The sequence below is a fragment of the Brassica napus genome, chromosome A3 (assembly GCF_020379485.1).
Source record: "Brassica napus cultivar Da-Ae chromosome A3, Da-Ae, whole genome shotgun sequence".
In the NCBI taxonomy this organism is placed as follows: domain Eukaryota; kingdom Viridiplantae; phylum Streptophyta; class Magnoliopsida; order Brassicales; family Brassicaceae; genus Brassica; species Brassica napus.
In genome coordinates this window covers 24,347,083-24,408,030 of record NC_063436.1, presented here as the reverse complement: position 1 = coordinate 24,408,030, position 60,948 = coordinate 24,347,083, and the positions used below count along the sequence as shown (strand labels likewise).

General features: G+C 37.1%; 10 protein-coding genes and 1 long non-coding RNA gene across 13 annotated transcripts; 6 read left to right on the top strand and 5 right to left on the bottom strand.

Annotated features, from left to right (window-relative positions):
- Window positions 1-285: 285 nt before the first annotated feature.
- On the bottom strand, window positions 286-7,359 carry LOC106419751 (vacuolar protein sorting-associated protein 54, chloroplastic). 2 transcript variants are annotated; one of them, XM_022716810.2, is made up of 19 exons: window positions 6,314-7,356; window positions 6,151-6,213; window positions 5,993-6,072; window positions 5,349-5,469; window positions 5,093-5,170; window positions 4,758-4,914; window positions 4,349-4,437; window positions 3,798-4,054; window positions 3,521-3,692; window positions 3,353-3,436; window positions 2,754-3,121; window positions 2,434-2,587; window positions 2,142-2,223; window positions 1,745-1,824; window positions 1,391-1,552; window positions 1,246-1,313; window positions 1,012-1,092; window positions 664-931; window positions 286-553 (listed from the first exon to the last, which is right to left on the bottom strand). In XM_022716810.2, exons 1-18 carry the CDS (start codon window positions 7,136-7,138, stop codon window positions 775-777), a joined length of 3,078 nt encoding a protein of 1,025 aa, XP_022572531.2. In that variant the 5' UTR covers window positions 7,139-7,356; the 3' UTR covers window positions 286-553; window positions 664-774. The 2 variants fall into 2 exon arrangements, with proteins under 2 accessions (XP_022572531.2, XP_048632847.1); XM_048776890.1 differs by lacking the exons at window positions 286-553; window positions 664-931 and having other exon boundaries at window positions 1,391-1,544; window positions 6,314-7,359.
- A 5,128-nt stretch (window positions 7,360-12,487) lies between these two features.
- LOC125607124 (zinc finger CCCH domain-containing protein 37) lies at window positions 12,488-19,320 on the bottom strand. Its single transcript, XM_048776889.1, has 2 exons — window positions 19,083-19,320; window positions 12,488-13,225 (listed from the first exon to the last, which is right to left on the bottom strand). Exons 1-2 carry the CDS (start codon window positions 19,128-19,130, stop codon window positions 12,638-12,640), a joined length of 636 nt encoding a protein of 211 aa, XP_048632846.1. The 5' UTR covers window positions 19,131-19,320; the 3' UTR covers window positions 12,488-12,637.
- Window positions 18,798-22,208, bottom strand: LOC106419748 (disease resistance protein RPP2A). The gene is given in 5 exon segments (XM_048776885.1): window positions 18,798-19,723; window positions 19,807-20,103; window positions 20,220-21,294; window positions 21,372-21,508; window positions 21,510-22,208. Coding segments are annotated over 5 exon segments (2,793 nt in total). The 5' UTR covers window positions 22,200-22,208; the 3' UTR covers window positions 18,798-19,129.
- Window positions 22,209-22,380: 172 nt separating this feature from the next.
- Window positions 22,381-27,147, top strand: LOC106419749 (disease resistance protein RPP2B). The gene is made up of 5 exons (XM_013860578.3): window positions 22,381-22,934; window positions 23,498-24,599; window positions 24,676-24,987; window positions 25,065-26,111; window positions 26,195-27,147. The coding sequence occupies exons 1-5, from the start codon at window positions 22,381-22,383 to the stop codon at window positions 26,924-26,926; spliced, it is 3,747 nt and encodes a 1,248-aa protein (XP_013716032.2). The 3' UTR covers window positions 26,927-27,147.
- Window positions 27,148-27,332: 185 nt separating this feature from the next.
- On the top strand, window positions 27,333-29,361 carry LOC106419590. Its single transcript, XM_022716808.2, has one exon. It carries the CDS (start codon window positions 27,829-27,831, stop codon window positions 29,275-29,277), a length of 1,449 nt encoding a protein of 482 aa, XP_022572529.2. The 5' UTR covers window positions 27,333-27,828; the 3' UTR covers window positions 29,278-29,361.
- On the bottom strand, window positions 29,295-32,849 carry LOC106419773 (protein NUCLEAR FUSION DEFECTIVE 4-like). 2 transcript variants are annotated; one of them, XM_048776887.1, is made up of 4 exons: window positions 32,374-32,849; window positions 32,140-32,202; window positions 29,992-30,926; window positions 29,295-29,886 (listed from the first exon to the last, which is right to left on the bottom strand). In XM_048776887.1, exons 1-4 carry the CDS (start codon window positions 32,662-32,664, stop codon window positions 29,415-29,417), a joined length of 1,761 nt encoding a protein of 586 aa, XP_048632844.1. In that variant the 5' UTR covers window positions 32,665-32,849; the 3' UTR covers window positions 29,295-29,414. The 2 variants fall into 2 exon arrangements, with proteins under 2 accessions (XP_048632844.1, XP_048632845.1); XM_048776888.1 differs by lacking the exon at window positions 32,140-32,202 and having other exon boundaries at window positions 32,374-32,848.
- Window positions 30,674-31,103, top strand: LOC125607125. The gene is made up of 2 exons (XR_007338435.1): window positions 30,674-30,937; window positions 31,022-31,103. It is a non-coding gene; the product is annotated as an uncharacterized LOC125607125 (long non-coding RNA).
- A 1,856-nt stretch (window positions 32,850-34,705) lies between the features above and the next one.
- On the bottom strand, window positions 34,706-38,709 carry LOC106419525 (cysteine-rich receptor-like protein kinase 15). The gene is made up of 7 exons (XM_013860326.3): window positions 37,889-38,709; window positions 37,617-37,760; window positions 37,388-37,506; window positions 35,967-36,177; window positions 35,630-35,867; window positions 35,388-35,538; window positions 34,706-35,249 (listed from the first exon to the last, which is right to left on the bottom strand). The coding sequence occupies exons 1-7, from the start codon at window positions 38,673-38,675 to the stop codon at window positions 34,941-34,943; spliced, it is 1,959 nt and encodes a 652-aa protein (XP_013715780.1). The 5' UTR covers window positions 38,676-38,709; the 3' UTR covers window positions 34,706-34,940.
- Window positions 38,710-41,028: 2,319 nt separating this feature from the next.
- On the top strand, window positions 41,029-42,130 carry LOC106419589 (B3 domain-containing protein REM7-like). Its single transcript, XM_013860406.3, has 5 exons — window positions 41,029-41,055; window positions 41,128-41,190; window positions 41,283-41,645; window positions 41,716-42,010; window positions 42,102-42,130. The coding sequence occupies exons 1-5, from the start codon at window positions 41,029-41,031 to the stop codon at window positions 42,128-42,130; spliced, it is 777 nt and encodes a 258-aa protein (XP_013715860.3).
- Window positions 42,131-46,350: 4,220 nt separating this feature from the next.
- Window positions 46,351-47,447, top strand: LOC106419588 (pentatricopeptide repeat-containing protein At4g19440, chloroplastic-like). The gene is made up of 3 exons (XM_013860405.1): window positions 46,351-46,529; window positions 46,890-47,042; window positions 47,111-47,447. The coding sequence occupies exons 1-3, from the start codon at window positions 46,351-46,353 to the stop codon at window positions 47,445-47,447; spliced, it is 669 nt and encodes a 222-aa protein (XP_013715859.1).
- A 2,260-nt stretch (window positions 47,448-49,707) lies between these two features.
- On the top strand, window positions 49,708-50,402 carry BNAA03G44010D. Its single transcript, XM_013860332.3, has one exon. The coding sequence runs from the start codon at window positions 49,763-49,765 to the stop codon at window positions 50,267-50,269; it is 507 nt and encodes a 168-aa protein (XP_013715786.1). The 5' UTR covers window positions 49,708-49,762; the 3' UTR covers window positions 50,270-50,402.
- Window positions 50,403-60,948: the final 10,546 nt, after the last annotated feature.

Here is a 60,948-nt window from a genome sequence, read left to right as displayed (position 1 = left end):
TTAAAAGTACGAGGTCTTCGACTTTCCTTGTATGAGTATAAAAATTGAAGGCTACGATACATATGAGCATCATGACAAACAACACGTATTGAAAGTTGAAACTTACCCAAAATTCACAATGCTGTGATGTCGGAAAATTCTTGGGAAGAAAGCAACATGGAAACAAGAAGAGTAACCCTTTCAAGTGTTTAAAATGCTGTTGGGAGATGTGGTCTTGGTCCGAGAGTAATCTTTGAAGCTGATTAGCTTGGGATTGATTGATTATGCAATCGGATAGAGAATAAGGAGTCTAAACAGATGCTGCTTGACATTAGATTTCTTTGTTAAAATGAAAGTACTGGATATAGTAAAGCACATGAAAATGTTCTCCCACTGAAACATATATGTACGTCTAAAAATCTACTTCTCTCAAAAACTCTAGTTCAATCACTCGTGACTTTTACAAATCGGGTCAAAAGAGAATAAGAAAAGAGATATCAAGGAAAGCGATAACAAACCATAGTTTGATATATCTTTTATATGAGACCGCAACTGTAGTACCTGCAATTTGAAGCTGAACCAAAACGTGGTTATTTTCGGATACGGAATGAAACACAACGAGGAGGTGATTACAGATCCATAATGGTTCATTGTTTATGGAGTAAGACGTAAGAAATATGTTACCTGTAAGCTAAATCTACAGGACGTTATCCATCCTCATACTCGAACTCTGATTCTTTTTACTTATAAAGGAAGTGAGAAGAAACAATTTTGCTGTACAATGACACGACTTCATCACTCAGCTTCACCTCCTCCTCCTTCTTCTTCTTCTCTAAAGTGTTGTGCAAAGAATTCATCTAGTTGCCCCCAATTTGGGATGCCTGACTGGTTGGTATTGTCGGATGGTAACGATCTGATGCATTTGAGGATAAGCTCAACGTGAAGCTTCAACCTGATTATGACAACAAGAACGTTTATTACAGAGGCTAAGTTGTTTTGTTTTTTATGTACGAAGGAAAGATATAAAGTAACCTTTTCTTTGCCTCTGGAGAGCTTATCTCCATGTTGGCCAGCGTTTGGGAAGTTTGTGTGTGAATTATCAAAATCACCTGCCTACAATAATCGTGAAAACGAATTAAGGAGCATGTAAAAAAGAAGTGAGTTTAGAACCTGTAAGATTACTTCCTGGCTATAGCATTTATAAGAAAGATATTTTTTTTGCGCATGCCTGAATGTATATACTATGACAGTTGCATGAATTCTCACCTAAAGATTGCTTGGACATCCGCTTCATGCAGTGTCTCGGACAAGACACGGTGAAGGTAGCCAACTTCCTGTATTGTTAAATGAGAATTAGACAAAATAACACTACTATTATATTTACAAGATTAGTGAATGAGAATAAAATCACCCTCGTGAGTGGCCACGCAAACTCTTTAGTTTGTTTGTTGGTGTCTGGCGGTCTGTTCCACCCCTCAACAACTTTAGGCAACCCATGAAGATGCGCCAATAGCCTCTCTCTCATTATCTGAACTAGTTTTGTGTATATTTCATCTCGATGAACCCTATAATCCTGAGAATTGGCCAGATGCCGAAGTTATTGGAGACCGCCATTTTAAAACTTATATACTAGAAACCTATAGATAACCAACTAGTTTGAACTTTTTCCCAAACTACTTCCTTATCAGGTGTGCAACAACCTCAAAAACCTTACACCATGTAAGAGTAAAGAGACAAAAGGTAGAATGCAGAGAGAAAAACGTACCTGAGCAACTTTATCAATCTCTACCGACAATAGTGGCTTTCTAGTCTCAGGTACTTTTGAAAACATAATTCTTCTGGATTCTACAACCACAAAAAAAAAAAAGACTGTTATGCATGGGATAATGAGTTAGGGATGATTCAAACAAAAATCATTGGGAAGCTGAAAAGCGGAGAGACTAAGCTGACATCTTAGAAAAATATTGGACATGTAAAAACATCCAACTACCACCATAAGAAACCACATATTTTGGACCAAAAGGTGAATAAGGAAATGCTTGGATAACACCAAGTAAAACATTTTACAGAGGAGAATCAAATGATATGAATATATATAATCTTAGCGAGCATATTATGACTGCAACAGTTAGGGAAAAAGAAGAAGATAAAATATCACATACCAGTAATAATAGTGTAAGTGAAGTCGATTACTTGACTTGCAAGCGCCAAGTGTTTTGCCTTAATAGACTTCAAACCAGACACCTACAGCACGTACGTATGGCCAAAAGGTCAAAAGTAATGAAGATTACATCTGTTTTGTGTGAATAGAAACTAAAATTCTTTTATGTTAAGGTTCAATTGCAGAAGACTACATCTGATTAAAATATAGATCACAGGTTACTAGTTAGAAAACTTAATAAAGCAAATCAGCAATGAAGCTACTATTTTCCTCCATTTAAAGCATATTTTTACCTGCATAGCACCAGCACCCAAAACAAGTTGGCATGTTCTAGTGTTGAAAAATCTCAACACTTCAACAACACGAAGAACAATTTCCGAGGACAAAGCTGGCAAAGAATTGTTCATACCAATGTATTCTGACAACATCTTGAGCAATATTAACCCGCTGCAGACACCAAAGGAAATGCACCAGCTTAACTAACATTTCAAGCCTGGACAGCAACTAAATATTAAGCAATCTAAACCTATCAAACGCTAGAAATAGTTAATAATGCATAACAAGAAAACTAACCGACTAGACAAAGGTTAAAATGCATAACATGAACACTAACCAGTTTACCATGTGGTAACCAACTCCTTGATAGAAAAGGTTAGATTTTCCGTGCGCCTTCTGATTACTTTGATTATTCGTAACAGAACCAGCCTTGACTGTAGATTTCACTTGTGCGTTACTACCTGCAGCACCTTCACTAGATTCCGATTTTTCGTTTCGTGATACAGTACTTTGATCTTCAGTTCCTGAAGTGAGAGACCCATTGAGAGGAAGCGGGTTTCTGTGTGTTTTAATATCAGCATCATCACCTTTCCCAGAAATCAACTCCTGGGATGCAAAAAGGGAACTGATTATGGATTGGAATTCTTCGGGAACATCTATCTCATCCCATGTTTCTTGATCAAGCACGGCTTTTAGTTTTGTCATCTACAGTAAAGCAAAATACAAATTAGAGTAACGACCAGAACTCTTGATATTGAAAGAAATGTGATGGTAAACTAATTACGGAATATGCATCTATGGGATTAAGTCAACATAGCTCAACACTACTCGGTTATAAAATGTACTTTTCACAAATTTTGTCATCCATGAAACTAAAAAAAAATAACTACATGTCCTTTCTGTAAAATCTATAACCATTTATATACAGAGACTAACCCGAGCTTCATGCTGGGAATCTACAAAGGCTTTGGCTTGTGATTGCAGCGTCCCACGTATACTAGATCCCAACCGTCCGCCAATCTGTGAATTTCCAAACAAATGTCACGCAAGAATAACCAATGCAATTTCTTATCTCTTTTATGAGGAGAAGTTTTGAACAAATACCTTCTCCGTAACTGTTATAAATTCTTGGGTGAGATCATAAATGCTCATGAACTCCTGCAATTTCAATTTTGGATGAAGAAGAGCACGGACTCCTAGTAGCTTTGCCCATCTAGCATGAGTAACCTCACAGGCCGCAAAGACAGCTTCTGTGTTTTCTCTCAAGACATCGGCCCTATATGGAGAAGAAAAAACTAAATACTGTTCCAAGCATAACAAAGCTTGTGTTGCAGGCAACTACGACAATTTGGAACATATAAACATAAATAAAATAGAAAACCTGAAGTTTCTTGACATGTTCATCAAGTTTGTTGCGTCGCTTGATTTTCTCTGCAATGAAGGGGTCTTTGAGGTAGTCTTACCCAATGGAGAAGACACTACCTGTCCGCTTTGGAAACCTGATTCCTGGGCTGATTCGGCCGCTATAGCACCAACAGCAATTGCAGCTGCAACGGAATCAGCTGCATAATGTCCATCGATATTGCAGAGGATCCATTCAATTGCTTTTTTCACTTCCGAAGCCCGGACGAGATGTGCCTGCATTCACTAAATGAAATGAAATCATATTACATCTTATGGTAATAGAGAAACAGGACATGTAAATATAGAAGGTGAACTAATATTATGAAGCATGAACTACTAAATCTTCACGAAACAGCAATACCAAAGATAATTTATATGAAGTGAAAGGTCCCAAACCTCAATATAGTAGATGTATCAAAATCAAACTAAAACTGCTGCCAAAGGTTTAACATAAGTGGACATATATGTAGTATCTCCTATGATGTTTGTTAACGTAATTAAAAGTCCTATAACTGATGCATATATTACCTGAACAATCCTAAATATAGCAGTTAAGAGATTAACAAACGCCTCCGATGACAGAGTCCTCAACTTGCTTGCGAGAGATAAGCCACCACCTGTAGTAGCACTAGGAATAAGCATGGATTCTAGAGTGACAAATTACCACTGAAGTAGAATACATTATCATAAGAAAGGATAAAAAATTTCATTGTAGTCCTAAAAGTAAGTTTCGGCCAACATTCATTAAGTAGACTAATTTCTTCCACTGATGTTTCAGCCAGGTCTCAAATCAAATTAGAGAACAAAAAGAAAACAAGCATGTGAATATTGGTATTTCACATTTTTCACGTGCTAAACTTATCTTCAACTATGATTTCATGCAAAAACTAATTCACATGACAATCTAACTACATAGCAATAACAGATATAATTTTACCATCAACATCTACTGAGCGCTCCCCATGTGAAAAGTCAGACTCCAGCGATCTTGCAACAAGAATTGGAAGCAGCTCAGCAACTGCGTTCTTGATTGCATTTTTCATTTCAGATGTTAGTGCCTCACGATACATCCTCAAAATTGAGGGGAACTTTGCCTACGGAATACAGTCCAAGAAAAACAAATAAGGAACTGGATTCAGAATAAAAACTTAATGAGCACTACAAACCAACAATAATGACCAGAGACAGCTCTAACGAAGAAATTAAAACAGTAAAGCATTGTCAACCTCAATGGTAACATGTGTTGAAAAATAATCAGGACCGGCCACTCACCGTTCTTAGCAATCCAATTACTAGAGGAAGAAGCCGATCACATAAGGTAGACGTATCTTCTTCTTCTTCTAGCTTAACCTGCAAAGGTGAAAGATAAGATTCATGCTGAATATTATTCTCGTTCTTTTTCTGATTAATCTAGAGCTTCTGACAGGTTAAGATCTTCTACTTAGTTTTTACACCCACAACTAAGCTCCACGTAGTACAAAAGAAGCGCCCGAATTCATTAAAATTTGCATTTTCGGATGAGACTTACTTCATCACCGGTCTCCTGGTTAGATGAAATGGATCCCCGTTTTTTTGCTGAAGATAGGATCAGTACATCTATTTCCCCAGTATTGTGTATTGAGATACGCATAAATTCTGCTGTGAGAATACTACAAAGAAAAATCAACAATCCATCACACAATAGACTAAATAAACAAAATAAAAGATGAGAGTGATAGGGAAACATGACTAGTAAACATAGAAGGTGAACTACTAAATCATCTTCACGAAACAGCAATACCAAAGAAAATCCATATACTAAACATTTAATTGACACAAATGACTAGTTTGCTACAGGTTGTACAAAAATTCCAAGAGGCTGAACAGCAAAACTAGAAACGTAATCCCAAGACCACATTTTCACCTCTTATCTACAAGAATTGAATTCAGAATTAGTCGGTTGCTATGGTAGGTTACTTGGCACAATTAACATGAAAGTTGGTTGCTTCTCCCAAAGGTTCAACAGCAAAACTAAAACATAATCACTAGATCACATTTTTCACATCTTCCCTAAACATTAAATTCAGAATCGGCGTTAAAACAAAAGCTCGAAAAGCTTCTCCCAAAAGAGCATTACAAGCAGACTGAATCTAACATATTTTCGTCATTATCATAACCCGAAAAGAGACGCACCTGTTTATGGAATCAATGGAAATAGTAACATGATCACGAAGATGACGGAAGCAATGTAGACCAGTTAGCTCATCTCCAGCCTACAAAAAAAAGACGGAAACCACTTTAGCTTCTCAAGAAAAAGCACCCTCAAAACAACAATCACAAACAAAACTCACCAACAAGTTCTGAAGATCGTCAGTTATATCCAAAGCCCCAGCACAATCTGCAGACGCAACAAGCTGGAACAATAAAGAATCAAACATCCACACACACAAAAAGCATCCAACTTTGAAACACTACTCTAACCAAAACCAATCATAAAAAAATAAAAAAAATTACCAATTTGAGTGCAGTGAGAGCTTGGTTAACATACAAAATAACCCTCAATTTACGCTGCAGCTCCAACAAATTAACCCTAGTCGAGCTCAGCTCCTGAATCCGCCTCGCCGACTCCACCAAACTCCTATCGATCACCCGAATCGTCTCTTTCAAGTCACGGATCCTCCCACACCCCTCGACGATCTTCACATTTAAATCCTCCAGCTGTCCCTGCGCCTCGAAGAACGAATCGGACCTCACCGAGATCTCCTTCACAAGATGCATCTCCACAACATCGAGATACTGCGATAACTTCTCCTGAAGCGCTAGATTCTCGTTCAAGCTCGAGAAGGGGCACGCGGAGCGGAATGTGGCTCCGTCCTCCAACGCGAAATCCTCCTTGAAGTAGAGCGAAGGGACCTCGCGGAGGCAGGAAGCTAGACCGGACACGTGGCGCTCCTGATCGAGGTCGGAGCTCGATTCCTCTTTAGTGTGGTTTATGATGTCTTCGAATCTGTTGTGGGAGTCGGAGATGGAGGAGAGGTAGGTGTTGAAGTCGGATCTGGTTAGGTCCGAGCCGGGGAGCTTTGTTGCGGCGAGGGGGGAGAACTCGGAGGGGGATACGGAGGATGACCACCACCCGACCCAGGAGGCGTCGGTGCCGTAGACGCCGGATTTGCCGACGTGCGGGTTGTTGAGGATCGAAGCGAGGCTTTGGCTGCTTGCGTCGGAGATCGATTTGGTTAAGGATGAATGTGATGGAGAGGAGGAAGAGTGGCCGAGATCTAAGCTGGATCGGTTGCTGTTTCCGATGGACCTTCCGGTTAAGGAAAGGAGCGAATCCATAAGGGCTCAGGAGATCAAAATCATGAAACGAAGCTGAATTTGAGTTTTGGAAATGGATGAGAGATTTTGGAAGAGAGTGGATCGAATCGTGTGACAAAAATGGTGAGGTTTGGATCTGGACTGAGGAAGAAGCCTCTGGGTCGAGACTTCGGTGAGATGGTTCGAGTCAAGAGGTGGGGGTGGTGGTCCTGTGACTCGTGAGAAGTGCGGGGGTGTCCCTGAGAAAGTGAGAAGATTCAGTGGACGGTCGATTAGCTATCCACATCATCCACATAAAAAGAAATATTATTAATGTCGTATTTGTAACATGATCCGATTATTTGCATTTAGTTTTCACTAGAGATTTTTTCCGGGCTACGCCCGGATTTTTTCATATATTTTAACTAAACTTAAATGATTATATAATTTTGTTATAATGTATAAATGTAAAAATATTATTTTCCTTATTTCAGTTACTTATCGCTAATTAGATAGATTTTAAAGTGTCTATATACACCAGCTCCATTTGCTAAAAAAATCATGCAGAGTACTTTTCCTATTTGAACTACTCAAATAATCTTGATGGAAGCTACCAAAGGTTACAGAACAAAAAAAATAAACTATTTGAAAGGGAATATGATTCATTTTACCGAAGTGACAGGTTCGACCAATTAATTTTGGTTACTGACCAAAGACTTTCACATAATTGAAGACCTAGGTGAAGATTGGCTATGCTTTCTAAGTCTCTATGATTGAATTCTTTATTCAAGAACATGAGACTCACAATGTTTTCATGAACATAAAATTGGCTATGTTCTCTATGTTTGAAAATTAGATTATATATCTAAAACATAAGCATTTTAAGAACTTCTTCAAACACCAAACGTAATATATTTAATATATAATAGTTTTAAGCCATATAGAATTAAATTAATTATAGACGCATAAATAATTTAGTTACTTTGTTTTCATGTATTGTATAATATGTTATGTAAAGTAAATTTAGAATGAAAGTATGACCAGCAACATAAAACAACTTGAACAATATGTTCGTAGACAGAAGTCAAAGAACTATGAAAACCTAAAGTGATTCGAAAGTTATCAATTTGTTAAAAAATAAATTTCAGACCAAAAAAGAAACTAAAGAAACTAAAGGGAATTGATGTTAAAAACGAATACTATTTTTCGTGCACCTGAAAACGTACACAATTTACTGGTTCTTTTATCAAACTTTAAAGCCATGTGCTGAAAGCCTATAATAGAAACATCAAAATCACAAAACCTACGCTTCAAAAAGAGTTTTTAGTCCTAAGCAGTTAGAAAAATGTGTAACTACGTCCATATGGGGATTTCATCTTTACAAAGTGTACCAATTATGACAAACTTTAAAAATCTATCAGTTTCAACAAACAATCAGTTCTAAACTATATTACATGGAATCAAAAACGGATACGCGGAATTAGAATCGTAAAAGTTAGATTTTTTATAAAATTAGAGAGCGTGTATGTGTTGAAAGTGTATATCAAAAAAAACATAAAACATAAAAATAATTTTGTAAAACTTATGACTAAAATATATGATTCAAAATAAAAATACTTATTATTTTTATTCAATTTAATTGACTTCATATTTTAATTATAAAAATACTAACAGATTAAGCTTATAATAAGTATTAGCAATTCAATTATTTTTATAGTTCCCAAATATCTGTCACTATATATTTGAATATATATGCATTTTTATAAAAAATTATAATGCATAAAGATTATTTATAGTATTAGTTTTGTTATTTGTATATTTTGTATTCTCTCTATTTTAATATTATTTATTTTAGATCTTATACAAAATAAAAATATAACTTTTTTTTATTTATGACACTAAGTTTTAAAAATGGAAGCGTGATTTGTAAAAAGAAGCGTAAGCTTCCAATTTGTTTTTAAAAGGGAAAATTATTGAAAACATTGTTAATTTTGATTGTTTGGATAGAGAAGAAAATATTTTATAAGATGCAAAATGATTGTGCAATATGCATATTCGCTTAACTATGAAAGGGACCATTTGGGATCCCCCAAAGTTTATTGTACCTAAAAATTGTTCTGTTTTTGAAATGCTTCGGTTCTTCAGACCGAAGTAATCTTGAAATTTCAGATTTCTTGCTACTTACTCTACTATCTAGGGTTGAAGGGTCGTTGAAGATGTTAAAGAAAACGAACCATGTATCATATGACAGATTTAACTGTTTGTAAACACAGTAAACGAAAACCACAAAACAATGAGAAGACTAATACGACTCGCTTCACTTTCGGTCTTGAACAAACTCTCAAACAATGACAAAACTTAGTGAATAATCTCATCTGGAATCTGTCACTTTTCGGCGTTGATCATGTATTCATGTGAAATACAATTTATGAGGTAACGTTGAAAGTTTTGATCCCTCCAGCAAAGAGATCGACTCTTTGATAATCGGGCCAGTTTATAAGTACATGTGATCACTAAACTAATTTTCCTAACGAAGCCACATAAACATTTTGACATTCAACAAATAACGTATGCTAGATCACCTACTTACAATTGTTGCTTCTCAGCCGAGTAACTTTGCTGAGAAGAGTAACCAATTCACACGAAGGGAAACAAAAACTGAAATTGATGAATAAGGAAACCAAAAAAATCAAAATTCAATGACTAATATTTTCCACCTATATTGCAAAAATAACAAAATAAATAGACAGCGAATCAAAGAGTTTGATTCTCGAAAATCCTTTCGGCTCACCTACTCCATATTCGATTCCACAAATGAATTGGTATCAAAAATTCAAATCGAGTGAATATAATAATTGAACATGCCAGACAAAAGTCTCCTTTATTAGCCTCTAGATATAAAGTCATGATAAGTTCATCCATTTGGATCAATACTCATGAAACAAAATATGTAAAATCTTGCTGGAGAACTTCCACTTCGAAGATGAGGACGAAACGTAGGTGTAAACCACGGTAATCCAGTTCAAACTTATCTGCATTAACGAAAGGATATTTGAACCTCAAAAAATATCGTCTGCCCATCAGATGAGACCGCAAGGTACATAACTTGGTAGGTGTGACCTGTGAGAGTTGCAATATGAACTCCCAAAAAAGAGACAGGTTTAATTAGCCGCATATACTTAATGATGGAGTAATATACAGAGGCAAGGATGAGAGAAATTTGTGCGTGTTAACCAACTCGTATACGTTCAAAGACCAAGCTAGATTGCGTACCTGTCATATGCAACGACAAAGACGGCTATAACATTTGGTTATGCCAACGTAAAATCATGGAAATATATAATAAGAAATATACCTGATTAAAATATACCAGGAAAATTAAATGAGTATTTGTCGTAGTATTCCAAATATGTATGCATATATAAGGAGCCACCACAAAAAGCAAGAAGCCTGTTAACATGAGGAGAGCAAGCAATGACTGTAACCATTGCAGTGTGTTCAGTAATTCAAAGCTGGTTGTGTTCACTGTTGGTTCCATACAAAAAGCTGCAAACATTTATAATTCATGTTTACCCATGTTGGCAAAGCTCTCTATATTGTCATATGACCACATGAGTCCGTGACTGAGTGCCTGATTTTGACTTGTGTCTTGTCAGTGCTTGGTATAGTCCATTTGTCCCCAACTTCAAAGTAACAAAAAAAAAAGGAATCCATCAAATAGGTCAGTTACACAGGGAAAATAAATGCAAAAGGGAAGATTTGCGCAAATGTTATATGTTTTTCAAACCTATATGTCATCTTTTAAAGACTCGTGGCTAGGGATGTCAATTGGACGGACTGGGTGGATTTGGGCGTGTCCAGATGGGCTTATTTTTTTCTGGACGTTTTTGGTCGAGCCCAAATAGGACCATGTCTAAATAGGACCATATCCAAATAGGACCATGACCAGGTGGACTGTCCATGGAATCCAAATGTCCATTTAATGTAAAATGTCTAATTTTCAAACTTAAAAGATGTACATATTAGAATTTCATGTTTTACAAAACATACTTAAACTTACTTTAATTTCATGTTTTACAAAACATACTTAAACTTAAATTTCATGTTTCACAAAAGATATTTAAAATATTTGTGATTTTTTTTTTCCCAAATATTTGTGATTTCAAATTTTTTTAAAAAAAAATATAAGCGTATTTGGGCGGCCCATGTCCATTTGGTTTTGTCCACTGGACTCTGGGCGCATCTGGGCATAATCCATTTGGACAGAAATATTTCGGGCATATTTGGGCGTGACCATATTAGTCCATATCGATTTGGACATGGGCCGCCCATGGACAATGTGCCTAATTGACATCCCTACTCGTGGCATCCCGTAATCAAAACCAAAATCCAAGTGAGCAAAATAAGGGAAATTACCTTTGTGCCTGTGACCAATCAAAGATTAACTACCCCGATCTTACGCCCTTCTATCGATTGCTGCCATTGTCACGGCAGTGATGTTCTTGATGTCTAAAACAACAGAAATCGCTCCATACTTGATTTCATCATGAGATCTTGCTTACATTCATAAAAGACATTGTCAAGAAGATGTTCACCACTCTGCAATAGCCCGATACTGAGATCGTTCGGAAAGCCCTTGCGAAGAGTTTTCACTGCAAGAGATCATCGTCAAAGCAGCTGAGAGTGGATCAAAAGCTAAGATTGGCTCTTCGAGAACTGGATCAGGATACTTCTTCTCCGATATCATACTCAGGTATGTGATGATGACGCAGAGAAAACATTGTTCTGCACATGAAAAATCACTATCAGAATGAAAGACCACAAACCAAACAAAACAGAGCTCGAGATATAGATTTCTGTTTGATGTAACAGTAGAGGGTATGATTTAAAACGGAGGAGAACAGAAGTTAATGATTCAGATTGGTTGAGATAAAGTGAAGAAACGACGATTGAAGAGAATCGAAGCGCCTGATACAATCACTGTTTACCTAGGAGAAGATTAGCTTTGGAAAGGTGCACTTCACATGGGCCATGATTAATTATTAAAACAAAATAAAAAGCCCATTTCATATTGAGTCGACAAAAGACGTAGTGACATGGCAAAACATAAGTTTTCTATTGGCTAATTTTTTTTGAGGACGTGGACAGGCTATCTGATCAAGATATCTTACTTTTAGTATAGTATATAGATTCCATTGAATAAAAAATATAGTTTTCATATTGTATTTGTTAACTGTTATTGTTTTGTTAATCTCTGTATAATAATAATATAAACGATTATCTGGTTCTTCATCAACAATCAACAAATTCTTACACCTCTTGTTGTGAGTTATGACAAAAGAATTACACTTAATCCTGTTCTGCTTCTACAGACTCGTCTCTAGCAGATAATTTATCTCATTATGGTGTGCTTCCACCGTTACTCTTAATATAATATATCTACATTGACACAATATCTACAGTGACAAGAACAAACTCTTGCACTGCCTCTCGGGAGAATAATCTCTTCAAGCCAATTACAAAATGATCCAAAGGTATTTTCTACAACAAAGTAAAATATTGATACTCACTCTCTTCATCAGTAGATATTTCTTCTCCCAACTCTCCTTCCTTCATCTCAAGCTTTGTTTCCTTCAACCTCTTCCGGATCCTCATGGGCTTAGCAGAACCAGAGGGGTTTCCACCAACGTTTGTGTGTGTTGTCTCAGACGTAGTTGATGCTTCCACAAGCTCCCTTGACGAATCTACAATCGAAAAAGAAAATCCTAGAGGATTGAAAGGTGTCATCTTTGGAACCACAGAAGACGTGTTCTTGCGTATTGGAGGTTTCTTAGTTGATGCTTTCACAAGCTCACTTGATGATTCTCCAGTTGAATAAGAAAATCCTAGTGAATTCAAGTGCTGTGTCTTAGAAGCCACAGCAGATATGTTCTTCTGTGTACTTCGTTGCTTAGTTGCTGGTTCCACAAGGTCACTTGATGAATCTCCAATTGAAGAAGAAAACCCTCGCTGATTCAAGTGAAAAGATGTGTTCTTGTGAACTGGTATCAACGATGGGTGATCAAAAATGCAAGTAGGACCGGAGATGCAGCTTCCAGTGTGAAAATACGAGGCACAAACAGGGTTTCCCTGTTGAAAGAGTAAAGAAAAAATTAAGCGTGAAACACACAGAAGAATGAAATGAGATGGACAAAAAAGACGTTCAAACAAGAGTTTGCTGTTGGATAGTTGTATGATGAAGTCCAAAGAAAGGAAAATTGTGATATAGTAAAAGAAGTATAGAAAACACGTCAACAAAAGGGAATGGACACGTCACCGGAAGAAAAGAAGATACCAAATATATAAGTCACTTGACAATTAATATTTTCATTATTCGAAATTGTAAAAGTTTGTAACAAACTCTCTCTCTCTCTCATCTCTCTCTGTGTGATGATCTCTCATCTTTGTTGATTTCCATTGCTGGAGGATCATCACTGTGGGTAGGAACTGGTGTTTTAGAACATTGGATTCCTGATTTGGATTTATAATACAAAGTGACGTTTATCTCTTATCAAAGGTATCAGAGCTTCGACGATTCTACGGAGAACGATGACGGAAACTCGTGCGCCGTCGCAGATGAAGGAGGCGAAGGTTCGTGAGGTGGAAGGAGCTTTTGGAGCTCGAATCGAAGCTCTAGAAGTCAAGTTGGAGAGTCAATCGGAGATGTTGAGCGCGAAACTCGATCAACACATCAGTGACATGTCAGAGACGATGCGTCTTATCGCGAACCAGAAGGATCAAGCCGCGACTGGTGATAATCGTAATCCCGAGCGTTTTCCTCCGATGATGCAACCAGATCCGGGGAGAGGAAGACCAGGTATGCATCATCACTATTCTGGAATGACGCGATTGACGAAGTTGGATTTTCCGCGATTTAACGGTGAAGCGATGAAGGATTGGTTATGTATAGTGGAGCAGTTCTTCTACATGGATAATACACCTGATGATTTGAAAGTAGGCTTGGCTTCGATGCATTTTGATGGTCTTGCTGCTACTTGGCATCGTGCGGTATTACAGTCGGAGAATCACAGGAACTTGCTACAGGATTAGCCAACTTATTCTATGTTGTTGATGGAGAGATTTGATGAATTGTTGGATGATCCTTTTGCTGAGTTGAAAATGTTGCAGGAAACAGATGGTATAGTGGAGTATCATGGGAGGTTTGAGTTGCTTCGTACTCGAGTTGATCTTCCTGAGCATTATCTTGTTAGTGCTTATTTGGCGGGGTTGCGCACTGACACTCAGATGCACATTCGCATGTTTCAACCGGAGTCAGTTCGTCAATGCCTCATGTTGGGAAGATTGTATGAGAAGGCACACCCAAAGAAGTCGTTTCAAACTGGATGGTCTCAAAGGAAGCAAGCGTTTGCAGGAAAAGGATTACTATCTCACAAGAAAGAAGCTGATACGAAACCTTTTTTGCCAACGGCTCAGGATAAATCAAAAGAGTATCAACCTCAGAAGTTTCTTACTCAAGAGGAGATGAGTAAAAGACGTGCAGCAGGCTTGTGTTACTTTTGTGACGAGAAGTACACACCTGGTCATTTCCTTAAGCATAAGAAGACGCAATTATTTGTGATGGAAGTGGAGGATGAGGATGAATTAACTCCGGAGGAACAAGAGATGATTGAAGAACAAGATGGTGGTGATTTGGCTCAAATATCTGTGAATGCAGTTACGGGGGTCTCGGGGTATAGAACTATGCGAGTGAAGGGTCTTTCAGGGAAAAGAACATTATTTGTGTTGATTGATACGGGTTCAACACACAATTTTATAGATGAGAAGGTGGCTGAGAAGTTGGGATGTGAGTTATTACCTGCTGGTACTACGAGAGTGGCAGTAGCAGATGGCAGTAAACTGGGGGTTAGTGCGAAGATCAACAACTTACAATGGAGCTTTCAACATAATTCTTTCACTGCAGACTTTATGGTTATTCCTTTGGGAGGTTGTGATATGGTATTGGGGATACAATGGTTGGAACAGTGGGGTCCTATTACTTGGGATTTTCAACAATTGACGATGAAGTTTCGGAGGGGTAATAAGTTTGTGTTGCTCCATGGTCTTACTCAAGGTTCTGTACGTGAATTGAGAGCACAAAAGCTCAACTTGGAGAAGGATGGTATCGCACAAGTTTCCATGATCATGGTCCAACAGTGTGATACGGAGTTTCAGGGCAGCATTCATGCTTTGAATAGTAGTGACGACACCTCGCAGTATCCTCCTATTGAAGAGTTACTCCATGATTATGCTGACATTTTTGAAGAGCCGACGACTTTGCCTCCGTTTCGGGCGAATCACAACCACAAGATTCCACTTTTGGAGGGTTCTAATCCGGTTAACCAGCGACCCTATCGTTATGCAGTACATCAAAAGAATGAGATTGATAAGATGGTGAAAGAATTATTGGGAGCAGGAACTATACAGTCCAGTTCCAGTTCGTATGCTTCGCCGGTGGTGTTGGTAAAAAAGAAGGATGGGAGTTGGCGTTTGTGTGTGGATTATAGAGGCCTTAATGGTATGACGGTTAAAGATCGTTTTCCTATTCCGTTAATTGAGGATCTTATGGATGAACTTGGGGGTGCAAAGGTGTTTTCTAAGATCGATTTGCGGGCAGGATATCATCAGGTGAGGATGGATCCATCTGTATCCACAAGACAGCCTTCAAAACTCACAGCGGTCATTTTGAGTATCTGGTTATGCCGTTTGGGTTAACAAACGCACCTGCGACATTCCAGAGCTTAATGAACACAGTGTTTGGTGAGCTGTTGCGGAAGTGTGTCCTCATATTTTTTGATGATATATTGGTTTACAGCTCTTCTTTGGAGGAACATGTCGTTCATTTACAGAGTGTATTGGAGCTTATGAGAAGAAATCAGTTGTTTGCAAAGCATAGTAAGTGCGCGTTTGCTACTGATAGGGTGGAGTATTTGGGACATTTTATACAAGAAGCGGGGGTTTCAACTGATCCTCAGAAGATTAAAGCCATTGTGGAGTGGCCGAACCCATCGACACTGAAGGCGTTGAGAGGATTTTTGGGTTTAGCAGGGTACTATAGAAGATTTGTGATGAGCTTTGGTACGATTGCTAGACCTCTCACGGTTTTAACGAAGAAAAATTGTTTTGAATGGTCTGAAGAGGCAGAGACAGCTTTTGGTACTTTGAAGAAGGCTTTATGTGAAGCGCCAGTGTTGGCTTTGCCACGATTTGACAAACCTTTTGTCGTTGAAACTGATGCTTGTGGTCAGGGAATAGGGGCTGTGTTGATGCAAGAGGGTCATCCGATCGCGTTTATTAGTCGTCATTTGAAGGGTAAACAACTTCATCTCTCTATCTATGAGAAGGAGTTACTTGCCGTGGTGTTTGCAGTGCAAAAATGGCGCCATTACCTCTTGCCTAATCACTTTGTTATCAAGACTGATCAGAAGAGTCTGAAGTATTTGTTGGAGCAACGTTTGAACACACCCATTCAACAACAATGGTTACCGAAGCTGTTGGAGTTCGATTACGAGATTCAGTATCGACAAGGCAAGGAGAATGTCGTGGCCGATGCTTTATCACGGGTTGAAGGAGCGGAGGTATTACATATGGCATTATCTGTTCTCGAGTGTGATTTGATGCAGCAGATAAAACAAGCCTATGCAACGGAAGGAGCGGTAAAGGAGTTAATCGATGAGTTGAAGTCTAAACCATTTTCGAAGAAACATTTTTCTTGGTCTCAGGATATCTTGCGGAGGAAAAGTAAGATTGTAGTACCAATGGATCCGGTGATCAGGAACAAGATTCTTCAGTGGTTGCATTGTTCTGGTGTGGGAGGTCATTCTGGTAGAGATGTTACTTATCAGCGAGTTAAAAACATTTTTTACTGGAAGGGTATGATTAAGGATATCCAACAGTACATAAGGAGTTGCAGTGTTTGTCAGCAATGCAAGTATGACACTTCTGCTTATCCTGGTTTACTAAATCCCTTGCCTATTCCAGATTCAATATGGTCAGATATTTCTATGGATTTTATTGATGGACTTCCTCTGTCTTTCGGTAAATCTGTGATCTTTGTGGTAGTTGATAGGTTGAGTAAAGCTGCTCATTTTATGGCTCTTGCTCATCCCTATTCTGCATCCTCGGTGGCTCAGGCTTTTCTGGATAATGTCTATAAACTTCACGGCTTTCCTCAGTCCATTACCAGTGATCGTGATGCAGTTTTCTTAAGTGACTTTTGGAAAGAGTTGTTCAGTCTACAGGGAGTGGCTTTGAACATGTCTACTGCTTACCACCCACAGAGTGATGGGCAAACAGAGCTGGTGAACAGGTGTCTGGAGACATACTTGAGGTGTATGAGCAGTGACAGACCTAAGATGTAGAGTAAGTGGCTGCCTCTTGCAGAATATTGGTATAATACCAATTTTCACACGGCTATCCAAACTACACCATTTGAAGCTGTTTATGGTCGACCACCACCGCAACATTTGCCTTATTTACCGGGAGAATCGAAGGTAGCAGTGGTTGATCAAGGTTTACGTGACAGGGAAGACATGTTGTTGATGCTTAAGTTTCATCTGTCAAGGGCTCAACATCGGATGAAGCAGTTTACCGATCAACACAGAACAGACCGTAGCTTTGAGTTGGGAGATTTCGTTTATGTAAAGCTACAACCATATCGTCAACGTTCTGTGGTGGTTCGCTCTAATCAGAAGTTAGCTCCTAAGTATTTTGGTCCTTATAAAGTCATCGACAGATGTGGGAGTGTCGCATATAAACTGGAGCTACCGGGTGGGTCTCAAATTCATCCTGTGTTTCATGTTTCTCAGTTGAAGGAAGCAGTGGGCAATGTGGAGACTACTACGGTTTTACCTTCTGTTATTTCTGATGTGTTGATCAAGGAACCGGAACGTATTCTTGAAAGGAAGATGGTCAAGAGGCAAGGACGTGCTGCGACTAAGGTCTTGATCAAATGGCTTAATCAACCGGAGGATGAGGCAACATGGGAGTTCTTGTTTGATGTGGAGAAGCGGTTTCCTGCTTTTATACCTTGAGGACAAGGTTTTGGGGAACGGGAGGATTTGATATAGTAAAAGCCCTGTTCGAAAACGCGGTGTCCGCGGCTGGAAACTCGCCGGAAACTCGCGTTGCGCTATAGCACCGTCCCGATTTGGTGCAATACGGTCAATTAATCGGACATTTTTTTAAATCATCGTTTTCGAACGTTTTGTGTTCGAAATCACATACGTATCTGTTATACTTGTTAAATTATAGTTAAAACCTACAAGAATAGCAGAAAGAAACAGTTGAATCAAAAAAAAAAAAAATAATGGCGGCTGTAACTTTGGGAGAGAAAGTGCAGGTCTACGTTGAAGACAAGGTTGTTTTTGTCATTTTCCTATTAATTAACCTAAAATCCGAAAAAATGACAAAAATGCTTCATAAGCAACTCGAACCCGTGTGCTGAGAAGAATATATGACGCCAGTAACCAGTAGACTATGGGCCATTCCTGCTGAAACATTACATAAAGAATATATTTAACCTAAAACTCCTCGCTGATTAATCCACGTACAATATCCGATTTATTGATTCGGCGCTAGGCCCTATCCGACCGCACGCGTTGCGCCTAGCGAGTTTTCGAACAGGGAGTAAAAGAAGTATAGAAAACACGTCAACAAAAGGGAATGGACACGTCACCGGAAGAAAAGAAGATACCAAATATATAAGTCACTTGACAATTGATATTTTCATTATTCGAAATTGTAAAAGTTTGTAACAAACTCTCTCTCTCTCATCTCTCTCTGTGTGACGATCTCTCATCTTTGTTGATTTCCATTGCTGGAGGATCATCACTGTGGGTAGGAATTGGTGTTTTAGAACATTGGATTCCTGATTTGGATTTATAATACAAAGTGACGTTTATCTCTTATCAAATTGACGTCTGTTACCACTAGTTTATGAGTGGCTTACCGGGCGTAAGGGGAGGCCTTTTTCCTCCTCTGTCTCCTCGTTAACCATCACGTTAACCCTAGAGATACACTGTTTTCTCGTTTCCTTTTTCTTAAGCTCAGAATAACAGATTCAATAACTCTCTTCAATCGGCATCTCTTATATGGTGGTGCGGTATCCCCCACGCTAGATAGATCCATGGAAGAACCAGGACGTTCGGCGCTAAGGCTGACCACAACTTTCAAGTTTCTTATCTCTGGTGGCAAGTGTTGAAGTCTGTTACAGTTCTCCAGATTTAATGTAACAAGTCTACTGAGACCCCCAATTGACGCTGGCATTTCTCTAATGGCAGTCCCAGCTAGATATAGCTCTTTCAGGTTCGGTGAAAAATCCGGAAAGTCCTCGAGCTCTGAGCAGCCGGAGAGATTAAGAACTTCAAGAGCTTCTAGATGAACCGTGGTAGGTATTATTTGCAAATGTGAACAGTCTTTCAGATTCAAGAAAGTAAGCTTGTGATGATAAAGAATAGATGAGTTAACTTTAACCAGACTCGTACATCCTTCAAGATCAATATGCTCAAGGTTCCTGGCCTTTGAAAGCCTTGGGAATTTAATCAACTGTCGTGAGTGGCTCAAAATAATCCTCTTTAGGTTCGCAAGATTCTGTTCACAACACCAACGACTAAATGGGTCATCAAGTAAAAGCTAATCACTTAATGTATGCAGCAGAGAACAAGATAATATACCTTTGTTCCTTTCCATAGTTTTGTCATGTTGCTATAGGGCATGTTCAGTTCTACAATATTTTTAGGATTGAAGTTCCCAGGTAAGGATCCTAGAGGATATCGTTCCCAGTGGAGTAGACGTAGTTCATCAGGCAAAGAGTAAAGGCCTTGAGGTAGACATACATTGCAATGGTGTTTAGAAGTTGGACTGTAGAGCTTGAGCAATCTAAGTCTATACATCTTCTCAAAAGAAGTAGGACTCAGCTCAACTGTCAAACAAGATGCATCGAGAAATATGCCTTCAATTGCTTCTGTTCCCTGAAGAAAATTGGCAAAGGGGTTCAGAGACATAAGAAACTCTAAGTATACAATGGAACCTAAGCAGTATTCAAATTTTCAGTGGAAGTAATAGATATACATTTTCTAAGACTTACTGAGTTGTTGGTCAGCACATCAACAATGTCAGTAGGTTCCCACAATCTGCTACGCTTCCCTGTCTCATTATTTTCTTGACAAACAACAAATCGACCCGTGTCTTGAAAAATGTTGGGCATTTCTATTCTGTTACCTACAAGGCTGATGAGAGACTCATCGATGAGACCATAGATTCCTAAATCTGTAAAAAAACCGCAAGCATCAAGGATGCTCACTACATAATCTTTATTCTCCCCTCGGAAAAAACATGCAAGGTCCAAAAATATGTGCTTCTCGTTGCCATCTAGTACATCAAAACTTCTTTTAAATGCATCCTGAATCTCAACTAGAGGATGTTGACGCAATGTTTTCAGATGTTGCTTCTCACCGACAATACAGTTATCTTGTAAGGACGAACCTAAGGCACGCAGAGCCAGTGGTATCCCACTAGCGTAGTTCACCAGCTCAGAGACCAACGACGTTCTTTCTTTCCAATTTTGTACAGCGGCAAACTGTGAGCATACGTGAAGAGATTCAGGCTGGGATAGTTTCTGGATTTCGTAAATCTCTTTAGCGTTACACTGTACCAGAACTTGCCTATTTCTAGATGTTAAGATGAGGGTATGTCCGCCAGAAAACCAGCCAAACCCTCCAACCAAAAATTCTGCATCTCTAGCACTACTCACGCCATCAAGAACAACGAGAACCTTTTTACTAAGGAACCTATCCCTTAGGAAACCTAGTTTTGTATCACATGCGTCTACAGTAACCTTTTCTTCCCCATAGATTTTTGAGAAGAATTCATCACGCAGATGACTCGGTCCTCTCATTTGACACGCTATATGGAAGTCTGGCAGAAAGTAGCAGACGTCATATCTATCAGCTTGTGTTCTGAAAATTTCTCTAGCGATGGTTGTTTTCCCTATGCCAGCCATACCCCAAAGTCCAACAATATGTGGGGCTGAGGATTGAGAACAATTTAGTAAAGACAATATACTATTCATTTGAAGCCTTCCTCTTAGTTTCATGTTATTTTCAGAACTGAGCAGCAAACAGACATTGCTAACAATATTTTTGGCAAGTATAACCTCTCCCCTGCGCAGAAAAATTATCGGAATCAAATACAATTACCACACACCATACACTAGTGAGAAAAGAGAGAAATTATTTACACTTTCGTATACTGATATTTATCGATGAAGGTGAATGTGGGAACTTGGGATGCCTGAACTGAATTCTCAAGCTGTGAGAATGCTCTTCCAAACGAGCCACTTTGGCCTCTAATGTATGTAACCTTCACTTTAAAAAAACACTGGAAGAAGCACAAGGCTGTTTGCTTTAGAATGGTCCATTATTGCCACAAAATTATCCTGGCACTGTCTAGAAGAAGCATAGTTCTTGGAGAAAATAATAATACCAACCCGTGATCTGTGTGGCAGCTCCAGACCCCCAGTCAATGTGCCCCTTGTTAGATCATATATCAAAGGGGTAAAGCCACGGAGACACAACTCTGTGGAGATGTAGCTGATGAAGTATCTCTCCTCGGAGTCCTGGTTTGCACCACAAGAAATCACTAAAACAGGGTCAAACTCTGTAACGCTATGCACATGACTTCTTAGCTGGAGAGGAGTTTTAGCTTCCTTGAGTTTATCAGAGGATGTGCCTTCGAGAGCAGCTCTGCGCCTACTAAAGCCAATGAAGAGCCTGCTGCTGTCTGTAAAAATTCGCTGCAAGAAAACAATGTCTCCGACACCAAGCTGCTTCTCCTTGACGTAGTTGCTCCAACCGTTGGTTAAGAGGTAGTGTTGGCTGTTGAAGTCTGAGAATCCGAACTGCCATGGCTTGCCTTCCTCATCCTCTACTGAAAGGATCCGTTCAGTAGCTCCAACGACGACGGTGGCAAAGCTAAAGTACTTAACGGCAGCAAAGAAATTAGTGTTGAGGATCTTGAGGTTACTGAGATCGCTGGTTGTCAAATATTTCTCGAAGAGAAGCTCCATCTCACTGAAGGTGAAGGTAGAGAGAGAGAGAGAGAGAGAGAGGAGGAGGACTTGTTAGAACACTGTGAATCTTACCTCTTTCTACGAAGAGAAGGAGAGACACAAGAAAGAGATAAGATCCACTGCTCATAGTCCAATCATTTTCACCCACCCACTTGTTAAACCCCACTTGATTTATTGAATGGTTTTTGATATATATTTCAGAATAAGATCTCAAAATCCTCATTTCCTAACTTCGAATTCATCTTCCATGGCTGCTACGTCTTCCTGCAAGTCCGATCCTTCCCGCCGGCAGTACGACGTCTTTCTCAGCTTCCGAGGCGAAGACACGCGCCACTCCTTCACGTGCTATCTCCTCGACTTTCTTCGCCGGAAAGGGATCGACGCTTTCATCGACGAGGAACTCCGGCGAGGCAACGATCTCTCGGGGCTTCTCGAACGAATCGAGCAATCGAAGATCTCAATCGTCGTTTTCTCCGAGAATTACGCGAATTCCGCGTGGTGCTTAGAGGAACTCGCGAAGATCATGGACTGCAAGAGGACTTTCGATCAGGTGGTTTTGCCGGTCTTCTACAAAGTTCCGGCGTCGGACGTGAGGTACCAAACTGGGAAATTCGGAGCTCCGTTCGAAAGATCTGAAGAGGTCTTCCAGGGATCTGAACACAGAGTTCCGGCGTGGAAAGAAGCTCTAAGAGCTGCATCTGATATCGCCGGCTATGTGCTTCCGGAGAGAAGGTACCTTAGCCAGATGAAATTGGATCTGAATTATCCGGTTTAGAATTTTAATTGAACTCCGGTTTAGAATTTGGTTGAGTCTCGGTTTACCTTTTTAAGGGACTCGAGTCGTGTGTTTCAATGAGCTCCGGTATATCATTTGGTTAAGTCTCGGTTTACTCTCTCGATACGGTTTAATAATTGGATCTGAAATTTTCGGTTTAGGATTGTAATTCAAGTCCGGTAGAATTGTAAGTGAATTCCGGTTTATATTTGGTTGAGACCTCGGTTTACCTTTTTAAAGGAGGTTGAGTTGAGTATTTTCATTGAGCTCCGGTATATCATCTGGTTAAGTCTCGGTTTACTCTCTGGATGATGCTGGCTCAGTGGCTCGAGTTTAATTGAATTACGGTTTACTAATAGGAACCTTATTCATGCCAAGTTAGGTGCTTTGTGTTGTATCACTCTTGTAGTTTCTAATGCAAGTCAACAAAATTTCATGAAGATTAAACTTTTATACTTTTTCTCCTTTTTAGTTTCATTGTTAACCTTACTTTTGTTGACGTGATGATGCATTTTGGCAGCCCGGAGTGTGACTTTGTTGACAAAATTGCCAAGGAAACGTTCAAGGTGCTAAACAAGCTGTCTCCATCAGAATTTCGAGGTCTTCCGGGGATCGAATCTCGTATGATGGAGCTAGAAAAGTTAATTGACTTTGAAGAGACAAGTTGTGTGCGGATCGTCGGAGTTCTTGGCATGGCTGGGATTGGCAAGACAACTGTTGCAGACTGTGTCTATAAGCAGAACTACAATCGCTTCGATGGTTACTGCTTTCTTGCAAACGTTCAGAACGAGTCAAAGCTCCATGGATTAGATCATTTGCAGCGGAAACTCCTCCGTAAGTTATTAGATGAAGACAATCTTGATGTTGGAGCTCCTGAAGGTGCGCATGACGCCTTTAAAGATAGACTTGGGAACAAGAAACTATTTATTGTGCTTGATGATGTGGCTAACGAAAATCAACTAAGAAATCTTATTGGTGGAGCGGGAAAGGAGCTGTACCGAGAAGGAACTCGGATTGTTATAACAACAAGTAACAAGAAACTGCTAGAGAAGGTTGTGGATGATACATATGTGGTTCCGAGATTAAGCGGAAGAGAGAGTCTGGAGCTTTTCTGCTTGAGTGCCTTTTCTAGTAATCTCTGCGCCACTCCGGAGCTAATGGATCTATCAAACAAGTTTGTGGATTATTCTAAAGGACATCCATTAGCTCTGAAGCTGTTAGGTTCTGATCTATGTCAAAGAGATAAGTCTTACTGGAAGCTGAAATGGGAGAGGTTGCAGAGAAGACCAGATGGGAAGATCCATGACGTGCTGAAAGTGAGCTATGAGGAGCTATGCGAGGAAGAACAGAGCATTTTTCTGGATGTTGCTTGCTTCTTTAGATCAGAGAAGTTGGATTTTGTTTCGAGTGTTCTGAGCACTCACCATACCGATGCTTCTACTCTGATTAGTGACCTTATTGACAAGTGCTTGATAACAGTCTCGGATAACCGGCTTGAGATGCATGACTTACTGCTTACAATGGGGAGGGAGGTTGGTTATGAATCATCCATCAAAGAGGCTGGTAACCGCGGGCGGTTATGGAACCAAGAAGACATTTGTCGCGTTTTAAAGTACAAAACGGTGAGCCAGAATGTTTCATTTGTCTTATGAATGTGATTCTTCTATTAGGCTTTTTATTGACATTTTTCTTTTCCAGGGCACTGCAGAGATCAGAGGCATCTTCTTAGATATGTCTAATGTAGATAGCATGAAGCTAAGTGCTGATATTTTCGCGAGGATGTGGAATCTTAAGTTCCTCAAGTTCTACAATTCTCATTGTTCCAAGTGGTGTGAGAATGATTGTCGATTACGTTTTCCTAAGGGTCTTGATTGCTTTCCAGATGAGCTGGTTTATCTCCACTGGCAAGGGTACCCTCTGGAGTATCTACCATCCAACTTCAACCCGAAGAAACTCGTTTATCTTAATCTGCGTTATAGCAACATTATGCAACTGTGTGAAGATGAGAAGGTACAAATTCAGCTCTAAAGTGTTAGTTAGTACTTCTTATGTATGTGGTTGTTAAATTATTGATCTGCTTATTGCAGAACACTGGAGAGTTAAGGTGGGTCGATCTCAGTTATTCAAAAGAGTTGATGAATCTAACTGGCTTGTTGGAAGCTCGTAAACTCGAGAGACTGAATCTTGAAAACTGCACAAGTTTAACCAAGTGTTCAGCGATCCGGCAGATGGACAGTCTTGTTTCACTGAATCTCAGAGATTGCATAAACCTCAAGAGTCTTCCAAAGAGAATCAATTTGAAGTCTCTGAAGTTTGTTATCCTCAGTGGATGTTCAAAACTCAAGAAATTTCCAACAATCTCGGAAAACATAGAATCTCTGTATTTGGATGGCACGGCGGTTAAAAGAGTTCCTGAATCCATAGAAAATCTCCAGAAACTTACCGTGTTGAATTTGAAGAAGTGTTCCAGGTTGATGCATCTTCCTACCACTCTTTGCAAGCTGAAGTCTCTTAAAGAGCTGCTTCTCTCTGGATGTTCAAAGCTAGAGAGTTTCCCGGACATCAACGAAGACATGGAAAGCTTAGAGATTCTTCTCATGGATGATACAGCCATCAAACAAACTCCCAGAAAAATGGATATGAGCAATCTCAAGCTGTTCTCATTTGGTGGATCTAAAGTCCATGATCTCACGTGTTTGGAGCTGCTGCCTTTCTCTGGCTGCTCGCGGTTATCAGACATGTATCTCACAGATTGTAATCTGTACAAGTTGCCAGACAGCTTTAGCTGCTTATCCTTGCTGCAGACTTTATGCTTGAGCAGAAACAATATCAAAAATCTACCTGGAAGCATCAAGAAACTTCATCATCTCAAATCTCTTTACTTGCATTGTCAACAGCTCGTTTCTCTTCCACTGCTTCCATCAAATCTGCAGTATCTGGATGCTCATGGCTGTATCTCACTCGAAACAGTGGCTAAACCCATGACGCTTCTTGTGGTAGCTGAAAGGAACCAGTCTACTTTCGTCTTCACTGATTGTTTCAAGCTAAACAGAGATGCGCAAGAAAGTATTGTCGCTCATACTCAACTCAAGAGTCAAATACTAGGGAATGGATCTCTTCAACGTAACCATAAGGTCCAACTCTCTTTACTCTGTTATTATTCAAGTGACATTTTTATTCACATCACATGCTTAAACATTCTTTTTAATCATTTCAGGGACTTGTTTCGGAGCCTTTAGCTAGTGCAAGTTTTCCAGGAAACGATTTGCCATTATGGTTCCGCCATCAGAGAATGGGATCTTCAATGGAAACCCACCTGCCTCCACACTGGTGCGACGATAAGTTCATCGGACTTTCTCTCTGCGTAGTTGTCTCATTCAAGGACTATGTAGATAAAACCAACCGATTCTCAGTGATATGCAAGTGCAAGTTCAGAAATGAAGATGGTGACTGCATCAGCTTTACTTGTAATCTTGGGGGGTGGAAAGAGCAATGTGGATCATCATCTAGCCGCGAAGAAGAACCAAGAAAACTTACCTCTGATCACGTCTTCGTCAGCTACAACAACTGCTTCCACGCCAAGAAAAACCATGATCTCAACCAGTGCTGCAACACCACAGCCTCGTTCAAGTTCTTTGTTACTGATGGTGTATCCAAAAGAAAGCTAGATTTCTCTGAGGTGGTGAAATGTGGGATGAGCTTGTTATATGCACCTGATGAGAATGATTGTAGATTGCAGGGACTACATGAGAGTAGCCTCGAGAAAGCGGTATCTGGAAAAGAAACTGAAACCGCAACGGATGAAGCTGTTGTGTCCAAGAGAGGCCGTTTCTGTATACAAGAAGAAGAGCTAATAAACGGGAAAAGAATAAAGGAAGAACTCTCTTTTGCTGAGTATGAGTGTTCTGTTCATCGTTACATAGAGCCAGCAAAGCCTAATATCTGGTAATAAGTAGAGATCAATCATGACAATTATTTCCATAGTCATTGTTAACTTTTAGAGAAATTCCCTAGGATAAAATTTTTTAGTTTATTTTCACAAAATAATCGGTTGTTCTTTGAAGGTTATTTTGTGACAAAAACTTAAAAAATATTTTTTGAGAAAATTGCCCAAATTTTTATGTGGAGAGAAAACTTATTATGCATAATTATATTGTGAATTTAAAATTATTGCATGGTAAAGAAGCTCAATATATAAATAGTATACTTGATATCGAAATCTTCTTGAATAATATATTATATTGTGAATATAAAGTTATTGCATGATAAATAAGCTCAATATATAAACAGTATACAATATCAAAATCTACTTGCAATCTTGCATTATATATTATTATATTGTGAATATAAAATCATTACATGATAAATAAGCTCCATATATAAATAGTATACTCCCTGCCAAAGTCTACTTTGTTTTTGAGTTTTTTCATATTCTATTTTGCTTTCCAAATAATTTATTTTCTAGACATATTTTTTTTAAAAAAGAAACAAATTGATCAATAATTAAAAGTCTTTGCCAATTAAAGAAACAGCACAACATATGAGGACCCAATAACAATTTATTCAAACCATGAGCCATGTGATGCGCGCGTTTTTCGGCATGTGGAATCAAGTAACCACCGTCGACTAAAAACCTCGAGACTAATAAAAACTCAAAATCCATTCTCTCTGCTCTTGATTCACTTCAAAGTTCTTGTGTTCTTGTGCTTGAGCTGAGCCACATTCCTTCCATATTTTCGTTATTCGTTTTATTCTTTTATTCAGCTCGAATTTTCAGTTTAGAGCTAAGTCTGAGTTGTATCTTTTCTTTTAAGACAAGCTAAAATCTAAAAAGACAGAAAAAGTCAAACAATGCCTTCAAAAACCAAACACAAGAAACCTAAACTTTGCACTTTTCTCTTCTTCACCGTCCCCTTTAGCATCCTATATCTCTTCCTCCTCCGCACCTCCTCTTGCTCCTCCTCCTCCACCGCCGTAGTCTCCTCCTTCTATGTCTCAAATCAGCCACCGTGGTCTGGCGACCTCCTAACCGCCCAGTTTCCCTGGAACCGCCTTGCTTTCTCCTTAACCAACCCTCCTCCCAAAACTCTAAAACTCGCGGTCTTCTCCCGTAAATGGCCCAATGGACCCAACCCCGGCGGCATGGAACGCCACGCCTTCACTCTCTACACTGCTCTAGCCCACCGTGGACACCGCGTCCACGTTTTCACCTCTCCCTTACACCCTTCCCTTGAAACCAACAAAATCATAAACCTTAAAATACATTCCCACGGAGGTTCAGAGCCAGGCAAATGGCAATACAGAAAAGCATGGGAGCTTTACCAAGAAGAGAACCAGAAACAACCTTTTGACGTGGTCCACTCCGAGAGCGTGGCCTTACCGTACTGGAAGGCCCGGGAGGTTCCAAACCTAGCCGTAACATGGCACGGCATTGCACTAGAGAGCTTACACTCAAGCCTTTACCAAGATCTTATTCGCAAACCAGGAGAACCAAGATTACAAAGCTTCAACGCAAGCCTATACAGTGCCGTGCTTCCCAAGATACTCGATGAAATCAGATTCTTCCACAACTACGCTCATCATATCGCGATCAGCGATAGCTGCGGGGAAATGCTAAGAGACGTTTACCAGATCCCTGAGAAAAGGGTTCATGTGATCCTCAACGGGGTCGATGAAAAGGGATTCGCATCAGACAAGAAGCTACGTTCTCTGTTTAGGTCGAAACTTGGGCTACAAGAAAGGTCATCGGCGATTGTTTTAGGAGTCGCAGGGAGATTGGTGAAAGACAAAGGACATCCGTTGCTCTTCGAAGCTTTTTCGAAACTAATCGAAACGCATTCTAATGTTTACCTCGTGGTAGCTGGAACAGGACCTTGGGAGCAACGTTACAAGAAACTTGGCGATAAAGTTACCGTTTTAGGATCCCTAAACCCAAATGAGCTTAAGGGCTTTTACAATGGGATCGATATATTCGTGAATCCGACTCTTAGACCACAAGGGCTTGATTTGACGTTGATGGAAGCGATGTTGAGTGGTACACCAGTGATGGCCTCGAGGTATCCGAGCATAAAGAGGAGTGTTGTGGTGAATGATGAGTTTGGGTTTATGTTTGCACCTAATGTGGAGGCTTTAACGGCGGTTATGGAGGTTGCGGTGGCGGAAGGAACCGAGAGGTTGGCTGAGAGAGGGAGGAAGTGTAAAGAGTATGCGGCGGAGATGTTCACAGCGAGTAAGATGGCTTTGGCTTATGAGAGGCTGTTTCTTTGTATTAAAGATCAGAGGTTTTGTATATACCCCTAAAGTAGTAAGTACTGAAATGGAAAGTGAATCTTTGTTTATATAAAAATCTATAACAGTCCATTATAACTTCTGTTATAAAATGTAGATCCTACATATAATGATATACACACAAGCCATTGGGGGATTGAGACAAGTTTCTATGAATCAATGTTTGAACTTATCCGAGCTTGTTCAAACCGTTGATAAGCTTTTCTAGTTCTTATAAACAGGACAAGACTCGAACCTAGTCCAAGTACCGACAAGCATCCCCACCAGACAAACGTCATGTGATAGCAACCTCGTCCCATACACACGACCGAGTCGGTCATGGACTTGATCCCTGTCGTACCATGTGAATCATAGACCAATGCAGCCAAGAATCCATAGATCAATGATCCTATTGGTATGTTTGTGATCAAGATATTGTGGTTAACCCCAACGCTGTTTGGTCCAAAAAGCTCTGATGTGATGGAAACCGCTGCTGCGAATATGAATCCTGAGCTTAGACCCATCAGAGCGGTTCCAACTTGTAGTGCTGACGCGGTTCCTGATGATGCGAGCAAGAAAAGCGCGATTGGCGTTGGTAATAACGCGATTGCTAACCATCCGGTTCTTGCAAAATAAACCTTCCTGCACAACTTAAACCAGGTCAAAACCCGCAGAACCAAACCATAAACTCTATAGATTAATATTTGATAAATTAATAAATACAGTAAATTAATAAATTTCACTTACGCTCGGATATAGTCTGGTGTCGCAGAGAGTAATCTTCCAAAGAACGAGAAAGAGGAATAAAGTGTGACAAGAGTTGTGGTGTTTGAGCTTTGTCCTAAAGACTGAGCAATCTGTCCGAGGTTGTTGCTGTACACAAGTCCAATGGTTCCACCGCAGAAGTAGGCGACATAGTAGAACCAGAAGTCTGCTCTGCTTAAGAGCTGCCACAGAGAATGTTCAATTCCCAATAGCTCAAGCTGACCTCTTGTGATAAGCTTCTTGCAACAAGAAGACTCATCAGCATCACCTTCCTCCACAGCTATAGTCTTAACCGGGTTTGGCACAACATCATCGGTCAGCAACTGGTAGCTTTCTCTATTGGCTTCATGTGCAAGCATCCCTTTATGCAACTCAAGCTCATCAGGATCAACAAGAATGAAACCGGAGCCTTCGAGACGAAAACTGGTGTGGATCGTGCGAAGATACCAGTTCCGGGCGATGACTAAACCGGGAATACATAAAGGGAGGATCAAGAGGAGGATAGCTCCACCGAAGAGGAGACGAGCAGAGGTTAAAGCAGAGGAGTTTGACTCAAAGAGAAGGAGATAAACACCGTTTAAAGCAGCGAGAATGTTGAGGATTAGAAACATGAGAGAGTCACGGCGAACTCCGTCTGGTGGAAGAGGCTCGAAAGGCGGTTGGCGAAGAATAGGGATGATGGCAGTGAAAGAGATGACAAGGGGTATAAGAGCGTTTAAGAGAAGGTAGAGCTCAGGAGAGGTTGGGTTGATTGCGTTGTAAGCGAGAGTGTATAAAGCTGCGCTTACACCGTTGAAGCTGACGGTGAGGGAAAGAGCAAGTGATCTGTTTGCAGGGAAGTTACTGATGCAGAGGACAAAGCAGACTGTGTTGAACCAACAGATGCTTAGACCAGCGAGTAAACAACAGAGGAACACCTGTACAGAAGGTAACCAAGATTAATCAAAAGTTTCTTAAAAAACAATGCAGATAAAATTGTTTTATTCATATTTTATATCAAAAATAATTGCAGGTTTTTGAAGCAGCCATCAAACACAAGGCGGCCAAGCCGAAAATGACAAGAAGAAGACTTGTTGGAACCTTGTCGAAGTTTTTAAAAAAATAAATGCATTTACCAATAGAAAGAAAGGACAAAACGACAACAACAAAAAATGTGAGTTGTGAATTGCAACAAAACTATATGAATAACTTTAAATATGTACCAATTGGCATAAACAAGTTATTTTATGGTAACAGAAATTTTTTTTTTTTTTTGAAACACAATTTTTATGGTAACAGTAAACTAACTAAACTTTCCAAACGAACAAAATATAGTTTTTATTAGAGAAGAAAACTATGTCTTGTATCTTTCAGCAATTTGATAAATTTTATTATTATATCAATTAAAATAACTAATAATTTTACAAGATAAGTCGTCTATACTTCAACTTTCAAAAATTAATGTTTGGATTTTATATTAATAACAATTCGTAAACACTCTTGTCTTGTCTTTTTATGGTGGGTCAACTAAACACACTTGTCTGTTTAACTAAATAATCGATTAAGTACGTATGAGCAAAAAAAAAATTGAGTGAAATCCTGATACTTGTTCTTCCACAAATGATTTATATTTCAAGAAAAAAGTCACCATAGATATCATTTCATAGTGTTTCAAAAAAAAAAAAAGTGTTTCAAAAAAAAAAAAGATATCATTTCATAAGCTCATAACAGCCACAGTTAAAACTGTAACAAATCATGAAAAAATATGTGTCACCTTAACTAAACTAGGTTTGCAGTCTAACACGAAAAATACAAACTCAAAATTAAAACTTTTTTTTTTCATTTTTGTGTAACCAATGCGTTGTTGGATAATATTTCAATTTCTCAAAAATGAAGATAATTTGTGGATTATACATTTTCTGCATTTCTATTTTATGTTTTCACGATTTTTTTCATGAACATATTATCTCCTAGATTAATTAATAACGAATTATGCTCAATCATAAAGTAGGATTCTCAATCTCAATAAAAAGAAGAATATGATAGAATAGTACTTTATAAAGTAGTGGTTCTCAATAATTAAAAAAAAAACAATTTAAATGAATGAAAAACAGTTTGATCAAAAAGTAGAAAGAAGAGTGACGTAGTTACCACAATATACGGCAAAGAGATGAAGTTAGTTATGACGAGCCACTGTACTCCACATTGGCGGATCTAGAAAGTTTTATAATGGGGGGCAAAATTTTCAAACTTACAAATAAAGCATACTTAACCTTAGATTTGAGGTTTTATGGGAGGCAAATTTATTCAATTTCTTCAAAATTCATTATAATTTAGTAAAGAAATTTTTTTTAAAAAAAAAATCATAGGGGGCAGATGCCCCACCCTTGTATGCTCTACATCCGCCACTGGTACTCCATAACCGACGAACCCCATAAACGCCGCCGCGAAAAGCACCGTCCAAATCGGAAAATACATCAGCGCGAGCCCCGACGACCACCCGAACACCTTCCCGAGATCGGAAGCCACGGCGAGGTAGTTAAGCTGCACCTGCGAAATCCTCAGAACCGATTTCAGCTCCGAAGAGTAAGCCGAGAAATCGAAGTTCGTCCCGGTGAAAGCCTGAATCCATATCGTCGCCACTAGAATCATCCATTTTCGCGACTGTCCCGCCATAAGAGCTCCGCCGGCGTCGTCGGGGAATGAAGATCGAATCTCTGAGGTTTTGGTTTTGTTTATTTTAGTTTTTGGTTTTGTTTGTAAATTGTATGGTAGAGAGAACGCGAGGTGGTTGTGTGTGAGTGTGAAACTTTCTCCTTTGGTGTGTGTGTTTATATTACAAATAAAACAATTATTTTGCTGACCAAATAAATTAAAATTATATTATTATACTATAACAACTCTCATGTTACGTGTCAAACTTTGATTATTTATTTATAAATGTAACCATTTAAAAAAAATGATTAATAAGATTTATGCTTGATTTTAAAAGTTTCAAAGGCAAAAGATTTAAAAGTGTCTTTTGGAGATGACTAGAGTCTAGCAATGGCGGTAAGGTATATGTTAAGGACTATGGTATATGTCAAAAAATGTATTTATATTTTCTCTCCTTAAATGTCTCTTTTTTTTTTAACACAATCCTTGAATGTCTCTATTTAGTTTTACTTAAGTGCAAATACATTTGCTAAAAATAAACACAAATAATGAGAAAACAGTAACCAAATGCTCTCTCTAGAGAGATTTGGGAGGCTGGGAGCTCTCTCCGGCTCAACATCCTCCAAGTAAGCAACTTAAAAATAAGTCACTAGCTGGCAGTATTGAGAATTTGTACTTTGATATAGCCATCAGTCTTTCCTATTACGTTGTTCCCTTTCGTTTGATATGGAGGACTTGGAAAATGAATTTGAGAAATGATAGAGATGGTCCATCCCAAACTAACATTAGCAGTAAAGCACGGATGGAACTATGCATGTGGTCTGAAACTGTTTCCTTCTACAGATCCAGAGAAGATCACATTCATACTTACTCATTGTAAAATGAGGAAGAGAGAATATATGGTTCCCAAAAACAGTCCGGGAAGCTATAGTCAAAGCAAACACATCTTGTTGTGTTTGTAGATAGATCATCGGTGTCATATAAACCACAAGTGGTTAAATGTTGGTTATTCTCAAGGGATAAACCTCTATAGAGCCCACTTAAAGATCCTTAGAGATGGAAGCATGCATATATACGCTCTTACAAAGCTGTAATGCAGATTAATAAGACTTGTATGGATAGAAGAACTTTTGTGGAGATTCAAAGAGTTCAAAATGCCAGCTCTAGTCAGCAACACTCACCCTCATACGCTTCAAGAATGGAGACACCATCAAGCTATTGCATGCAATATATATATTGAAAATATCTCCCTCCTAGGCTCCTAGCTGAACCTAAACTTTGTTACAAGTTCATGCTCATCAAAAGAAAAGCTAATAACTTAGTAAAAATGTTGCAAGATTTAGTTCCCAAAGATTGTTTTGTCTCTTAGATCAATGTTGCATAATCTCTACTATAGAATCAAACTGTTGAAAATTTATTACTTTATAAGATTACAGAATCGTTTGCCGACAGAAGGAAAAACAAATGACTACTGGACAATAATGATACTGCAGCATGTGAAAGTTACAGCTTACTTGGTTACCGATTCTTTGCGTCACTAATTAAAGCTTTTCACCGATTATGTTCCATTTTTATCATATATGCAATCGTAATCAAATATACTATTAACATAATGGAATGCTAGAGAAAGGTTGAAAGATGGATTTAATTAAATTATGGACACAACGAGTGATAGGTACGAATGTTAGTTTGACCAGAAAAAAATGGTACGAATGTTAGTAAGGCGCCTTCTCTGAATCCTTTTGTTTCCACGTGAATCAAATGCTAAAGGTTTATTCCTGAAGGTGATAAGATTTTTTATTCATTATTAGATGCGAGTCTGAATTGTGCTTATTCGCCACTCAACCAAATTTAGAATACGAGAGAAATCACATAAATGTTGATTTTGTAAAACTATAACCTCTGTTCCTAAATATAAGATGTTTAAGTAGAAATACACATATTAAGAAAACTACTTTTTGTCTAGAATGTATCATTAATATTATAAATTAATGATATTCAACCAGTTACAAAATAAACTAGTAAAATATGAATGGATACACAGTTTTTAATAAAATAAAAATTACCTAAAAAAATAAAAATATTTTATATATTGGAACATCAAAATTTTTAAAAACATCATACTTTTAGAAACACAGAGAGTAATAAAACCAAATCAAAACGAAACTACTACGTACCGAATTAAAGGTCGCTGAAACAAGTTTTGAACTTTTTAACAACCAAAAACAACACGTGTTTTCAATAATTACCAATTAGTTAAGCGTGAAGGTTAACACCATAATCAACGCGGATAGAAATCAGTGACCAGACGCATCACCAACAGACCCTATACCAGACTTGGTCATGGCAGATTGATTCGAATCAGGCAGATCTTTTTTCCGTCTAGTCTGAGTGACAAACCCTGGTTGTTGAGGCACTGGTAAAATCACATTGTTACTTATGAGCATCATCAAAATGGTTGAAAAGGTCGGACGCTCTATAGGATCTTCTTGAACACATAAAAGACCGATATGGATGCATCGAACCACTTCACTCATTTGGCAATTATCTACTATAACTGGATCCACAAGATCTAACTCTGATTTATTAGTCCAGAGTCTCCAAGCCTATAATATCAATCAACCAATTAATTGTTGCAATCGTTGCTTATAGTAAGAGAGGTATATATTAAACTAAAATAATATATAGAAAAACTGCTTTGTGATAAAAATATATATATAGAAAAAATGGTTGCCTCAACTTACATATGTGACCAAGTTATGTGCACCGTCTCTCTCGTAGAAGCTGCTATTCTTCCTACCAGTTATAATCTCAAGAACTAACACTCCGAAGCTATAGACATCGGATTTCATTGAGAATTGGCCATGTATAACATATTCGGGGGACATGTAACCGCTGAAATCCTCACCAAAATTTAGTATATTGACAAAATCATGTTCTACAAACATCAACTTAAATATGAGAAGTAATGTGTATGATGACTTACTAGGTACCGACAATTCTGTTTGTGTTCTCCTGAGTTTGGTCCATTCCAAAGATTCTTGCCATTCCAAAATCAGCGATTTTTGGATTCATATCTGCGTCCAAGAGGATGTTGCTTGCTTTGAGGTCACGGTGAATGATTGTGAGCCGTGAATCTTGATGAAGATATAGCATCCCTCGAACAATCCCTTCAATGATTTTGTATCGCCGTGTCCAGTATAGCTGACCCTTCTTTGTAGGGTCTATGTTTGTATATTCATGGTAAATTTAAACATTGGTGTCCCCAATTTTTTTTAAAAAGTCTAAAGATTCACCGAAAGAAATCAATAAATGCTACTGACCAAAGAGGAAGTAATCAAGGCTTTTGTTGGGCACATATTCGTAGACCAATATCCTTTCTTCTCGTTCTAGAGAAAACCCCATAAGCCTTACCAAATTTCTGTGCTGAAGCTTTGCAACAACAACAACCTCGTTTTTGAACTCTGTTTCACCTTGGCCTGATGATTTTGACAGTCTCTTCACCGCAACTTCAGTCCCATTCAAAAATGTACCCTATCCATTTATATGAGCATCATTCGAATTATTTAAATAGGTTGGCACAAAATTTCAGAGAAAAATATACAGCGTCAGGTCTGTGCAGTTAATAATGTATACTAGTGGTAGTATCCAGAGCGGTGCCTTAGGCATAGAAAAAGAGGTGTATTTAACAAGTTATTTTTGGATTCACCAACCAATATGATTGTGTTATTTCATATTCCATATTTTTTTTAAAAATGAAACAAAATATTATCTAAGTAATATTATGTTTTTAAATAAAAAATAAATAAAAATAACAATAGTTACAAAAAAATTATAAAAAAATACTTTTAACGTCGTCAACAAAACACTAAACCCTAAATCATGGACCCTAAACTTTTGGGTAAACCCTAAATCCTTGGATAAATTCTAAACTCTAAATCAAAAACATTAAACACTAAAACACTAAACCCTAAATCTTAAATCCTAAATCCTAAATCCTTGAGTGTTTTAGTGTTTAGTGTTTTTGATTTAGAGTTTATGATTTATTCAAGAGTTTCGAGTTTATCCAAAGGTTAGATTTTAGGATTTAGAGTTTAAAATTGTTTTGCTGACGATTTTTTTTTTTTGTAACTACTACTGTTTTTTTTATCTTTTTATTTTAAAAACATAATATAAGTTGACATTATTTTGTTTTTTTTTCTAAAATATTTCGAATATGAAATAACACAATTCTATTGGTTGGTGAACCTAGAGGTAACCTATGGGGTGAACCCATCAATAAGTCCTTTATAATTTAGTAAATTATTGACAATATATGGTAATAATTTTTACAAAAAAAATCTTTAAAGAATGTATTTCAGTTATTGTTTATTTTACTAATTACAAATTCATCCATTATAGTAAATTTATGTATTTAACAGCTTTTTTGTTTTTGGTGATTTTATTCAAATATATTTTATTTTTAAATCACTTTATATAATAACATTTTCTACATTTACTGTATTAATTTATAACTATAATTTTATTTATCATATTTATAGATATATTTAATTATTATATTTCATATAATTTTATTTTCAAGATATAATATTTTTTATCATAATAGAAATTATATTTCTGATAAATATTCATATTTTGTCAAAATTCTATAAAATAATAATTTATATAGCAAAATTTAAATAAAATAAAAATAATCCAATATTGATTTTGGCCCCTAAAATCCTGATTACATAACCGATTATACCTTGTAAACCTCGCCAAATCCACCTTGCCCAATCTTATTATTCTCTGAATAATCATTTGTTGCAGCTTGAATTGTTCTATAATCAAGTTGCAGCGAGTCTCCTGTTGTTATATCATCTCCTGGTGCACAATAAATATAGTAGTAATCAGTAAGGAAAAAAAAAAGACTGATCAGTGATAGTAATCACTAATCAAACTCAATTAAGATTTTTAATCATTCAAATGTTAACCATAAAAGGTTGGTGCATTATCAGAAGTCTTCTTTTTCCTCTTCTCAAGGAAACAATAACCAGCTATGGAAAGTAGCAAAGTCATTATAATAGCCACAAGGATGGCAATGGCTAACACATTCGAGTTCCCACGTTTCCCTGCTTCTAGAAGACCATTTGTTTAATATAAAATCAATCACAAGGATAAAATCATTAATAAATAAAAAAATCTCTAATTGTATGTGATTATTTCAAAAAATGGGGCCAAAAGCAAGTAAGAAGAAAGACTTAACTAGGTCGTGGAGTAGTAGACGAAGCTAGGGGTGGTGGAGACTTAACTTCGGTTTCGTTGTAGAACTTGTAAACCTCGTACCTTGAATTACAGCTAGGAGAAAGATGTCTTGATCCAATACTTTCAAAATTCAAACCGTTTATGGATTGTAGCAGACAGAACAAACAGTCGTCTCTTGTCAGATCAGGAGTGCACTGAACCAGGACGTACAAATCCTTGAAGTCGATCCACTTGGCCTTTCTCGTACAGAAATATCGAGAACTGTTCGCCGCTTCAAAGGCAGCTTCCATCATCGTGGTCGACGCCACTTTTTTGAACAGGTCTACATCCTTAGGTGCAGTTTTGTAATCGTTATACATCAAAAAATCGTCCGCGAGTGTGAGGTTCGAGGAAACATCCTGGTCAGAGTATCTGAGCATACACTCGTCGTAATAGATAGTGGCCTCTCTCTGATTGGGGCACTTGGCTACGATATCTTTGACGGAAAAGGAGACGCAGCTACGACAAACTTCCGGCGAGACGTCTCCCCGGCAGAGGAAAAGTCCGGTGACCGTATCTGGGGCTTGTCCGGCCGTGGCGTTTTGGAATCCGGTGGAGTATGAGGCGTTGGTGGAAGAGAGAGAGGACCGAAGTGTTTTGAGATTGGTGGAGTAAATGCTGTTCGATGAATACCTTGTAGTATTCCGACAAAGATGGTGAAAGAAATAGGGACTTTCAGCAGTAGCTCGGAAGCTAGTAGTGAGGAAGGAGAAAAGGAAAAGGAAGATGCAAGAGGCATGAGAAGACATGGTTCGGTTTACCCGATAGTTTCAGACTATACGAAGGTCCCATTTATAAAGTGAACCCTCAATGAAAGTAAAAAAAAAGAAGTAAACGCCTTTTAATAAGTTAAAATTAAAACAATAAAAATAATAGTTTACAAAGTGGAAAAGGCCATGCTGTATTATTTAACTTGTTTTTGACTGAATTTTTATGTTGGACCAATAATCAAAATTATTTACTAAGCCGAAACCGAAAAGTTTTGATAATTTTTATGACTACTACAACGAGATCTTCTTAGATAAATATAGTATAAAATCTAGATATTATGATAAAACAATCTAGATTCTAAATAAAAAATGCTAAATATATAGTGTACTGAGATGAGAAGCACTCGATCATATGAGAAGAAATTCTCTTTGGAAAACAGGTTTTAGTTTTGTCCAGAAATGAAATACATATGATAATCGTATTACTTATGCTTTTTCCTTGTCATGTTGGGGGTTAAACTCAGTTTCTTAAGTATCAATCATTACCCAGATATATAAAATTTATATAGTTAAAACCTAAAAAGAAAAAAATTCCGATATTTCTACTTTTTCATTTTTTTGAAGATTTTCTCAGATGGGAAAAACCCATTGTTTCTATAATAATGTAAAAAAAAAATTGTAGACTAGTATCAAATAAAATGTTTCATCAGTGATGTTTTATTAAAGTCTTGCTTAAAATATTTTTTCTTCTAATTTGAAAGTTTTCAAGATCTATGTTGTTTGGGGTAGGACATCAAGCATGTATATGGACACCTCTTCTGCCTCTTTTGTCAATTAAACTTTAATTGCAAGTTGTCCTTAACCCATGCAATTTCTATTGGGTGACTTTCTGCAGCTATAGCCACCAGAAAACACGTTATACTACAATCTCCTACGCAGAAATGATACCACACTTCACTTTAGAACCAATAAAATAAACATTTTCACTAAATAAGAGGATTCTCGCTGAGGAAATGAAAGTTTCGTCAACTGAAGACGAAGTAAAGACAAAAGACAAAGACTTACAGCTGCATCATACTTACTTTTGTTACCAAGTCTCCTTTCTTTTAGTATCTCATTGCCTCCAAATTTACAGATAGCAAATATAGAGCAATTTCGACGAAACCAACTTTAACGTAGAGCAATATGCACGGTATCAGAGCAGCTAACAGTTGGGTTCAACGGAGCCTATATGGATAAATAAAAACCTAATTTCAAATTATTAAAGATGCCCATGATACACTAGTGTTTACAACTTAGAAAGGTTTACGGAGCTTAATGCTATTAAAACATATGATTTTGCAGGTTGGGATGGTATTACAACGACTGCCTCATTGCAGTTTGCACATCACTAGTAGAATTATCTACTATATAGCTACATTTTTATGTGGCTAAGGCTAAACAAACGAAAACACTTAGACCATCCGCATCAGCGGTTTATGGGAGGGTCATGGGTTCGGGATCTTAGGCCCGATCAATTAAAAGAAAATATAAAATGGGTATATATCGCTGAACCGGGCCTTAGTTATGAACCCGTAAGGGGCGAGTTCAAGCCACGCGTCACGCACAGATTGGCTGGTCGATTCCGCGTTGACGTTGTGGAAAGACGGGATTTTGCGTTTCTCTCCTCTCTCAAAAAAGCTAGGGTTTCTCATCCCTGCGGCGATCTTTGGTGCGACGGCGAATTTCGTAGGTTTTGTCCATCAAATCGACGACGGTCTCTGTTCTCGACGCTCTAAGGTGAGTATATAGTTGATTAAATATGGATTAGAGTCGATTTGGGGAGTTTTTTCGAATTGCGAATTGTGTGATTCAAAATCGATTTGGGGGTTTTTTTCTTAGGGTTCTTAATCGATAAGGGAGTTCGATTGAGAGTTCGTTTAATCATATTCCATCATTATTATGTTTTAAGGTTCATTTCTTTGGGATCTAAATCGAATTGTGAAAAAAAAAATATTGGGAGTTTTTGGTGAGGGATCTAAATCGAGTAGTAGTATGTTTAATGGTTCTGTTCTCATCGATTTCTAATCGATTTTCCGTTCTTGGTTTGCATTTTTTTGTTTAAATCGTTAGGAAGGTTCGATTTCAGTTTGCATTTTTTCATTTTGTTGTGTTAAATATTGTCGATTTTGTGTGTTCTTGTGTGGTCTTGTGTGGTCTATAGTTGCATGCATAGGACAAAAACATAATCTTCTTGTGTGGTCTATAGTTGCATGCATAGGACAGGAACATAATCATAGAACTATACATAGGACATGAATATAACCGGACTTGGCTCATTTAGAATTTTTTCATGCATGATAGAATTAGACCTTTGAACCGAATTTTTGACATAGTAATATAGATAGCATCAATGGTTACTAGTCGATTAACAGCTTCAGTATGCTTTCTTGAATGGAAAAACAAACCACATTTTTGATTAATACATGTAATTGAAACTCGATTGTTGCAGATGGAAACTCCCCGAGAACCTCATTTCTTCAAGCCTCTTCTTCCTGGTTTTCAAAGTGGCGTGGTATTCTCAGTTCTTGAAGCCTATTTTTCCTTATTTTGTATGTTGGTATTTAGGATTTATGTTTAACAATTCCTTCCTTCTCTTACTTGCAGGCAATACCACTTGACTTCTACTCAAAACACATACAAGGAGCTGAGATCAATAAACCATGGAAGCTAAGATCGGACGCTTCGGATAAAATTTGGGAAGTGATCCGAGAAGGCAGGACACTCACCAAAGGTTGGAAAGAGTTCACCGAAGCACATGATCTTCGAATCGGTGACATTGTCATCTTCAAACACGAAGGAGACATGGTCTTTCATGTGACTCCTTTTGGTCCTAGCTGTTGTGAGATTCAGTATACACATCCTCACATCGTTAAGGAAGAAGCCGACGCGGATGATGCTCCTACTTTCTCATACGACTACTGCTTCTTGGCTGAGGTTACTGCTACAAATCAAAAGGACGACAAAATGGTGAGTAAAATTTAGTTATTTATTTGTTTCTAGTACTGCTTCTTGGCTGATGTTATGTATGTGTTTGTAGTTTCTTCATGTGGAAGCTATGAGGTGTGGTGCTTTGAACCAACAATGCAAAGAGGTCAAACTTGTCAACAAGGAGGGAAAGTCATGGACTGCGCGCTTCGGATTTAGCGAATCAGACGGCGCATATTACATCAGCAGAGGGTGGAGAAAGTTCTGTCGTGATAACAGATGCACCAACGGAGATTTGTTTGTGTTCAACGTGGTTGGAGACGGGACGACAACTCCATTACTGTGTGTATGTCCGGAAAGGAAGGAGTGTGCTGAACTACTGATCAACCACTTCAGCAGAATCGATGGTAAGTCTTCTCATTTGACTTGTTTGTGTTGTCTATATCTTCAATGTTACTACTTTGCTACTGTTTTAACTTGTGTTCTCTTCTTCTACAGGTAGCATTGCTTCTACCTCACGAAATTAGATGGTTCTTTTGCGGTCTTTCCTCTCTATCATCTTAACTTGTTTTTTTTTGTTTCATTAGCAACTTATCAACTTATGTATTTCGGTTTGTAAAACTTGAATGGTTTTTCTATGTGAACTTTTATGCTAAGTTAAACATTCTCGAACTTAATTCCTTTGTTGAATGCGTAGACTGATCATCGAACAAAATGTTTCTATGAATTGAATTTAAGTTAAGAAACAACATAAAATTTTAAAACATAGCTTTTCTACATTTGAAAACACAAACCAAAATATTAAAACATATCTTGAAACTACAAACTTAAACTCCAAAACTCTAAATGATTTCATCAATTTTATAATACATTTTTATATTTTATTCATGTATTCTCAATAATTTTTAATTTAAAAAAATATTATTATTTTATTCCTATGAACTCTTTCTTCGGGTTCACTAATGCAGAAAACAATAAATTCGGGTTCATAACTGCTCATGGGCCCACAAAAAAATATTAAAAAAATTTGGTGAAATCCAAAGTGGGATTCACCAATGCTCATGCTCTTAGAACCTGTGATTATGAAGAATTCCGTAGAACTCTTGACTCTTATGATTTCATGTGAGCGAATTGTTGACAAGTTTATAGTTTATAGCTACGTGATTCTAAATATTTTATATTTGAATCCGAGATCTAGACCGAACCCGAAACAAAAAGAAAACTCAATTCATATCTGATTTAAAAAAAAATATTCGAATCTAAGATGATATTTTGAGTTATATGTATTATCCAAATCCAACATGAATTCAAACGGAAATCCGAGACCAAAATAATCTAAAAAGTTGAATCTGAAGATCCAAATTAGTGGAAGCACCGTAGCCTATTGGTTAAGGTTTAAAAGCTTCTACACCCAGTTCTGGGGTTCAAATCCCAGACTATGCAATTTCTTGCAGATTGCACAGGAAATCCAGGTTTCAATTCCCGGAGCAAGCGATTTATTCAACAATTATGCGATTACGGAAGAAAGGCTTACAAGAGTTTTTCAACATGGTGCAAGTAAATCCGGTCAGGCGTGATCTTCATAGGACGGCTCAAATTATGCGGTTAGGTGTAGATCCTAATAAGGCAGGTAGTATTGTCGGTTATCGAATCGTCTTTGTAATCTTTCTCATAATTGTAATATCTAAATAAATCCTCGACAAAAAAAAGATCCAAATTAATACATGAAAATAGTATTTAAAACCTAAATAAATAAATAAAAATACTCAGTTTCATGTTTATTCTGATGTTATATATAAAATTATCTTAATAGCCAAACCCAAATTAAAATAAAATTGGATTCAGGATTCAAAATGAATCTTATACAAAGACAAAATCTATACAGAACATATATAAAACTCTAATAGAGCCTAGGAGATTGAACCAAAATCCTGAAAACACAATACCGAATATGAATCCTAATGGATACCTGAACATCTAGGTCTAGCATTATTTTATAGAATAATGAAAACAATCTATACTATACTAAAAGGGGGATATAAGCCATGGAGAGGGTGTCCACATAGGATAGAAAAATCAACCAATCAGAGAACCCGAAATTGCCATGTCATCTCATTTTTTTTCGTAAAAAATAAAAAAACAATGCGAAGGTGAGAATCGAACCCGGGTTAGTATGATATATATATAGGACAGTTACCACTAAGCCATTGAAACTTTCTTGGACACATATACAAGAACCACTAAGTATATAATCACAAACTCTTATGTACATTTACAATAATATGAATTCAACTTTCAAGACTCCGATACTTTATTTTGTAAAAAAAAATAAGTAAGTGACTAAGCTAATATATTCTTAGAAAGTGTGAGAACGTTGACAAGTATGAAAAAGCATAGATTTTTGTTTTCGTGACAAAGTTAAGAATTTTGTAAAAGTAAGTTTAACATATAAATTTTCGTGACAAATATGAAAAAACATAGATCTATACTATACTAAAAGGGGGATATAAGCCATGGAGAGGGTGTCCACATAGGATAGAAAAATCAACCAATCAGAGAACCCGAAATTGCCATGTCATCTCTTTTTTTTCGTAAAAAATAAAAAAACAATGCGAAGGTGAGAATCGAACCCGGGTTAGTATGATATATATATAGGACAGTTACCACTAAGCCATTGAAACTTTCTTGAACACATATACAAGAACCACTAAGTATATAATCACAAACTCTTATGTACATTTACAATAATATGAATTCAACTTTCAAGACTCCGATACTTTATTTTGTAAAAAAAAATAAGTAAGTGACTAAGCTAATATATTCTTAGAAAGTGTGAGAACGTTGACAAGTATGAAAAAGCATAGATTTTTGTTTTCGTGACAAAGTTAAGAATTTTGTAAAAGTAAGTTTAACATATAAATTTTCGTGACAAATATGAAAAAACATAGATTTTTGTAAAATTTTGACAAAACAACTCATAACATACTTCTCTAATGTCTTAATAAAATATTATTTAAGGATGCAATAATTAAATATATTAATTCAATAAATTTTGTAATTTATAGACAAAACAATAACACAACAAATTTTGAAACATTTGTTTAACCTATCGATTTTTTTTCATGAGAATCCAACTAAACAAGATAAAAAAATAATTAGATTTACAAATATTTAATTACCATTTTATTCAATTTTGATTAATTTCAAATTATCATAATGTATCTTTTTGAAGTTACAAATATGAAAAAGCATAGATTTTTGTACAATTTGACAAAACAACTCAAAACATATTTTTCTAATGTCTTAATAAAATATTATTTAAGGATGCAATAATTAAATATATTAATTCAATAAATTTTATAATTTATAGACAAAACAATACCACAACAAATTTTGAAACATTTGTTTAACCAATCGATTTTTTTTTCATGAGAATCCAACTAAACAATTAGATTTACAAATATTTAATTACCATTTTCTTCAATTTTGATTCATTTTAAATTGTAATAATGTATCTTTTTGAAGTTACAAAAAAATAATGTTCTTTCTTTATTACACTAGAATTATATATAGATTCTATATACACAAAATAAATATAATATAACAACATAAATTTACTTTCCCCGATTCATATGAAAACTTTTTCAGTTATCCACCAAAGCAAATTAATTAAATCAATGAAATTGTTAAAATACAGCAAATTAATATATAATTTTATTTTAAATTAAATTATTTAAAAGTGTATTTTTGTTAAAACAAAATAATAAATAAGTAAAACTGATTTGATGGTAATTTTTATGATATCAATTCTGTGAAAGAAATAGAAGCTTAATATGGAAAAAAATCTTAAATACAAAAACCTCTAAAAATTAACAAAAAAACTAATAAATTAAACTATGATATCACTTAAAAGCTTCTTAGACCATATTAATAAAATATTTAAGCGATAATTAGACAAATTTGATTTTTTTCCAGCAAAAAGTTTATTATTAATTAGCATCAGTTATTTCAAGATGTTTAAGAAATGGTGGACAAAAAAATAGGATGGACATTAATGATATATGAACTATGAATAGTACTTTGTGAAGCAGACTTAGATAACATATATGCACATACATTTTCAGTCCTTTTTGATGCCTAAATTCAATTTCTTCAGAGTAATTATTCCACAAATAGATCGTATGAGATATTGTTTTGATATGTAGATTTGTTTTTTCAATGTTAAGAAGATTGATAACTGTAAAAATGTCTCATTCGTATATGATATGTCTATAACCGAGTCCCCAACATGAGACAAGTTTGTTTAAAAAGTAAATAATTTTATTTTTCTTATATTATATAATAAATATATATTATTTACTGATAATAAAAATATAGTTATTCATCTATCACAAATATCTATGCAAATATTTGAATCAAGTACAACAATCAAACAACATAATGATTTCCACAAAGAAAATTTAAAAAATATATTTATGTTATGTAGTCATATTTTATATTTTTTAAATAATATAATACAATATTATACATTATTTTTTAGAATTGAGAAATACATATAATATCTTATCCGCGCGTAGCGCGGTTAAAAAATCTAGTAGTAATGAAATGTTTGTGAAGAGTAATGAAACGAAAAACAATACAAAATTTTATGGTGGGTCAAAAGTTTCCATCTTTCAGCCCAATTATATAATGTGTATATATATATCCAAGTTCGTGTTATTATCATAACAAGATATCTATCACTATCATGGGCTTTTATCAAATTTCCCTCGAAGTGACTTCCTCACATTTCGCTCTATCTCCCATGGATATGAGGAGACTCTCCCGCGGAAGCTACGTACTAAAGCGCCACTACCTGCAACAGAAGCCTCGCCTGGCGGGTAACTCCGAAGAAGCTTCCTCTGATCGGCATGGTTATCCGAGGCTGTTTGTCTAAGATATCTCTAGATTATGAGCAGTCTAAACAACTCATAACTATCTTATCGCCTCATGAGTTCCCTGACTTACGATCCAAAGCTAACCCAAGACTGCTTAAGATTTATTTCAACTAAGCCTCTGACTCGCTTAGCTTCTCCTTCAGATTATACGACACGGTAAGAAATTTGATTGATGGTTTAATAGAGGCCGGAAGGTTTTGTAGTAGACACAAAGACTTCAAATGCTTTGCTTCATGGACTCTGTGAAGAAGGGACGCTGGAGGAAGCTCTTAGGATTAGAGAAGAGATATTAGGGCGTGGATTTATTACATACACATTTTTATAACTTGTTGATTTCTGGATTTTGCAGAAAGAGGAAATTGGAAAAAGCTTTTACGTTTATGGATGAAATGGCTAAGAGAGGACTTAAGCCTAACAATCATACTTACAGCATATTGATCCGTGGGATGTTTGATTTGAATAAAGTCGAGGAGGTTATACAGCTTTTCTTGGAAACGGAACGGTATGCTTCCAGATGTTAATACATATTCAGTCATGAATCATGATAGATGGATGTTGTAAAGATGAAAGAGCAGAAGAGGGTCAGAAACTGTTTGATGAGATGATGAGCAAGAACGCGCAGCCAAATAGTGTTGTTTATAATCATCTAATCAGAGCATATTGTAGAAGTGGGAGGCTATCAATGGCCTTTCATCTCAGCGAAGATATGAAAATCAAAGGAATCTCACCTAGTTGTGCTACATATACTTCACTAATAAAGGGGTTGTCAGTAGTTAGCCTTGTTGAGGAAGCGAAACTCCTCCTCGAGGAGATGAAGGAGGAGGGTTTGGAACCGAATGTTTTTCATTATACAGCACTTATTGATGGGTATGCATTCAAAGAGAGCATAGTCACAAGCAAACATTAAGGGATGGAGCAAACCCATACATAGCTGATGAAAATATTGTTTTAGATGTACATATACTGTATGGAAAATATATACTTTAATACTTAACTACTCATATTCAATATAGAAGATGGCGAAAGTTAGGACTCTTGGATGCATGAAGAAAAAAATACACTACCCACAGTCACAGATTACTTGCCATTATCCAATAAATTGTATTATGGATATATTAATATCTGTCACTTTCTTTCACCTAAGGCCTAGTATGGATCGGATAATGAGTAACTTGTACACACTTGGGACGACTGAAAAGAACCTAAGTTTTGGGTAAGTTGAGAGTCAATTACCCTGAAAGCTGGGGATCTCTGAAACATACAAGATATGTAAGCCCACACATATACAGCTACCAAACTATTATCACGTGGTATGGACCATTCTTACTATCTACATCCGTTCGTCTCTAGTTTGTTCTTCTGTTATCTCAAATACCTTGTGAATGAAAATTACTCTAGGTTCCGTATTTAAATCATTTATAACTTTTTGTGAAGTGAAAGAGGTAAAGTCACTTGTCAATGGAAAAGTACATTTCATTTTCATCCAACTTTCATGTCCCCTCTTTTTCACCAATTTAGATCCAGCAACCACATGATCTGAGGTACACTATAATATGTACAGTTTATGTATGCGTAGTATGTCACATAGAATTATAGAATCATCCTTAGCTTCATACATCAAACACATTCCGTACAGTACGGACCTGCAAATTGAATATTTAGTCCGAGAACATGCGATTTCACTTCTCATTATATGAGAACATGAGTTTACTCGTATGGTCTGAGCATGTACAGAGAAGAGTAGAAGACTAATATGTATTTTTATAATTCATAAATATCACCGATTAGAAATATGTCAAGAAAACATCACGTTTAGAAGAAAACAATCTATGTAGTTAAGTATTCTTTATATATAGGTTTTGCCTTTTAATTGTTAGGCAATATACAACGAAAGATTGAGAAAGCTTAAAATTGCCACTTCATTACAATTTGGACGGTTAGACCAACTTATCGCTTTTAAGTTTCCATCCCTCATCAACAAGTGAAGCTTTTTGGTTTATTGTTGGATAAAAAACCTTACACTTTGTTAGCCAAAAAAAAAACTTACACTTATACCAAACTTTTAATACATATACATACCAATATACCATATTGTACCATATACATATAGATGTGTGTGCATATAAATATCTTAAGAAAGGAGTGAAGAGCAATTCACAAACCAATCACTTCGTACCAATTACCATATAACAATCACACTCAACACTCTCATGGCTACTCAATTCATCATCCTCGGCTCAAGTCCACCTCCCCCCCCACCCATAATCTCAATTTAGACCCGTGGAAAACATGAAAAATACTGATTTAGAGAAAAACCTTTCATATCAAAATCTCAATTTAGACCCGTGGAAAACATGAAAATACGTAAGACCACATGCTTTTTAGTGAAAAGAACAATGGAAAACACATACAGATACCAAACTATTCGCTCGTGGTATGGACCATTCTCACTCTCTACATCCGTTCGTATCTAGATTCCATAGATTCTAGGTTCTTCTTCTCATTATATCTCAAACAATGTGTGAGTGATTAGTCTAAATCCCATAATTAAGTCATTTGTAGGTAAATATTTTGTGAAGTGAAAGAGGTAAAGTCACTTGTTAATGGAAAGTACATTTCATTTTATCCACCTTTCATGACCCCTCTTTTCACCAATTTAGACCAAATACTTTAGAATATACTTTAAGAGCAGGATTATCGTAAAAACCGTTACAGGTTTCTTAAATTTTTATTTTGTCTGATTTGAAAAAAAAAAATCGAATCAGTCGCGGGTTGCCACGTGTCGGTAGGGTCTGCGATCCTTAACAAGCGATCCTTATTTGGTGGTTTATGTCACCGCTTTTTAACATTTTTTGCGGAGCCTACACACTATGAAACTCCTTTATCTACTGCTATAATCATGGTCTAAATCTAAGAAAAAACTTACTGCGATAATCCTGGTCTAAATCTAAGAAAAAACTTGACAGTGACTCGTCATTAAAATTGGACGGTTAGACCAACTTATCACTTTCTAGTTCCCATCCCTGTAAAACGTACCCATCAACAGCTTTTTGGTTTAATTTTAGGTAAAAAAACTTACAGTTATACCAAACCTTTAACACATATACATGCCATACATTTATGTAATGGGTATGTATAGATGTGTGCATATAAATATCCTAAGAAAGGAGTGAATAGCAATTCACACAACCAATCACTTTATACCATATAGCAAATACTCTCATGGCTACTAAATTCGTCACCCTCGGTCAAGTCCACCGCCCCAAAATCTCAATTTCGACCAGAAAACCTCGTAGATGCAACCAAAACAAGCCCCAACCATCCAAATCCATAAGCGAGAACATGTTCAACAATGTTTTTCCTGGGAAAACGCTTACGGAAATCTATCAAAATGACCTAAACAATTCAGACCCTCTTACTAATTCACTACTCTTTATGGAACATCAACCAGTTAAAGAAGAGGAGTCGACACAACAAGAACACGGGAAGCTGTCCATATGCAACCACAAAGACGACGGTAAGTCGATCATCCCAACGAAAGACATAGATTTGAGACGTGAAGTTGCTCATTTGAGCTTGTTGTGGTACATGAAATGTTCCATAAGCTTTATATTAAGGAAGGCAAGAGCGTTTTACAATGAGTTTTCTTGTGATACTTCTGTTGGGAGTAGCACTATGGTTGTGGTCGATCCATATTTTTCTGTTCCAGTTTTACCCTACAGTAATTAGTTTAATATCCAAGCATACGTGATTAAAAGTTGTATTTAGCATTTCGTTTTGTTTAATGTGTTGAAAGTCCGTATATGTGTAAAAAATACGTCAATATATGTAACTAATATTAATGTTATATTTAAATTAATTCCGTGTTGCGTTGTGATTTCGACTTACGTACAATCATAAAAAATATTAAAATACACGTAATAAAATATTACAAATGCCGAGTAGACTAGAGAGCTAAATAGTTTCGTATTTATGTGCTGGACATTATAAGAAACTGAGAGTGTGATTGGTATCGATGAGAGCGTAATAAATAAAGAGGAACTCAGAGTAACAATAAATAGATTAAACTCCCTCCGTTTTTAAAAGATAGAGTTTTTAGAGTTTTCACGTATTAAAAAATGCATTAAATCACTATAATAAATTTATCGTTTTCTGTAATTTTCAATTTCAACAACTTTTAAACAATAGTAATCTAATAAAACCAATTAATTTTTTTAAAGTTTGCAATTTTTTCATAAAAAACATAGAATATATATCTTTTTGAAACAAATATTTTTTTCCAAAATATAGATCATTTAGGAACAGAGGAAGTATAATAAAAAAAATTTTGAATCCAGCGCAACACACTTTTTCCACCTGAATCAAGAGGAACAAAATAATCACTTTTATTCTATTTAAATAGTAACCAGCAGAAAAGTAAGTGAAAAGTTTTCAACCTAATTGGTTGAATATTGGTTGAAATGAGAGTAAATATGTTTTCCACCGAATATATATCGCTATTTGTGATGTTCAATCAAAGCCTGAATATTTCAGCTCTGCGTCACTACTCAATTTAATAAATTACTAGATTTCCATCCGCACAACCGTGTGAGTATATATTTTCACATTTATATATATATATATATATATATATTTGTTTTACATAATTATTATATATTTTTAATGTTACTCACATATTTAAATGTTTGTATAATTATGCCAAATATAATAATTTTATAGTTTTCATGATGTAAATTAAAATCATCACATATATATGTTGCTTATTATATATTTGTCCTATTGAATTTGCATTTGATTGCTAAACTAAATTTTTTAATGCATGAAACAATATATATGAAAACAATTTTATATTTAATTTATTATAATCATGATCTGTAATTCAAATCGCTAGATTTTTTTAGTAATTTTTTAATGTTTATTAATTTTATATAATAAATTACTGTATATTAAAAAGTTTAAGATAAATTAAATTTTTATACATGTATTATATAGTTTACTAATATTAACCCATTCTACCAACATATTATATTTATGAAAATAAAATATGTTAACTTATCAATTTAAAATAATTTTATCATATTTTGTTCAATATAAAATTTTTATTTTTAAATGATTGATATTATTATAAAATTGATAAAATAGGATATAATTTTATTCTTTTAGTAACATTTCATTACTAATTACAAAATTAGTTGAAAATATTTATATTCAATTTAAGACAATTAAGATCTTATTATAATATTTTTCAAGAGATTTGTTAGAATTTTTTAAAAAAATTAAAAAATTAAAAGATATAAAAGATATTATGATTAAAGTAGTTAAAAATATTATATATAATAGCATTATTGATATACATTTAATATAAAATTTAAATGATGGTCCAAATAAAAATATCATTCATCAAAAAATCATGATTTTTATTTTATTAGAAAACAAATTTGAAAAAATCAAAATAGAAATAAATATTTATTTCTAACAAAATATTTAAAAATTATTAGTAGATTTATTTTTGAAATTAATTAATTTCATTTTATTTAAATTTTCGTATATAAACCAAAACTGTATTCAATTTTAATTTCTAATTATATTTTATGATAATTTAAATTAAAACTAACTAATTTTTGAAAGTAAATTTAAAAAGATTCTAAGAAGATTTTAAAAAAATTTTGTTAGAACATTTTAAATATATTCATTTGTATTTCATATAAAAAGATAAAGATATTAAAAGAGATAATAATGAACTTATGTAAAATATGATATTTTCTAGGAATGGTCCAAGCTAAAAAAAATCACACATGAAAAGAAGTCATGACTTCTGTTTTAATATATAAGATTTAAATGATGGTCCAAATAAAAATATCATTCATCAAAAAATCATGATTTTTATTTTATTAGGAAACACCTTTGAAAATATTAAAATAGAAATAAATATTTATTTCTAACAAAATCTTTAAAAATTATTAGTAGATGTTTTTTTGAAATTAATTAATTTCATTTTATTTAAATTTTCGTATATAAACCAAAACTGTATTCAATTTTAATTTCTAATTATATTTTATGATAATTTAAATTAAAACTAACTTATTTTTGAAAGTAAATTTAAAAAGATTCTAAGAAGATTTTAAAAAGATTTTGTTAGAACATTTTAAATATATTCATTTGTATTTCATATAAAAAGATAAAGATATTAAAAGATATAATAATGAACTTATGTAAAATATGATATTTTCTAGGAATTGTCTAAACTAAAAAAATCACACATGAAAAGAAGTCATGACTTCTGTTTTAATATATAAGATTAGCCAAAGCCAATATTTTATTTGACTATGTCCAACACCAGTTCTGCGTTCACTACACAATTGAATTAAGTCATTAATTAACTAATTTGGAGTCTTTCACTATTTCTTTACACGCCAAAAGAAATTTAGCGAAAGACTCTAAGGTCTAAACTGATCTAATTGTGAGTGTGTACTAAATTATGTTGTACGTATGAATAGTAACACGACGTCACGACTGTCCATGCATGAAGAATCACATGCATAACATTGTAGCTACATTATTAACTTTCACGAGGACCACAATTACAAATTGATTATATGCTCTACAAAAGTCATAAATGTCTTTGCACCGCTATATATGGTAACTTATGTTGACTTGACTCTTTACCTATCCCATTCAATACGAATGACATGTTCTTCTTCATTACTTCTAGAACTATATATGAAGTTGTTGATGATGAACTGATAATAAATAACATAAAAACTGATAATGGTAGCAGCAAATGATCATATATACAGTTACAAAAAAAATATCATATATATGATCATACATACAGTTACGAAAAAAATGATCATATATATGACCAGTGATCACATAGGCTAATTAATTACAAATAAAAGAAGTTATATTGACGGTGATATAAATAAAACTAGTCTTGGCTATTAGTCGTTGATCATTACGATATCGATTAAAAGTGATGATTAGACGTCCTAGTCAGGTTGATGTTGATGATCAAGACAAGATTTTGTTGTTATTAGCAAATTATTAATACAGCTAGTTATCTGTAATTTCACAAGCTTGTAGTGAACTTGTTGATCAGTGCTTAAAAAGTTAATTAAGGGAGAAAGAGGTTTGATAAACAAGTTCCTAACGGGTTATCATCGGTCGAACAGAGCATAGAGAGATCACAAATACAAGGAAAGCCATCAGATTTGGTTAGATACAAGGGGCTACATTGTATTCATTTTGCTTAGTATATGTTTCTAACTTCTATAAACTCAAATCCAACAAGCATTTTTGATGTGCAAACGAGGGAAGCCAAAATATGCACTTTCATAATAACCATACGTATTAGAAATAAGACTAATGAATCGGAATCATTGATGTCTGCTGAGGCATAAGATTTTAAGACAAGTGCAGCCTTTGTTCTTGGATCCAACCAGTGTAAGTTTTTGTTTGCTTTCTTTTGTCGTTTAATAATATAGGATTTGAAACTTGTAGTCTGGTTTCTCATTTATGCGCATCAGATATCAATTTGTACATGCCTAAATTATATAGAGAAAGGCGATTCTCGAGCTCGAAAAAGGCGATTCTCGAGCTCTAACCCTTCTCCTCCCACACCGGCGTTGGCCCTGGTCTCCGACGTCGGCGAGTAACCCATGGCCAAGAAAAAGCGAACCCCTTTCCTCAAATCCACCCCCCCACCTAAAAAAACACCCCCTCAGCACTCACCATCCCTCCAAAATTCACCTTCGAACCAAACCCCTCCGCCCCCTCCCAAAACTTCTGGTTCGTTGAAGCCCTCTGCAAAGGCTCTTCCTCCATCCCACGCTCTTACTGGTGCGGGATCTGCCGGATCTGCTCAAAACAGATCTGATGGAGGGTCTGAAAAGCGAAACTCTGACTTGCCCGGTGAGTCTATGTCTGAGTCTGGGTCACGAGCTTCCTTTGAAGAAGACGAGTTTCCGCCTCTCCCGAGCGGAGGTGGTGCTGGATCTGGTTCAAAATCTGCTCCTTCCGGCGTCAACCCTGGTGCTGGTACTGATACTGGTCCGGTACTCCCCCCTGCTCCCGCTTCAGGAAATGGAGTAGGTACTAAACCGACGTGGTTGGAAAAAGTTCATGGTTCCACCAAAAAGATGGCAAAGAAAGGAGAGTCTTTTACGCTGGAATCTGGTGAACTGTGTGTTGAGATCCCAAACTCAGTGATAAAGAATAACCAGCACCGCTGGGAAAGCTTTATCATTGCCCAGTTCCATGGAAAAGCTCCCTCTCCAGGTGCTCTTCACGCAATAACCAACGGCATTTGGAGTAGCAAGCTTCGGAACATCACGGTCTCCAAGCTCAAGGAGAAGTCTTTCCTCATAAAGATTCCATGCCCGCACACGCGCAAGAAGGTGCTTGAGCAAGGCATGTGGCATATTGAGAAACAAGCCATGTTTGTTGCTAAGTGGGAACCAGGACTCACTCCTGAGACACCAGAGCTTACGGCTGCCCCTGTTTGGATTGATTTTCACAATGTCCCTCCTCACTTCTACTCTGAAGAAGGGCTGGAGCATATCGCTGGATTAGTTGGACACCCAGTTGTCCTTCACCCAAATACAGCGAGCATGACAAACCTGGAGGTGGCAAGAGTCTTCACCATCATTGATCCAACCAAACCTCTCCCGGAAGCAGTGAATGTTCGCTTTCAGTCGGGGGAAACTCAGCGGGTTCTGGTAACAAGTCCGTGGCTACCTCCTACGTGTGAGCACTGCAAGTTGGTGGGTCACTCCATTAAGAGATGTCCTTCTGCACCAATCACGTGCACCAAGTGTAACTCCTCCGCGCATCACACAGACTCCTGTCCCAGGAACAAGCCTCCTCCGAAAGTAGCTGAGGTTGATCCAAACAGGAAGAAGAAAACGAAGAAGCAGAGGAAGCACAAGACTACCTTGCAAGAGATTCCTACTCTCGATGGTGCCTTGGAAGTAGATATTGGACTCGACAATCTACGAAGGGATATCCCTTCTAAGGTTATGGAGAATAATAGAGATCACGCTTCCTCGGGCAGTCCCACCTCAGACAAATCAGAGGCTTCAGCAAAGGCTGAGAAAGCAGCGAGACTGAAGTCCGCAAGGCAATCTTCTTCATCTTCATCAGAGGATTCAGCATCAACAGAAGCAGAAACCTCAGCCTACTACTCAGAGGAGGACTCTTCATCTAAAGAGGAGGAGGAATATACCACTGTCCTCTCCAAGAAAAAACAGAAACTGCTACTCAATCTTCAGAAGAAAGCTAATGCCAACAAGGCAAACTCTTCTCGGGGCAAACGCCCCAAACCTCAATAAATTTTTGATGATTGACGTCTTCTGCTGGAACATCAGAGGCTTTAATAAATCAGTTCGGCGAAGAAGCTTTAGGAAATGGTTTCGGCGCAATAATACTCTTTTTGGTAGTTTAATTGAAACAAGGGTGAAAGTTTTCAGAAGTCAGAAATTTATTCAGTCGACCTTCCCTGGCTGGAATGCTGTTGCTAACTACGAGAATGCAGACCTCGGCCGGATTTGGGTGGTATGGGATCCCTCTGTGGTGGTTACTGTCCTTCACAAGTCCGCGCAAATGGTATCTTGTGTGGTCAAATCTCCGCAGCTCGAGGAGGAGATTGTGGTGTCTTTTGTCTATGCTCTCACATGTCGGAATGGTAGGAGGGAGCTTTGGAACGACATGGTTACTTTGGCGGCTAATCCCATACTTATTGATAAGCCTTGGATGGTGTTAGGAGATTTTAATCAGGCACTAAACCCGGAGGATTCGTCTTCTGGTAGTTCCAGAATCTCTGGTGGTATGGAGGAATTCAGGACTTGCCTTCTCTCAGCTCATCTATCTGATCTCTCTTATCGGGGAAATCACTTCACCTGGTGGAACAAGCAGGAGCTCAACCCCATTGCGAAGAAACTGGACCGAGTTCTTGTTAACGACAACTGGCTCCAAAGATTCCCTCTTTCTTATGGCGAGTTTCTGGATCCGGAGTTCTCTGACCACTGCTCTAGTTGCGCCCACTTTGGAATGCAAATTCAGAGAAAGAAAAGGCCCTTCAGATTTTCAAACTTTCTTCTCGACAATCGAAACTTCTTACCGATTGTCTCTGAGGCTTGGACGAACTTTCACGTCAGTGGTACCCGCATGTTTGTGGTAAGTAAGAAGCTCAAAATGCTGAAGGGTCCGATACGCACTCTGCATAGAAACAACTATTCTGGCATTGAAAAGAGGGTGGCTGACGCAGCCCTGGCTTTGTCGAAACGACAAGAAGACTTTCTAGCTGCTCCATCCCCTGCACTAGCGGCACTCGAAAAGATAGCTCACAAGCAGTGGATGGAACTAGCAGTAGCCGAGGAGAAATTCTTTCAGCAAAGATCTCGTGTCCAGTGGTCAGGGAAGAGCGATTCCAACACTGCTTTCTATCATCGTATGGTAGCATCTAGAACCTCTTCCAATCAGATCCACTATCTTATTACTAATGACGGGAGGCGCATTGAGAGGCAGGAGGATATTGCTGCTCATTGTGTTCAGTTTTTCCAGAGTCTACTTGGTCGGGAGCAAGAACCGTTGACTAGGCAAGACTCCAACCTCATTGATTCTTTGACAAAGTTCCGCTGCTCTCCTGAGATGCGGGCTATGCTCTCTGCGGAGGTATCTAACGACGAGATCAAAAACATTATTTTTGCTCTTCCGAGGAATAAATCTCCGGGCCCAGATGGATATAATGCTGAGTTTATTCGAGCTTCATGGTCGATCATAGGGCCAGAGATTACATCAGCAGTTAAAGAATTCTTTACTTCGGGCAAAATTCTCAGACAATGGAACTGTACTGCAATAACTCTGATCCCCAAGAGCGTCAATGCAAGTAAGATCACTGAATTTAGACCGATATCTCTCTGTAACGTCCTGTATAAGGTTATATCAAAGGTCATTGCTACGAGGCTTGAGACTGTTCTTCCTGAGATTATCTCCCCGCACCAATCTGCTTTCGTCAAGGGGCGGCTCTTGATTGAAAATGTCTTGCTTGCCACTGAACTGGTTCAGAACTTCAACCAAGCGAATGTGTCTGCTAGAGGGGTTCTTAAAGTAGACCTGCGGAAAGCTTTTGATTCTCTCAAATGGGAATTCATATTACGGGTACTTAGGGTGGCTAACTTTCCAGAGGTGTTTGTCAATTGGATTCAGCAATGCATTACCACCCCAAGCTTCTCTATCAACGTGAATGGGGACCTATGTGGCTTCTTTGAGGGTAAGCAAGGTCTCAGGCAAGGAGACCCAATCTCTCCGTACCTATTTGTTATAGCTATGGAAGTGTTTGCGAGTTTGCTTCAGACTGGATTTGATAGTGGCAGCATCAAATACCACCCGAAAGCTCAGAATCCAAATATATCTCATCTAGCTTTCGCTGATGATGTTATGGTATTCTTCGATGGATCCTCTTCATCTCTAGAGAATTTAACAGCAACCCTGGAAGTTTTTCACCGCCTCTCGGGTCTTGAGATGAACAGAGAGAAGTCTGCGCTGTATACAGCAGGTCTGACTGAGGATCAAACAGAAAGTCTTGCAGCATTTGGGTTCACAGTTGGCACGTTTCCTTTCAGATACTTGGGGCTACCACTTACTCACCGGAAATTGCGGCGGTCAGAATACACTCCTCTATTTGATTCCATCTTGGCTAGATTCAATCATTGGACAACAAAGGTTCTCTCTTTTGCGGGGAGGCTTCAGCTAGTCTCGTCGGTGATCTACAGTACTGTCAATTTCTGGATATCAGCTTTTCTGCTCCCCAAATCGTGTCTCAAGACAATTGAAGCCATGTGTAACCACTTCCTATGGGCTGGAGATATCTCGAAGAAACATGGCGTCAAAGTAGCTTGGCACCAGATCTGTTTGCCTAAGGAAGAGGGGGGTCTTGGTTTGCGCAATTTCAGTTTGTGGAACAAGACTCTAAACCTGAAACTCATATGGCTACTCTTCTCTAAATCCGACTCACTATGGGTAGCTTGGATGCGCAATCACTATCTCAGACAAGGAAGCTTTTGGAACGCACCTATTAGAACTGCCTCCTCCTGGATTTGGAAGACAATGCTCTCCCTTCGCCCTCTTGCTAGAAGATTCCTTCGGTGTGATGTATCAGACGGGCAGAGCTCTAGCTTTTGGTTTGATCACTGGCTTGATATAGGTCCTTTAATTGATGTCGTTGGACAGGACGGTCCCCAACTGATGGGTATTCCTATAGAAAGCAGGGTCTCAGATGCTGTTACCTCCCGCGGGTGGCATCTCCCTCCCTCCCGCACTCGTAATCCAAGTCTCGCAGCGGTAAGGGATTGTCTTCTCCGAACTCCTCTTCCGTCTTCGGTTGAGCACTCGGATTGTTTTGAATGGATTGTTCCCGGGTCTGCGACTACTATATTTTCATCGGCGCTAACGTGGGATCATCTTAGACCAAGAGTGCCTCGACCTTCTTGGCACACTGGTGTTTGGTTTAAAGGATGTATTCCAAAGCATGCGTTCCACTTTTGGGTAGTGATTCTAAACAGACTTCCAGTACGTGACAGGTTGGTCAGATGGGGATTAGAAGTCTCAGATAAATGTTTGCTCTGTACCCAAAACATAGAGACTCGGGATCATCTCTTCTTGTCGTGTGATTACAGTCGAGAGGTATGGAACATTGTGTCAAGACGTTTGGGGGCTAGCTGGCTCTGCGATAACTGGGGTGCTTTTATGAATTGGATTAGTGATGCTGCTTCTCCTCCTGTTACTCTGCTCAAGCGTCTGGTCTTCCAGGCTACAATATATCTGATTTGGCGTGAACGGAACTCGCGACTCCACGCTGGCCCATCACTTCTACCTTCTCTACTGTTTAGGCAGATTGACAGGTGTATCAAGGATGCAATCTTGGCTCGTCTCAACCGCAAGGGGTTCAGAAATCTTTTAAGCCTCTGGTTTGCTAATGAGTAACTGATCTATTACCTGATCTCTTCCCCTAGTTTCATGTAGGCTTTTTCCACTTTTTTTTGGGTCTTATGAAACTATAATAGCTTCGCCGAGCTGATGTAAACAAAACTGTTCCTTTTGGTATAAATTCACATTTTATCAAAAAAAAAAAAATTTGTACATGCCTGTTGTGGGTACAGTAAAAAAAAGTTCCATTTTTGTTAACAACTCGTCTCATCATACAAATGTTTTGATCCAGTTCCAGTCCTGTAAAAATCCAGAGTTGTTGCTTTGTAATCTCTGAAACTGGCCAACTTCTTGAAGCGGGATCAGAGTCTTTTTGTCTTGTTGAATTTTGTTATTCACAAGCTTCAAACTTGATATCAAGAGTCGTCATTGTTTTTCAGGTAATGCAGATTACTCCTCTGACATAGCGGAAATACCCTGCAATTACCATTTAAGAACATTTTCTTACGTAAGAAAAGAGATTACCATTTCATCAAGAAACTAAATCAAAACGTAGATGGAACCTTCTTAGAGAAACATAGAGAAAATCAAGACAAGAGATTTGCTGATGCACCAAGATCTTTATATTTTTCTTCTTCTTCATATTGCTGGATGTGGAAATGTGAAAATCAAAGAATGAAGTAGTTTCTTATATATATAACCAACCAGACCAACTGTAGTAAACAAAATCTGAAACTGTGACCATATGTTTCTATATAGAGGTTTGGGTTGAGCTTGAATGTGAAACTTCAGGGACTGACAACAAGACAGAGTTTGAACCATGCGTTTCCTCAATTATCATTAACAGACGTTTTATTAATGATTTTAACTTAAGAGTAAAACCAATCATACACCATAAAGATTCTCAAGAGAAAAAAAACAGAGCTCGCTATCGTAATCTCTACCCTAAGAAATCAAATTATATGAAGTAGGACTGTAAGAATTCAAACCCTAGATCTTGAATAAAACTGTCCTCCAGCATCTAGCAAATTCTAAAAATTGTCCAAACATAGACAATATCAACTAAAATATTAAATCTACAATAAAGATTCAACTTAACAGAGATTGAAGAGGGAAACACAATAGCTTAAAACCAAACAAAATTAGATAACTTTTTATTTGCCAACAACATGATTTAATATTCAAAGAAACACACTTTTTAATCCTTAATTTCTAGGTTTGGTCTTATAATATAAGTTAGAATTCAAGAGAAGAAAAAAAAAAAGAGAGGAGAAGAGTATATATATGTATATATAAGTTCCAGATCTGATAGGATTGGTTTCACCATTGGAGGCTCCGATTCAGTTGATGCAAGGCGGGAGCCAATCCCTGCTCACAAACCAATAAGGCAAAAGCACCAGTGATTTTGTGTCCCGACCTGCACCAAGCGAATCCGAGCCCGACGGTGATTCTATCTCTGTAACAACAGAAAACGAAGACAGAGA

Bases quoted from the DNA above. Each gene is read 5' to 3' on its own strand.
- LOC106419588 (XM_013860405.1), top strand. From the start codon at position 46,351: ATGGGCTTTTATCAAATTTCCCTCGAAGTGACTTCCTCACATTTCGCT. The intron at 46,530-46,889 runs GTTTGTCTAAGA...TGGATTTTGCAG, and splicing joins CGGCATGGTTATCCGAGGCT to AAAGAGGAAATTGGAAAAAG. The intron at 47,043-47,110 runs GTATGCTTCCAG...TAAAGATGAAAG, and splicing joins CTTTTCTTGGAAACGGAACG to AGCAGAAGAGGGTCAGAAAC.
- LOC106419590 (XM_022716808.2), top strand. From the start codon at position 27,829: ATGCCTTCAAAAACCAAACACAAGAAACCTAAACTTTGCACTTTTCTC.
- LOC106419525 (XM_013860326.3), bottom strand. From the start codon at position 38,675: ATGTCTTCTCATGCCTCTTGCATCTTCCTTTTCCTTTTCTCCTTCCTC. The intron at 35,868-35,966 runs GTCAGTAGCATT...ATACAAACATAG, and splicing joins CCTTGATTACTTCCTCTTTG to ACCCTACAAAGAAGGGTCAG. The intron at 35,250-35,387 runs GTAAGTTGAGGC...TTGATATTATAG, and splicing joins CACATAACTTGGTCACATAT to GCTTGGAGACTCTGGACTAA.
- LOC106419773 (XM_048776887.1), bottom strand. From the start codon at position 32,664: ATGGCGGGACAGTCGCGAAAATGGATGATTCTAGTGGCGACGATATGG. The intron at 32,203-32,373 runs GTGGGGCATCTG...AAAACTTTCTAG, and splicing joins CGGATGTAGAGCATACAAGG to ATCCGCCAATGTGGAGTACA. The intron at 30,927-32,139 runs GTAACTACGTCA...CCTTCTGTACAG, and splicing joins TCTCTTTGCCGTATATTGTG to GTGTTCCTCTGTTGTTTACT.
- LOC106419589 (XM_013860406.3), top strand. From the start codon at position 41,029: ATGGTTACTAGTCGATTAACAGCTTCA. The intron at 41,191-41,282 runs GTATTCTCAGTT...TCTTACTTGCAG, and splicing joins CTGGTTTTCAAAGTGGCGTG to GCAATACCACTTGACTTCTA. The intron at 41,646-41,715 runs GTGAGTAAAATT...ATGTGTTTGTAG, and splicing joins ATCAAAAGGACGACAAAATG to TTTCTTCATGTGGAAGCTAT.
- LOC106419751 (XM_022716810.2), bottom strand. From the start codon at position 7,138: ATGGATTCGCTCCTTTCCTTAACCGGAAGGTCCATCGGAAACAGCAAC. The intron at 6,073-6,150 runs GTGAGTTTTGTT...TTTTTTTTGTAG, and splicing joins ACGATCTTCAGAACTTGTTG to GCTGGAGATGAGCTAACTGG. The intron at 932-1,011 runs GTTACTTTATAT...TGTCATAATCAG, and splicing joins TCTCCAGAGGCAAAGAAAAG to GTTGAAGCTTCACGTTGAGC.
- BNAA03G44010D (XM_013860332.3), top strand. From the start codon at position 49,763: ATGGCTACTAAATTCGTCACCCTCGGTCAAGTCCACCGCCCCAAAATC.
- LOC125607124 (XM_048776889.1), bottom strand. From the start codon at position 19,130: ATGGTTAACGAGGAGACAGAGGAGGAAAAAGGCCTCCCCTTACGCCCG. The intron at 13,226-19,082 runs GTAAGCCACTCA...CTCTTTCAACAG, and splicing joins AAGGCCTCCCCTTACGCCCG to GGAAACCCTGTTTGTGCCTC.
- LOC106419749 (XM_013860578.3), top strand. From the start codon at position 22,381: ATGGTTTTTGATATATATTTCAGAATAAGATCTCAAAATCCTCATTTC. The intron at 24,988-25,064 runs GTACAAATTCAG...TGCTTATTGCAG, and splicing joins AACTGTGTGAAGATGAGAAG to AACACTGGAGAGTTAAGGTG. The intron at 26,112-26,194 runs GTCCAACTCTCT...TAATCATTTCAG, and splicing joins CTCTTCAACGTAACCATAAG to GGACTTGTTTCGGAGCCTTT.